This window comes from Nilaparvata lugens, chromosome 5 (genome assembly GCF_014356525.2).
Source record: "Nilaparvata lugens isolate BPH chromosome 5, ASM1435652v1, whole genome shotgun sequence".
Lineage (NCBI taxonomy): Eukaryota > Metazoa > Arthropoda > Insecta > Hemiptera > Delphacidae > Nilaparvata > Nilaparvata lugens.
The window spans coordinates 60,791,453-60,863,541 of record NC_052508.1 but is presented as its reverse complement, the minus strand read 5'-3'; the positions used below and the strand labels follow the sequence as shown (position 1 = coordinate 60,863,541).

Genomic DNA, 72,089 nt, shown 5'->3' with positions numbered 1-72,089 from the left:
ATCTTGTCTTTTCTAGTATATTGCTTGTTATCTTTATGAGGCGTAAAATGCCTTCAACCGTAGATTAAGTGTTAAAAACGTGAGTGAATTAGTTACAAGAAGAGCTTTAAAGTATTTAAAAAACGTTTTGCTAAGCAAACCACTTATTCACAATTTTTCCCACTGAGAGTGACTTTCAGGCATCAAATCTGTGATAGAAATCTATCTGATAAACAAAAGTAGAACATTACTGAATCTTTGCCGATACTTTATATTTATTGTAAATATGTCTTACTGATGCTAGAAGTCATGACACATACACAAATCTATGCTCATTTATAGACCAGATATGGGTTGAACATTTTTGATATAGTTGCGCTAGATAATGTAGGCTATCTAGCTTATCTTTGACCAAGTAATTAACTTGTCTTCATTGTAGGTAGATGTGACTTTCAAATCACAGGATTCTCTCATAAAAAATGAAGTAATCATATAAAATTGTTTCAACCTAGTAAACTGTGAAATTATCATAAATTAACATGCATTGATGTAATCTTGAAGAAAATTATTCTAATACCGTTTCTCATGGACTAAAACTTTCTACCCAAAAGCTTGTCAACACTAGTAGATCTCAGAAAATAACACCAATTACATTTTTTCAGATTAAAAATTGATTGTAGTACACGATAATAGATTCCGGTTTACACTATAAGGTAATTAGTACGGCAAAATTATACAAATTTCTTTCTATTAGAGTGATTATACCCTTTTCTATCCATTATTAAATTCCGAGAAACTAGTTTGTTCTAGATACCCTTAAAATCCTTGGTTCGTTGTATGTGTAGTTTTTCCAATTATTTGTACACCTATAATTGTGTCTTTTTGGACTCAAGATTTTTGTATGAAATTTAAATTCATCTTGAGTGGGTTTTTTTCTAGCTGTAGCCTACAGATTAGAAAGCCACCTAGCCTACATTTTTCAATGAATATTGTATTGATGCCACAAACTATCTAAAAACTATTATATTATCCAGGAAATTTTATCCATAAAACGTTTTTTTTCTAAAAAACTGCAACATTTCTAATAATTTATCTTTTTCAGGTAAATTCAGTTATGTACAAAATGTACTTCAACGATATTGATTCGGAAACTTTCAATCAATTTCTTGACACCCTGGATGAGTTTGAAAAAGAGTTATCCAGTAGAGGAACTCCTTTCTTTGGAGGTGAGAGTTGTACAAAAAACTAATCAAGATTTATAATGACCATTTTCATCATAATAAATGAGTTAATTAAGATTTATCAATGATACTTCGATTTACTTACATCTTAGTATTTCAATTGATATCTGATTTTGAAGATCTATTTTTCATCTCTTGCTATTATGATTGAACATCAAACTTCTTAAAAACACTGTTCTATTAACTTGATCATTGTGAGAAATTCTGTCAAATTGTCCAGATGAGATTTATGTGTAAACTTAATGTAAATCCTAAGCTGCGTACACATATACGCGCCTCCAACCCGCACCGAGCACGCTCCGCTCTTGTACCGCCCTCGTTCCTTCATCGTACCGCAGTCGCTCCGCCTCCGCTCTGCAGTCGCACCCATCATGAACGTTACGGAAGATGTTAGATCTTCTCGCGTTCCCCGGTCGAACCACTCTTGCTCGCCGGTCGATCATCAATCGCTCTGCTGGAGTGACGTTCGGTTGCGGAGCAGAGCGAAAGTCTGTACGCACCTTTAGACTTGATGAAAATTCCTGTTCTTATGACAGAGATTGGTCATGGTTCCTTTCTTTTATAGAGTTTATTCTAGAGTACCAGTAGCCTATACTAAATGTAAACATACTCAATGAAAAACTCTGGATTTGAAAAAAAATCCAGTTTGCATAACAGAGATTGATCAAAACGAAATAATTTCTTTTATAGAGGTTATCCTATAGAGAACTGAATATATCAACTGAAAAACCTCGATAAAATGAACCTCCTTTTACAACAAATTTAGTGAGCATACTATTTAATTTCTCCAAGTCATCGAATCGTTCAAGGTCATTCTAATCGTGTGAAGTCATATTCCTATTCTGATAATGATATAACTTTATAATGAGGAAACTGCCAATTCCTTGAGATTCGTTATATTTAGGTTATAATACAGGTCTACTGCATTGGTTAATGAATTAGGGTATATTATTGCTTTATATTTAATGTTTCATCTCTAGTAATTGAGTAATCTTTAGTATGTTTATCACCGTACACGTTACAGGTAATGCAGTAAAAATGGTCGACTACATGATCTGGCCATTTTTTGAGAGGATGTCTGTGTTTCCACTACCTGACAGGCCGCAATTCAAGATTCCTGAAGCTCGATTCCCCTGTTTGGTAAGTAGACTAGAGTTAACTCATAGATCTAAAGCTTTTAAATAGCATATAGTTCACTCATTCAGAAACCTGCTCTCTTAAAGTTAATCTGAATAAATAGATTGAGACTTGAGCCTCGTTCCGACAAAACATCAGCGTTGCCAAATTGTCACTTTCTCTGATTTTCAATTTACCACAGATCTGTGAGAAGAATTTTATAACAGATATTCATCAATAATGCTGTTAAAAATGTAGTTAATGCTGAAAAAACTAGGGTTGAAAAATTGGTAGGAAATTGAACTTATTTATAATATTGAAAAACGACAGGAGTTTGTTACTCTTTGGAAGATCATTTCTCTCAGAACCATGAGTAACAAGATCTATTTTATATCAAAAGAAAGGGGAGAATGTCTAATTCTCATTGACTCATTAGGAAGAATACATTTTTAATTAAAAATTTAATATTCTTAATACAATAAATTGATAATCGTAAATATATTTCTTTGATTCTCCTAATATCAAATGCAGTCGGAAGAACGTAGTTTGGTCTCTGTGTGGATGAATGGGTGAGAATTATAGTATTCCATGTATAATACCGGACTAAATTAGTTATAGTATAGTACTGTATATGTATGTATAATACATGATAATTTATTTATATATTACTATTGTTATCTTTTGTTAATTGCAAGTTAGTTGCTATAAGTAGTAGTCCTGGTTAGGACTACCCATCTTATTAATATTTAACCCATTATTATATTAGGAAAAATTGCTCATTAGTCTTTTTAGACAAGATTGCAATGGGTAAAAAAGTAGCCTCTAATTCCGGACTAAATAAGTTGAATATTGAAAATATCGGAACGATGAGATACATACAAAAGCTTTTTGAAAATTCCAAAGTTTGTTTGGTTTTAGGATGAGTTCACATGATAAAGAATTGATAAATCCAAGTCTGTCGGAACGGACGCATTTGCGAAAAAAACATCTAGTTCATCATAATTGATATAGATATATAGATGTAAATCTTATATAATAAACTTAGCTCTCATCAGTCGGTCAAATGCGGACGAACAAAGGAAGTCGGTTCCAATATAGGTATCAGACATTATCATTATAAACCTCAATCTCTGAATTTTCAACCTTTTTCTTGTGACTTGACCATCTATACATTCTACAGGAAAACTTATATTACTTTTGTGCAATGTAATTATAGTGAAATTCATTTGAAACAGTCAGCATTCCTTATAAATAACATCAATGCTCACAATTTGAACAATTCTGGCATTATGGAGTGAATCTAACTGTACGACCAGTTTTGTTTGAAATGCTTCAGATGTAATTTTTTATTTTTTCAGACCAAATGGATGAGTGCTATGGTTGAAGATGAGGCTGTGAAACAACACTATCTAAGGCCAGATCAGCACGCCCATCATTTGAACATGAGAAAGGCCGGAACTCCCGACTATGTTATCATTGCTTAGAGAATTTCCTAGCAGATACAATATTACGGTGTAAATAGAACACCTCATAAATGTTGATCATTCCATATCAATTCACAAAGGTGGGTGTATAGTGAAAATTAATTGAGAAAAAATTCCCTCTCAATTAATGTTTTAAAAATGTACCAAAAGCCACAGAAAATTCACTCCCAACATTGATTGGATGGGATGTGTTAGTACTATTCATAAGGAATATTCTGAAAGTTAGAAGTGAATGTTATCTTATTATATTATACAGTATTATGGTATAAATTAAACACCTTATTATGAATCTTGATTGGTCCAATATCAATACACCAATTTGAGTGTAGTGTGATTCACTCCGAACGGATTCGATCACCACACAGTCACGGTTATCACACAATGTGACGGTTATCACTTTGTGGTTACGCTTTCTGGTATGGTTTTAAAAAAAGTTGCTTTCAAGATTGTTTCTCCAAGTGAAAAACCTTACTGTGTTAAGTAATTGAGTAAGTACTTAATGTGTGGAGTAATAACAAGACACAAGGAAAATGAGCAAAGAATTTCATTTTTATCTGAATTTGTTAAATTTTATTTTCACTCAAGTGCTTAACAAATAATTATAATAGGACTAGAAATATTATCGTAGGTAAATGTTATCGTAGGTAATTTGCCATAGTTACTACTTATAAAAAACGTTCATTATTTTATATTTTATTTACATAGTATATGACACTATACTAAGTATTTTTCAACAAAATATATTATTTTATGAAATGTTAAAGAATAAAGACACCTTGTTTAAATTCCATGTTTCATTAATATATTCCTTGTTTTAGTACAACTTGTTAACTTGAGTAATTTAACTGAATGTTGAAAATAAAATTTAATATAGATTTATTTCCATTTTCAAACAATGTACAACATTATATTATATAATGGAAATGAATATTTACTCACTATAATCAAAATGAAAACTTGCTCGTTGGTAGGGGTCTATACTAGAATTGAATTTAACAATTAAATACTAAGCAAAACAGAAAGAGAGAGAAAAATTAAAACTATCTAGAAATGTCAAATTAGGTACGGTACCAATGAAAAAAATAAGAAAAAGTTACTGTAGTTGAAATATTGTTTGTCTTGACTAGTTGACGTTGTTGTAGACATTTATGGAAAAAACGACTTTGATAATTTCTTTTGAATTAGAAATTTATTGACAATTAAATAAAAATAGGTATCATTAGCCTAAGACTTGATTTTAATACCTTCAGCTTCATCCATTACCCACAATTGTGGGATCGATGACGTCAAAAAATCAAAACACATGAAAAAAAAACAGTAACAGTTCAGATGGCAGTGATCCAGTGCTCACGCTCTCAATAAAAATTCAAATTATCACCCATAAATTCGTTCACACTGTAGTATGCCTTTGCACACAGTAGCTTCCGGACGGTTCTCCTGAAGGCGGCCTCATCCAATTGCTTCACACTATTAGGCAGCTTCTTGTAGAATTTCAGGGCTGAAATCCTGTAACTGGCCTGTGATCGGTGGAGGCGTCTCCTGGGGATATCCAACAGCTCATGGTGCCTGGTGTTGTGGCGGTGGATGTCACTACGGGCAGCTAGAGTATGCTGTACTTGATACTTGATACTTGTTGTCGTTGTCGAAGACTGGGGATTCCAGATAGACAGTATCATAAACAAGGTTGGTTGGTAGCCATTTTGGCTAGTCGTTGGAGTAGCACTGATTCAAAAAAGGGGCTCGTCCTCAAGCTCAGCAAATGAGTAGAGTGGCCTGTCGTTCAGCTTCAGTTTCACTGTGCTAAGCAGTTTATCTCTTGGTAGATTTCTCACTTAGCTGGGCAGCCTGTTGAACATTCGAATGGCTGCTGCTGGGTAGCTGTTGTAGGTGCTGCTCAATCGTGTGTGGGATGCCTCAAGGTCAGCAGCTCGGCGTGTATTGTGGCTGTGGATTTCGCCTCTTCTCGTCCGTGTATCTTCTTGACATACACCATCACAGGAGGATGTAATGGCTGAAGACCGTCAGCACACCAAGGCGAGCAAAGATGGGCTTGCAGTGGGCAAGATGATCGCTGCCTGTTATAATTCTTATAGCCCTCTTTTGCAGTCTCAGCACATCAGCAGCCCCCGCTGAATTACCCCACAGAAGCAAGCCATAGGTAATGTGGCAATGGAAAAGCGCGTGATACATCATTATCAGGTACTTCTCAGTCACCAGGCCCCTCATCTTGAGCAGCAGAAAGCAAATGCGGGAGAGTCGACTGGTTACTTGCTGTATATGACTGTTCCAGCTGAGTTTGCTGTCCAAGACAAAACCCAGCAGCTTCACTGGATTCTGAGGGTCACGCGGGATTTTGAGTTGAACCTTATAGCACTGGAGATTAAAACAGCTCAGAAAATGTTGTTCCTTACTGCGTGCTATATATAGGCTTGTATTCTTGTATTACATTAGGACACCAGGATTGAGACCGACACTCTTGTTATCCAATGAGCACTTTATACTGCACTCATTATACTACTACGAAACTAACCGAGACAATAAAAATTTTGCTGTCTCACTCTGGACACCAAAATCTGTTAAGTTAATTTAAACCATAACAGCGACTCACTCGGACACCTTGAGTGAGGTAGCGTCGGCGTCGGCTATAATATGGTTATATTATTGAGCTCATCACACTTGGGACAACAGGTTCTTGTGTCCGGCTGGTGTCACTCAGGACACCACTGAAGTCACAGCTTGCTTTACACACATGATGTGTTTCTCATTGATGCCCTAATAATATGTAGTACGGCCCTGTAAGTGTCATATATTAAACTTAGTAAGGCCCCAACTACGCGCTCGTTTACAGGATGCAATGTATCATGGGGAAAACTATACGAGCCTATTAGACGCGCCCTAAAGAGGTAATGCATTCTCAAGTCGAGCGGAATAAATTCTGGGCGTCTAAAGTTATTACGCTCGTCTCTAAAGTGTGAAGAGACCTTAATTATATAGGTACCCTAGATTGTAGCTCGGCTGGTCGCTGATGGTGCCTCAGTGAAATGTTTCAGTTTTTATGTGGGGTGTTGTAATAGCTGCCAAAGAATAATGGCGAAATTTAATAATCGTTCGATCTTCTCAATGATCAATATAAAAAGTATCGATGTATTCATTTATCATTACATCATGATCAATATCGATCCACTCATCATAGTATCGATGCTGACGATTATCAAACTCAAATATCGACTCTCGATATTCTTATAGTATATTTCGAGCTTCGACTTTAGAATAAATTTATATTTCAATTCCATAAAATAAAGTAAAATTCCTTTATTTTATAAAATAAAGAAGAATTGTTGATAAAATGATTTATTCTTGAATATGAAATTATTGTAATTGTTTTATCTAAGAACTAAAATATATACATCCATTCTTATTTTTTAAGGTTTGAAATCGATCAGCACATCTGGCGATTGAACAGCTGTTTTTGACATTTTTTTCTCTAAACAAGTGTTTTTTGTCGGAGTAGCAGAAGGTTGCAGAACAAAAGCTAAATTTTATTGTGTTTTACTTCAAAAAACTTTCTAGGACTCTATTATCAATTTCTTGTGAGTATATTTATTTTATCAACTACCTATGTATTGTTTTTACTTTTTTAAATTCCATTCCAAATGGTTTAAATTAATCCATACGTTTTATCAGAACTCTAACCCCAAAACTGAACGTACGGTACCCTTTTCATTGTTCTCATAAATTTAGTAATTAAATCGTCATTATGAAGATTAATAAAATACATTACCAAACTATTACTAGATCTATTTTGTTAGCTGTTTAATAATACACTTGATGTTTAATAATATTTTATTGTTTAAAATATGTCTTTTCAAGCATACTTTTTACGGCATCCATTCAGAAGTAGGATGTGAATAGCAATAGAATAAGATAAATCGCAGTATAGTTAAATCTATAGTAACTGTTTGCACTAAAGTTATTAGTACCTTAGCAATACATTTTTTACAATTCAGAATAATTTAAATTTAGCTCTATATATATTGTGACAGGATAACAATAAATTACCTACTTAGAGGTTTCTCGCATTCAAATTTCTAATTTTTATCTCCATTCAGACAAGATTATGTATTAAATCAATCTCTGATCTCAATCCATAGTTGAGATTTTCTGTATTTATAATCTACACATAATTATAATTTCTTGTTATTAGTTTACTCGAATAACAGTAGTCTCTCAGGGTACACTAATTACTCAACGCAAATACATACACTAATGCATAACTTACCAATGCCACCATAGAGTATAGTTATTACTGTCAATTAGCACAATCCAGGCTTTTTAGCACAATCATTGATTTCTTTTACAAAACCTTATGATATTTATAAAGTAAATTTCTCTACGGTAAGCAATAATTTGTACACAATTTACAAAAGCATGAGCTTGAAGTCACCTTTGATTTGTTAACACATCTAGTTTGATACTAAACTCACTCAAATAATAGAAACGTTTTTAGTTTTATTTACTAAATTTATTTTTCCACTCAAATAAATAAACGATCTGAATGCAGACAAACATAGAATACGTTTTGATAGCTGAATTTATCTAGTTTTTTTTTTCTACAAGTTACACTGTTCAATGCAATTTCTCACTATGGTCTCAAAACTATCTATTCTTAAGAGAAAATAATTCTCATTGAAGTATGACGTTTAATTGAAAAAAGTCATATAGGCTATGACTGAAGGGGACTGAGGAGTTTCCATAATTTTACCAATCAAATTTCCCAGTTGTACCAATAAAAAATATTGATTATTATTAACATCAATCACAGTTATTGAGAGCTTATTTTTGGATTGTTGCCAACCATCTGTCCGTATTAAAATTGAAAATAATTTGAATCAAGAATTATTTTTATAGTGAGTAATAAGTCTATGATTGTATTGAGTATTGTGTTATAACTTTCAAGCTGCTACCTTGGGTCTCCTTTTGCTGGTTCTTTATTGTAATGGGTGATGGAACTCCTATGCGACCAGTGAGTTTTAATACTTATTTTCTATTCAAAAAATGCCTGCTATCATGGTTAATGCATTAATGTACATACAAATATATATTCAATCATAGGCCTACATATTATCATAGATTAAATAAATAATATTTATTTATTTCTTTACTTTATGATATTTATCTAGAAAAAAATATATTGTAAATAAAATCTTATTGTACCACAGATCAACCAATTTCTTTAACAAGAATCAATTGAATAAAATTGCTTTATTGTGAAGAAACTTTCACATATTAATAATACAGAATCGGACTGTTATATAGAAGCTTTTTAATTTGTCTGCATTTATAATATAGTATTAGGGGTAAATTAAAAGCTTGCTGATTGATGCATTTGGCATGCATTGATGTATTTAGCATTTTTATTGCATTGAATTAGTTGCCCATTTTCATTCTTCATACAACATTAAAAGTGGCTTGATAATCTTGTTTATAGCATGAGTAGGAACTTTTTGAATGAAAGTACGGTACAGATGAACAATATTTTCAAAAATATTATTACTGGCATGTTAATTTGTATAAATGGTCTACTAGTACCATAGGAATAAAGAATAGTTGAAGTGCAGGCCTATTCCTTGAAAATTATGTTTGGGAAGAACAATATTTTTTTCCTACAGTTACGTTGAAAAGTGGCCATTGCTGCACTGATTACAGAATGCAAAGAATCACTTTTCCGCTCTAGTGCGGGAAAAATTTTTCTGCACTCCAGATTTGCAACATGGCAACGCAAAATACTTAGTAGGTTATATGGAGCAACAGTGCAGCAAAATCAAAATGAAGTTGGTAACAGTGACTGCTGTGGCTGCTATAGTGAGCAGAGGTGCAACGAAGCACAACGCGCTAATTATTATTCATTATATATTATAACAGCTGTGCTGCCTAGTTGAAAGTTGTGTGTATATTTTTGGCTTCAAAATTTTCTGAAATAACTTAATTTTTTCAAAGTGCGGTGATATTAAGTGCAAAATTTGACTATCATTTGGTATTTTAATCATTCTAAATTCAAAATTTCTAGCTAATATATATTCTTGGACAGAACTTTGAACTTTAAATTTCCTCAGTGAGAACATAACCTATTTTTCGGACATTTCATTATTTATCAAAATTTGGGAACAGAATCGTTTTGGGCTATAATGCCTGTTGTTCTATCCCGATCATATTCATATGATTTGTAATTATATCAACTAATAAATAAATAAATGAATAAATAAATAAATAAATAAATAAATAAATAAATAAATAAATAAATAAATAACCAAGGACAACGAGGACTTTAGGATTTTAGGATTAAGGTTTTTATCAATAATAAAATTACACAGAAAAACATTTGATGCATTTCAGGCAATTTTACCCATAATTACCCACTTTTCATATTCAATGGTAACTGTAGGAAAAACTTAATGTGAAATACGTGCGCAAAGTTCCTCTGCTGCACTCAAGAAACCATTCCGCCCTCGCCTACGGCTCGGGCGTAAACGTTTCTTTCGGTGCAGCAAACTGACACTTTGCGCACTAGTTGCACAAATAACTATTGACAGATCCAAGAAATTAATTGTCATATAAAACACGTGGATATGGATATTTAGACTCACAGCAACTATTATAACTTTATAATAAAGCTAATATATTAAATATAATAATAAAGCTATTAAATCTAACTATTGTTAACTTCAATAATTATAATAAGTTATAATCGATCATTCTGACTACATTTAGTCTACTAAGATACTATAGGTACTATAAGACACTGACATATTATCATGAATCCCAAATTAAAATTTATTGAATTAAAAAATCGTGTAACATATGATCACGTGTCAAAAACATAAATAATTATTCAAACTCAAATATTAACATGAACAATAGTTTTTATTGAATTATCATCGATAAAATTAATCATTTGTGATCAAAATATCATACTAATCAACCTACTTTACCCCTTTTTTAATGTGTTACTATGATCAGAGAAAACTTCTATAATAATATATAACTGTTATTATCTATATATAACTTCTATCATCTATATATAACTGCTATATTTGTATTCTGTGCTATGATATAGGCCTACCTGAGGTATTTTTCCACTATCATAGTTATCTGTTTACTCAAAACTGCAAACCCTGTGAAATTCCATACTTTGTTTATATGTCTGACGAATAGATAAATTACAGGGAGTATTTGTTTGATTAAGGACTCCACATGTGGGCATAATAGCCTTTGACCCCTCCGATATCTTAGTACATACATATGTATTTATTACATAAATATAATATATTCACCATGTACTAATCGGTTATTTTCCATTGTGTAATAGTTTTGGAAGTAGTCTCGTGTTTACAAGTTTCATTTTATAAACTATCGAATTTGATAGGCTCTGTAATCCATGTTTATTTTGGTATTGTTTTTTGTATTTGACATTTTTCTCACGGAAAGTATGTTGGTTTGTTGATTTTTCTTATAAGTAATACTGACAGTTTGAAGAGAATCCCATTGTAGGAAGAATATTCAAATTTAGCTAAAATCAAATAATAAATTCAGCTATTGATATGAAATTTGAATCAACAAGTACCCTCTCTACATTATATTAACACACAGAATTTTTCGATTCATAGAACCATTTTCAAATGCCTAAATAACATTTGAAAATGAGTCTAATGGGTAGTAACATGCATTAATAAAACGTGAATAACCTTACAGTTGTGTTGTGTGTGATTTTGTTGTACTTTTCCATAATGAAAACATAAATTGAAATAAAAGTGGTTGACTATTTCAATTTGTGTTTTCAAAATGTAAAAAGGCTACTTGATGATTTTCATTTCATTTAAATAATATTAGTAATCCTATAAGGGAAAAGTGAATACAATCAGCCTTTACAATATTGAACTTCTATCCTATTTATCTATAAATATTAGTAATTCTGTTTCACTGACCCTGTTTGAACTCTAGTTTTTTTTTTTTTTAATTTCATTGTTATAGCAATAATCTGTATTAGGTCATCTTTAGGGCATAAACGATAAGTGTCACTTATTGAATTGAGCTAGTGTGAGATTCACTTGAACTGTCAGCATTGGTTAAATGGGAAGCATTGATGTTATAAAAAAGGATTGCTGACAGTTTGAAGTGAATCCCACTACAGAGGCGTGTTACCCTGATGAATTCGATATAGTGGAAGACTTCCATCTTTTTATTATCCTATCAATTTTTACTCTGTCACTTCCTTCCATTCCTACATCAGTCATTCATTCTCTCTCTGTCACTCGTTTTCTCTATTTCCTCTCCCTTTATCTCATTAACGCTTCAAACCAATTTGCTAATTTTCTTTTCCATGTAATTCTTTTTTATTTTATCAATCTTTCTGATTCTCACTTCTCAACTATTTTCTCTCTTTTTTCTGATCAATTTATCACAACTTTCACCTATTCTCGTTCAATATTTCTTCTTCTTCTCCTGTCTTTGTATTTTCCCTCTTCCTCAATATGTTTCCTTTTTGCTCCACTTCCTTCCTTATTTCTTTCCACATTTCCTTTTTTCCTACCATCTCATTTTTCCACTCTTCTCTCAGTTTCAACAAATATCTTTCTTCTAAATGTATTTGATACTCTTTGTCTTATCTAAAACATAATAAAGGAAAGAATTGGCTTAGTCACGCACGGGTTAGGTAATTCACGAATGACGTATCATCACGTCTGATCTACTGGACTCATTGACATGAAATTTTGCATATTCATACTTAATTTACTGATGATGGTTGTAGATCTATTTCAAATTCTTCAAGATTTCAGTAGGTCAAGTTTTTAATTAGACTATTGCGGTCTACTGCTGGATGGTTGCAGGTTAACTGCTAGTCACTAATGAAAAATCTTCATATTTTTTCTATATTCCTCTCTTCTTTTTATTTTAATTCTCTTATTAATCTTCTTATCCCTTATTTTCTCCTACCTCATTTCATTTTAATCTCCTCTTTTCTATTTTGGTATTAATCTTCCCGTCCCTTATGTTCTTATATTCTCCTCTCCACTCATGTCCTTATTAATATTATTTTCCCTTCATTGATCGTTTCTTCCCCACTTTCATAAATAATTTTTCTCTCCCGTCTCCCCCAAATTCTTCATTTTCCTTAACTATCTATTTCATCAATTTCCTCGTAAATATTCATCATCTTCTCCTTATTTCTGTCTCCTTATTTCATATAATAAACTTAGTCTTCTATCCTTTCTTCATATTCGTCTTCTTTTCTTCTCTTTCCACTTTCATCCTTCTCTCCTTTTTCTCCTCCTCCTCCTCCTCCTCCTCCTCCTCCTCCTCCTCCTCAACTATCTCCAACTCAACCCCTACCCACCCCACAAGCCAGCATTCATGTCAAGACATCATCTGCTACTGTGGTGTAGAAAGATTGTCTCCAAACTGTCATTATTGGTCGAATGGGTGACATTGATGCTGCTCACAAGGAATGCTGACAGTTTAATGTGAACCTCACTGTATGCTGGCAGGTCATTGATAAAGTTATTGTTATCATTAGACGGTCGGCAGCCTCTTCCTCTCTCTCTCTCTTTTCTGTTGAGATTAGTCCATCGGCTTTTCAAGTTCAGTTGGTTAGTTGTTCAGTTGATAGTTAGCTGTTGAGCTGTTAAGCTGTTTCTCAAGCTTTGTGCTCTCCTTTCCAATGCAGAACTGCACTGGTAAGCTATGATTTTCACTTGGTTCAAAATAATGTTATAGATTATCATTTGTCGTTTAAAATGTTCTATATGAGTTTACCCACGTTATACTGTTTAAAAAATTGTGTGCCCTATATCTACCATACATTCCACTATGTTCATAATGTTCAAATTTATGTTTTACTAGATTGCTTTTCAAGTTTTCAAGGTACTCTCTCCCACTGTTCATAACATTATGTACCCTATATCTACCATTTTATATTTCACTTGTTTAATAAATGTTGTTCTACTATATTCTATTTTATGATACCCTCTACCACTGTCCATAATCTTATGTACACTATCTACCAAGTATTTTACTTGGTTTTCAGTCTTTGGGTATATATTTGTCTTTTACTATAGAGGGTTCATGATATTATGTACCCTGTTAAATATCCACCATACTTTTTACTTTGCTCTCAATCTCTTATATTCAAATACTAGTTACTCTATAACTATCCTTCCAAATCATTGACACTATTTTACGTTATTTATTGCATCAATTTGTGCTTTCTGTCTCTCTATTCTAACTTCAAGCACAGTTACAAGCCGTTCAACCTATCAAATTTGTTGGAAACATTCAATTCAACACTGGAAAAATAAAATAAACCTAGCAAGCTATACGCCAAAGGTACATTAACACCACAAAATACCAGATTCAACTATGAATCGAACCCACATTAGCTTGAAAATGTACATATAGATACACATGTAACTAAACAGGTAATAATATTATTACCATATTTGCATTGTGTAATAAACACCACAAGAAGGCCAGACTCAACCGTGGTTGATGTGGTGTAAATGTAGATTATGCAGTTATACTTCAGCACCAAGCAGTCATTACCATAATTTGTATTGTGTTAACACGATTTGCGATGTTATAAGTAAGTTCCACACATTTCCAGGGTCTGTATAATTTCAATGTTTTTATCAACGTTTACCTTGTTGTAGATCCTAAATACTGTCTTGATTAGTGTACCTTTGTAGTTGTTGATAGGTGTTAAATATCCAATATTAGTAGCTCTAAATTAAAATTGAATTTAAATCTCCATGTTATTCAATTTAAAAACTGCATCGTTGTGTATTGAAGCAGGTGTGTGCCAAGTGTTTAAAAATATTCTCCTAAATAAAGTTCCCCCTAAATAATCAAACAAATTTCCATTTTTAAAGAATTTAGCCAGCATCTTATGATTTATCTGAGATGAAAGTACATTATTTCAATTATCAATATTCATAATCCCCACATATAATAAAATCTAAAAGTGTTAAAACTTGAAAAACTGACTAGAGTAACTTGTATCTAATTAAGATGACAATAATTTAACTATCACTATTATTCTATTTTTAATTTAATCTGTGATGAATTTTCTAGACTAGATCATTTTAATATTCTGTGACGTTCAATGTTATCTTTCAAGATAACAATACAATTCGATTGAATCGATACGTCGTATTCAATCAATGATTTGCCAGGTGCTTCAGATGAATAGCTTTGTTAGTTTGATTTTTGTGTTTCTGTTTGAAAAGTTTAGTTGAGTCTTGGTATCAGTCAGAGCTAGTTGAGTGATTAATATCGAATTTTATTGGAGTTGATAGTGTATCGGCTAAATTCATTCAAATTCATTCATTCAAAACAAAAATATAAAAATTGATCTTGATAGAATGTGGAATATTGGAAGATCTATAAGAGCGTTGCGTCAATTGAAATCTCTTGTTCCGTCATTCATTGAAGTAATTTATCAATAATTATTGTTAATCTTGTTTTGTTGTGTTTCCATCATTCTGAACATTATTCTAAACTCTAAACATTGACGATTTAACATCGTAAATAACAATAACAGCCCCTTTAAACACACTATTTATTTTTCACATTCTTACTTATGGATTATGTTTACATTATTTGCAAATCCTACTATACTACAATTCAAATTCACATGAGATTCAAATATCAGGTTTATTAATCCAATAAGAAATCTTCATATTATTACCTAAAATTAAAATATCCATTTCGTTTCCCATCAATATTGATTATAAGTTTCAGTGCTATAGAATCATTTCTATGTATTATCTTGGCATAAATAAATAATTATTATTCCAATTTATTTGAAGGTAATGAAGGTGATTTTATTGAATTTTATGGTGATAATTCTGTTGAATTGAGTACCTATTATTGAATTATAGAAGGTTCAAGATTATGGTTTGAATGTTTGTGTGACTCCCGATCTATTTTCCCTGTCAATCAATGTCTATGTACAAGTAATCATCAACGATACTAATTCTAAACAAAATTTAATCTAGAACATAATTACTGTACATAGAGTTTCAATTTTGTACATACTATATTACTAGCTTTTTATGCGTTTGTTGTATTTATTTAAATATTTTAGGATATTTGCATCAACTAATTTCACTCTATTTTTTTCTGCTCTGCTTTCTCTTCTTCCGCTTCAGACTGACTTTGCTTGTCTCGCTTGTTCGCTATCTTTCTATCTTGGTTCACACTTCTTTTCGGGGAGCAAAACGGTGGTACAGTAATTGCTGCTTGAAACATTTGCTGCTTGCTGCCTGTTCTCAAATTTGCTGCTTCAAAAATGCTGCCTGTTGCTGATAAGAAGAATCGCTCCAATTATGGAACTCTTGATCAGAATAGAAATGTAAGTTTTTTCAGAAAACGATATCCATTTATTCATAGATTTAGGTCATTCTGTTAGGATAGGTTCAGTGTAAATATGTCATTTAGGGCCGTTTGCACAATGACAGTTTAAATTAAATTACATTTCAAACTGGATTAAATCCGTATCGAGTCTAGTTTTTTATAATATGTTTCATTTTGAGTTTAAGCCACCAGCTGATTAAATCGAGTTTAAGCTTTGACTGTGCAAACGGCCCTTAGTGTATTTTGCACAGTGTCACTTTTACAGTAACGAAATCTCTGCTAGATTGAATCAATATTTTCTTTTACTACAATGTAATTCATTGTGAGATTGAACCACCAGCTGATTCAATTCAGTTTGAGATTCCACTGTGCAAACGGCTCTTAGTGAGATACACTTGAAACTGACAGAATTGGTTGAATGGGCAGCAATGCTGTTGTTATTAATAGTGAAGTCCACGTTATAAAATCAGTGGTAAAGATAGGACAACAGCGTTGCCGACTCGGCGTTACCACAGCCTTCTATAGTTGATACATTCTCATTATATTCAATATACTGTAATATCAATTGTTCATTCCTCTTAATAATAATCAATTATATTCTATTGGTCAAGGAATTATATTTTTAATGATTCAATAATGAATTTAATAGTTGAGATTGAATATTTTGGTAATTATATTTGTGTAATGGTACAGAAACAATATGTCAACGTTGCAAGCTGTCTGCTTCGTCTAATGACAGATGAGGACAACAACACCAATGTTAATCAAGTGGTGCTGATTTTATAAAGTGGGCCTCACTATAGGAATGCTGACAGTTAAAAAGTGATTCTCATTATTGCAACATAATATTATGCTATGAAATTCACTGTTTACTATAAGCATTATTTGAATGGGAAGCATCAATATTATTTTTAAGTGAAGCTGACAGCTTAAAGTAATTCTCTTTTTTACTGATGGAATTAAAGATTTCATTTATCCAAATGCTAATTAATGTAGGCTATAATTATTATTTAACGAAAATCCTAATTAAATGCTGTAAATCACTCCGAAGACTTCTGCTACTGCAGACATTGAAAACAGGGTTAACAGTTAGATGGAAATTCGTTAACCCTGTTGTCATCGAATTTCCATCTAGCTGTTAACCCTGTTGTCAATGTCTGCAGAAGCAGAAGTCTTCGGGGTGATTTACAGCATTTAATTAGGATTTCCGTTAAATAATAATTATACATTAATTCTCTCTATGAACCCAGTTGAAAGTCACCATATTTTTATGATAAAATAGTCATGATCTCATGATCCAAATTCTTATGAAAAATCATTGTAAAGGATGATAATATTTGAAAATAAGTTAACAGATTTTCATGGAAGTATATATATTCTATTCAGGAACCAAGTCTTGGAAAACTCCAGTTCATTCGACAGTCTAGAATCTTGAACAAAAATCCATTGTTATACCGGTATTCAGTTTTCAGTAGCATAGAGTCATCAAATATGTGACATAATACATGTAAATTATATCGGTAATTTAATAGAAGTATCCGTCAAATCATTAACTGATTATCTGTCATTTACGCATCATCTAATCATTATGACTTCATCTGTATTTCTGCCAAAAATCATTATTACAGTCATTAAATTATTAAATCAATCTTGAATCATCACAACATCATGAATGAAACCATCAAAATATTATAACTATAGTGAAATAACACCAATGCTGACACTTTGAAATGAATCTCACGATGATTTAATAATCGACAAAAAGTGCATGGTTCCGATACAGTTCCTCCATATAAAAAAATTGTAAAATTTTTTGACAATAAGTTCATTTTTGCTTTTTTTATCCTAATTTATCCGGTTCACAGCATAGATGGAATTCTCTCAGCACTTTTTCGAGATAGCCAGCCAGTGTACCAGAAACTTATCAAGGATATATTGTTATACATTTGATTAGACTAGAACAATGTCGCGTGGTGATTTGTATGTATATGTATTAATGTCCATGAATATATATTGTCAGCAATGAACCACGTGATCACTCAGAAACTAACAACTATCAACTCTGGCATTAATGTATTATTATTGACCTCATTTGAGATAAAAAATATTGGGTTGAAATTGTGGTTACATAATCTCCCGGAATGAAACAAGTACATTCATTGCACTCAACTTTTTGTACTGAAATGCACAAAACGTTCTCATTGAGAATGGTGCCATCAAAAGCCCTAAGCTTATGCGTGGGTAGTAGGAAGGATAATGATGAACCCACAGTTTTATGTGGGTTCCGAACTGTTGGGGAGTTCTTTAAAAGATAGAAGCTTATAACTGCCCGTTAGCTGATGTTTCAACGGGGAGAACTGTGAACACTTGAGCCTAAGTGTTGGGAAGCCTAGTTATTAGGCTATCTATGTTATTCTAAAAATAAGAAAAAGTAAAACATTGAATAATTTAATAGTCCAATGTGTAATTTGTAGACCAAAGCTGTATTCAATAACTCCTGGAATTAAACGTTCCAGTTGAATCACTATTTCGATTGAAAATAGTGAATAGATTCAATTCCATTTTGCCTGTTTTAACCGCATAGAAGATTAATCTATTGATAAATATTTGGACGTCTCCTGTTATTGATTTTAATATAATCATGTTATTGTTTTGGATGCACTTCTATTAAAACGACAGAAATTTCATAATAGCTATTTAATTACACAGCAAGGTCATGGGTGTTTTCATTACAATATTATTTTATTACATTTATTTGCTTTTGAACAATTAATTACGACATAGCAGGCAGGTATTTATATAAATAAAAGCTATTAGCTTCTACTTACATTAGTGTAGCGCTTTCGGACACTAGGCCCTTCATGGGCCTAGGGCCTAGTGTCCGAAAGCGCTACACTAATGTAAGTAGAAGCTAATAGCTTTTATTTATATAAATACCTGACTGCTATGTCGTAATTAACTGTCGTAATTAAATATTATTATTTAACAAGCAGTTCGTAATGGAATCAAACATTGAAGAGTATTTATTTTGCTTTGTGTGACCTCACTCTTAATTGTGATCTGTATTAAATTTGTATAAACTGTATTCTCTTGAATTTATACCATAGCTATCGATCATTCAATTGATGGTTCAATTGTACATTGAAATAGATTCGGGTGTTTTAACAATAAATTGAATGCTCAACTATAAATTTGTGATTACCCAAACTAAATTATTTGCAATATTTCATTAGTTATCAAAATATAATCGTCGTCATCATCATCCACCATCCATCATCATCATCCTCATCATCATCATCATCGTCATCATCCATCATCATTTTCCATCATATTCATCATCACTAATGGACTAATGGTATTCTTTTTCTGCTCACAAATTAAAAATTCATTGGATATCAGGATTTTAGTTTCTCATTGACCAGTCATGAGTCATGTGTATTATATATGATTCTGCAATATTTTTTCTCACGATGACTCATTCACACACCCACACACTGTTTTTATCTATTCAGCGAGTATTATCAATTCCTCCTTATCTGCATCCTTTGAACGAGTGCAATAATCCGCTGTTTCGTTAAATAACATCAAATATTGACAATCTCATTGTCATTTATTGTATACATTGTTACCTCTGAAAGTAGGTGATGACGTTTTGTCAACAATGATGATATTGCTATCACAATATTTGGTCAAATAGTGGAATTTTCTGTTGTTTGTCCTTATTGAAATGATAAAATCACTCATCTACCGTGATATTCACTTTGGACTTTTGCATTCCTTATAAATAATTAATCAGCACGTTTAATTATGAATTTTATCACCTCATTTTGTTCCTCATGAGTGACATCAATGCTTCTCATTGCTATGACAATAACAGTATTTGGTCAAATAGTGGAATTTTCTGTTGTTTGTCCTTATTGAATGATAACATCTACCGTGAGTTTCACATTGAACTTACAGCATTCCCCATAAGTAGAATCAATGTTTCTCATTCAGTCTATGCTGACAGTGAAGTCTTACTATATTAATCATCCACTATACTGTTTGATGTGAATCATTGTTGTTATTATTAGCAATTCTATTTAGCAAAATGAGTGGTGAAGAATAAAAACTAGTACTTACTTAGCAATTGAGGTACTTTATACTATTTACATACTAACATACTAGTAATAGTTCATATTTATACTAAAGTACATTTATACTATTAAGACAAAACTATCAAAAGATGTTGAGGCTGTTTAGTAACCATTTATAGTAAAACTCACTTATTAGAACTATCGGCATTTCTTATGCCATCAATGCTCTCAATGAACTTAATCTCACTTAATAACATCTACCAATCTTCTTTCACATCCATGTATTTTTTCATAAAATTCTCTCATTGTTATATGTAGTTTCTAATGAATTATTTCAGACTTAATCAGTAACAGTTGAAAGTTGGCTAGTTTTTCTTGTGTAGAATGGAATGGTTTGTTATTAGGTTTTACTTATATGAATCATACATCTGTTGTAGTGCATCTTGGCCTTTTGCTGTTATTGGAATGTCTAGTAGTATATGGTATTGATATATAACAACTCAATACGGTAATATATCTAATGATATTTCTGATTTATTTTTCCAGAGCTACTCAATAGTCTTTTAATGGATTAAAAAACTATTACTAGTACACTTTAGTGTCGAAAAGCCTTTACAGCATAGACAACGTCAATATATAACATAACAACGATAAGTTCAAGTCACACACTTCAACAGTAGTATATACACAATGCTCATGTAATGATGGTTAATATTAACAAATATGGTGAAGTGAATCTTATTATATCAGATGCTCTTAGAACCTGAGGTACTCTCAGGCTCAACTCACACTTACGCGACTCAGGTCGAGAAGAGACTCGACTCTAGTCGAGAGCATGTGTTTTCAAATCAGTGAGCGCATGTGACAGTCGCGGAGACTAGAATCGACTGGTCTGAGTGTCACCATTTGGAAACACATGCTCTCGACTAGAGAGCTTCCTATCCATCAAATGCTTCTGCAAGTGTCAAATCAAATCAAATTTATTTATTCATTTAAAATACAATGAATCACATAAAATAAATACAATTACAAAAATTAATGCAATAAATACTTTTCTATTATGTAAGTACCATGTACATTCTCGCAAGTGATTGCTAATAAACGGTTATACAAAAGTTACAGTATATAATAAGATAGTATGTTCTACAGCCGGAAGACTAACTAGTCAATTTGTTCAGTATTTTATTCATTTCATAACTTTTTTAAAAGTTTTATCAAACTATTGATTATTAATGATGAATTTGTTGGTTGCAGTGTCCCCCCGTTGGCAGCGCAGTTGGACAACAGTGACAGCAATGTGGCAATCCCCATTGGGCCTGAGGTCAGTGACCCCACCCCTCCCGTCGGCGGCAAAGCCAGCAAGGCTGTTGGCACACCCAACTCAGACTACAATCCCTTGAATAATCGAGATCTTGAGCATCCCACGTCGTAAGTTTGATTTCATTCATTGATCCAATCATAGATAGTTAATTAAGATGATTGCGAGAGAAACAACAGTCACAGCCCAAAATTTTCCCTTCTTCAAGCTTTGACACATGGACTAGTTCAAAAAGTAGGTTATGGTAAAAAGTAAATTTTATGGCTTTTTGTTGGCGAGGAGTCCTTCACGGAAAGGATCCCACCTAGCCTGAATATGAAATCAAATCAAGTTCTATTCAATGACCTATTACTTACATAAGTAATCACAAGATCACACAGTTTATATATGATATACAGAGTATCCTATACTAAACGAGCAACTTCTGTTCATATGTTTGGATGTTTAGATGTTTATATGTTTGTATTTCACCGGATCTCGAAAACGGCTCTAACGATTCTCACGAAATTCAGAACATAGTAGGTTTATAATATAAATATTCGATTGCACTAGGTCTCATCCCTCGGAAAACTCGCTGAAGGACATTAAAAGGATAATTATTATTCATCCTTGGAAAAACAGATGATAATAATTATTTCGTCGTCTGTTGGTGATGGAAGTGAGTGAGCGAGTTCATGTGTGTGGGACTTTGTCAAAATTATGACTCAGCTGTTGAACTTTTGTAATCATGCATTCAGGTACTTAGTGCCGGTTGCAAAAAAGCCTGTTTATTTTCAATCCTGATTAATTCCAGTAGATCCATCTTTTTTAAATGGTCTTCTCTGATTTGTTTCACTCGAAGTTAATCAGGATTAAAATTCAACCGGCTTTTGTGCAACTGGGCCTTTGTGAGGAAAATTTTTGCATTCCTCTGGGAATTAATCTCAATTTACTGTGATTAGATAGAACAGTTCTGTATGAATGTTATTATAATTTCTTCTTTCGTAATACATTTTTTATGCTTTTGTACTCAGAGCGAAGCTCGGTCCCCGATATTATCATTGTAATTTAAGCCTTCAATGGACCACACGACTTCAACTTTATAAACGTTACATGTCATGTTACGGGTTTATAAGCATCTAAACCTACCAAGAGCATTTGTTTTAGGAAAAACTTGAGAGCTCATCTCTTTATTAGAACAAAAATAATGAAACAAGTGTTTATAATGAATTGAATAGGCCTACTGTAAAATACCATATAATTTGAATGAATAAGAACAATATGAAAACTTGTAGTACCCTTTATTATTTAAAATATTACAACGACTAGTTTCGACCATATCTTTGGTCATTTAGTTCATCACGATATATTTGGTTGATCACGGATTATTCATAATTTAAATTTCAAATAATAACAGCATAATATTGCCATTTAAAAGCAAAAACCAACCCCTCTCCTAATCTACCCTTTCACCTTTGAAACATCATAATTAAACAGAACACGGACTATATTCATAATTTAATTTTTCGAATAATACCAGCATATTTCCATTTAAAAGTAAAAACCTAAACCCCTCCTAACCTATCCTTTTACCTTAGAAACATCAATTATAAACATTATCAATATTACAAACATAATTAAACAGAACCTTTTGTCGTGATTCCTAGAGGAACTGGACCATCCATAAAAAATGCAGCTAAGAATTCAAATGTTTTATATCCAATGGCTTATTATTTTGTTCTTAAAAATTATTTCTAATGAAAATAATGTATGTTTCAGTAACTTGAAATTTCAATTATTCACATCCCATAGTTTTTAATCCAATCTTACAATGTTTCCAACTGATGGCTTTCAATTGTGTTCTTCCAAATGATTTCCATGGAAAATAATATAAACTATTTTCAGTAACTTGGAATTTCAATTATTCATATCCTATGGTTTTTAATCTAATTGTACAATGATGGCTTTCATCTGATGGCTTTCAATCGTTTTCTTCCAAATCATTTTTAATGAAAGTAATATGTTTTTGCAGTAACTTGGATACGATGATTCACCTGCTGAAAGGTAACATTGGAACGGGCATCCTTGCTATGCCTGACGCTTTTCGCAATGCTGGACTTGTTGTCGGCACTGTGGGCACTTTGTTGATGGGAATCATTTGCACTCACTGTATGCACATGCTTGTAAGTACCACATCAATCATTAATTGAATTAGCTATTTATTTATCAAGAACTAAAACACAACAGAACATTCATCACACAACACGTAGTAGAGCACGAAAATGTTGTGAAAGCAATAAAGAAGCTTTATGATCAAACTACATAATATTTTTTTCCCTTGAACTGCAGTATGAGGGCTACAAAACAATAAGTACAATAATAAATAATATATTGTTTCTATTGTTGAATTTATGAACCTTCACCATCAAGGAACTTGGATGACTATATTTATTTAGCGTATGGCAGATACATAACAAATATATAGCTCATGAGTTTCAAATGCCCAGATATTTACTGTATTTTCCAAATTCTTTGAGATGTGTAGTTTTCGGTCATGAGAACATGAGTTTGTCTGACCGCCATCATTTGCTAGTCAGTTTAGAGTTACCCAATATGCACCATGGATGACTATATCATGGCTAGAACCAGCAATCTATACGCTGATGGCTGGTCAAAACATTAACATTTCTTAATTTTAGCGAGCGGTAAGATAGGAAACGTACTGTGCATGCGCAGCGAGCGAAAAGTAGATCAAAAATCAGTTATTTTACGATGAGTTTTCACTACGTAAAGAAGTATTTCACGAACAGGTGTAGAAAAAATATAATCATATTTATGAAGAATGTTCTATTTATCCATTATTTATCGTTTGTATACAGAGTATTCCTCAAAACCTTGATCTCTGTACCACCACGAAACACTGTTTGCTGAATCAAACTAAATAAAGATGTAATGTTGCATCTATACTAATGTTAACACCTATATGTTTGATATATTTACACCTATGTTTTGATAGCAACTATATAAAAAACATAAAAATCTGAGTACCCTTTTAAATTATTTTGTACGACATGTTTCGGCTACTAATGCCATTTTGACTTGAAAACACCGAAACATGTCGTGCAAAATAATTTAATAGGGTATTCAGATTTTTATTTATATTTATATTAGAAGTAGCCCTAAAGAAATAATACCATAGCAACTGTCATTTGTTAAAATTAAAATACTTATTGATATTTGGAAAGTGTTCAATAATTGAGAACACTGATTGTACCTATTCTTGTATCTATTTATTTAGTCCATCATGTGTACAATTATTACACTCTTATGAAAAGGCACAACATACTCAGGCCACAAACGAAACCTTTTCAAACTTATACTTTTTTGAACTTAATTCTATTATTATTATTATTAGCGTATGGCTTTGAATGGTGGGGAGACCCAAGGGTAGTTCCACCTCGCCGTCTATAGTCCAAAGTTCCCTAATGTTAATTATAATAAATAATAATATATAACATTACATTATATAGCATTATAATAAAAGTTCCCTAAACTTAATTCTATTCCGTTGTCAATTTCAGGTGAGTTGTTCGCACGAATTGTGCATAAGGCATCAGATACCGGCTTTAGGATTTGCTGAAGTTGCTGATCATGCGTTCAGATCGGGACCGAACCGTCTCAGGAATTTGGCTAGTTATGCAAGGTAAGCTTATTCGAAAATATTCTTCAACTGTATTTGCACAACAAATTATTAGGAGAGAAAAAAGGTGAACCTTCAACTATTTCTCTCTTGCAATTCTATTCTAACCTATGAGTGGTTTTATTACCAATTCGGACTATTCGTTTGTTTTAGAGTTGTCTTTTGAACATGAATTTTGATTTTTGTAGCATCTTTTTTTGGAAGCGTGTTCTACAGAAACCAATGTCTTTTTCCATACTGTAAAATTTGATGGACTTAATTTGTTCATAATCATAAATATAAATGTCTAGGACCTGCTTTTCTTTTCCTATATTGTGAAGTTTAATCAATGAGTAACATGTTGACAATATTTTTTATCAGTAGAAAATTTACAGTTCTTACACCACTATCTGGAAAAACTAATTTATTTTAGATCATGATCAACTTCTTACGAAAGCGAATCTAGTTCTATGAGACATACTGTCTACTTGAAACAAGGACTGTGATTTGATATTGCAATTATTGTTATCAATAATTTTTTGATGTTTAGTTTTTTGTCTCATCCCTATTAAAAACAAACCACTCCACTTGTATTTAAGATTAAATTTGTTTTGTCTTTACAGGAAAATAGTGAATACCTTCCTTGTTATCACACAACTTGGATTCTGCTGTGTCTATTTTGTGTTTGTGGCTGCAAATCTCCATGAGGTTAGTAGATGTTATTATTAATTTTAAAAAAACTTCATGAATCAAACCGTACTAAACAATTGGGTCTGTAGAAAGTAACCCTGCTGTTACTTTCAGCAGCTAAAGTAGCTCTGCGGTTTTTATATTATTCAATTAACTGCTTTAGTAGACGATATTTAATGCAACTGTGTCTTTATTGTATCACGAGATTACAAATGCCTAGTGGAACTAAATCGATCAAAATGTGACCTTAGGTTAATCATGGGTTCATGTTGGTCATTACTAAGAGGAGTCCGACCAAAGAACTCTTCTTCAACTCAACTTTAATCATCCATTCATACAATAAGTACATTATCAAAATGATAGAGAGAGAAAAAATAAGGTAACCTTATGTTATTCCTCTCCCAAATTTAGATAAGTTTACCCATAGTCCGAAATAGGTTAAGTCTTGTAGTTCTTCATTCTTCACAAAATTTCCAGTCCTTAATTATCACAAAGTAGATTTTCAAATTTAGATGCTTCAAAGCCAAACATAGAATCATTACATCATCTGTCATGGTTTCATTGATATATGCTCAATTTCTATCTCTAATTAGCAGAAATTCCTTTGTTGGTTATCCATCTTGTTTTCACTATCATTATAACTATTGTATTTTAATATAACTTTGAAGTGAAAAAACACTCACATTCTTTGGTGTGGCGATACTAATTCTTTGGTGTACAATAGTACTAATTAGCAGTTTAATTGATTTCGAGCATAGTTTAACCCAATTTGTGAGTTTCTTTGAATAAGCAGGTGTGACCCTACACTGTCTCAACTTGAGTTTTTAAGATAGTATATTTTTTCCATGATACCCAACTGCATAAAATGTCGAACGAATGTATTGTACTCGTGTGTATAAGTTTTTAAAGTAATGCATATTCATACATTCAACTTTCTGTAGACCTTCTATACAATACATTTCATTTTTTTATTGTCACGTGGTGTTTTGTGTTTGACAGGTGATCAAACACTACTACATGAGCATCAGCGTGCCGTGGCTGCTGCTGATCCTCCTGATCCCGATGATCCTGCTGAACTGGGTGAAAAACCTCAAGTACCTGACTCCGGTGTCGCTAGTGGCCGCCCTGCTCACGGGCACAGGCATTGTCATCTCCTTCATGTACATGCTGCAAGGCCTGCCGCGGACTTCGTCTGTCAACGCATTCGCGTCCTGGCACCAGCTGCCGCTCTACTTTGGCACCGCCATCTATGCGTTCGAGGGAATTGGGGTGGTGAGTGCTCAATTTTTTACGTATTTTGAATGAAGATGCCTGTCATGGTTGATCAAAGTTGTAAACATGGCAGAGTCTAGGTACCCTCATGTGTGTTATCGACTTCTATTAAAAACAAAATTCGAAGGTAATTGGACGTCTTATATGAAGAGGGAGTTAGAAACTGTTCAGTTTCGGGATTTATGGACGGAATATGGTTTTGATGCAGTGGATTTGCTGAACAACAGAAATAGAATCCTGGAAGCGTATTCGGGGAGGATGATAAAGGAGGATAGATGTAGGTCTGACAACTCTCAAATGTCTCCTTTGTATGGAATGTTCAATCCTGATTCGGTACTGGGAGAACAGCTTACTTTTCAGCTGCCAATTCGAATGATTAGGTGCGTAACACAATTGAGATTATCGGCAAAAAGTACATTCATTCAAATTAAAGGTAACAGGTATCAAGTTGACACACAGAAAATATGCCCCGCTTGTGAATCACACTTAGAAACAATTCTGCATTTTCTTCTTATTTGTCCCGCTTATGAAGACCTCAGGATACAATACATTGTGCATCATGTTCATAACATAGTTCAGAACGTTGATAAAATAATGGTTTTATTATCTAATTTTAATGTTGAGAAAATTGAACATATTTATCAGTATACTACTAAGGCACTGGCTAGGAGGGATACTATGGTCTCTGAAATCGTTAGGGCTACATAATCAATAACGATTTTGGTTAAAAATGGTTATTGTTAATTGAGTAGGTTCTTTTTATTGAAAGTGAAGTCTGTAAACTAATTGAATTAGATAAGTTAACTGAAATTGTTAAGTTTTTTGAGTTTAGTGGATTTGTCTAATGTATTAAATTTATTGGATTTGCTGAACTTTATGAATGTATTTAAGTTACTGAGCTATTTGAATGTGTTGAATCTATTTAATTTATTGATTAGGAATCACCTTGTAGCTTCTAATGTGAGCTTGTTGAATGTTAGCAATTCATGGTAATATTGTTTATTGATTGTTATGTGGGTACTTCTATTGTGCGTGGTTGTATGCAAATTTATAATTGGATCTTGTTATTAGTTTGATCTGTTGCCAAACATTTTGTTCATGTGGTTTAATTTAGTCATTGTTAGAATTTGTTATACTCAACTCATTTGTATGGTTATACCGTGTACAAATAAAATGATTTATTCTTATTATTATTATTAAATAATTAATTCATTCATTCAGTAATTGATTCGTTCATTCAGTCACTTATTCAAACATTAAGTCATTCATTCGTTCTTCAAGTTATAAATTCGTTAGTTCAATTATTCGATTGCTCATTAATTTTTTCAAGTCATTTGTTTTTTCATTCAGTCATAAATTTGTTCATGTAAGTTAGTCTTTCCACAGTTATTTAGTCATTTATGCTCTTCTTCAGTCATTTCTTATTCATTAGTTTTTTATAATAATTTATTCGTTCATTCAGCCAGTCAATAGTTCATTCAATCATCCATGCATTATTCTATTCATTTCAATTTTTGTCGAAAAACATATCCGCAACATCTACACCTCATCTACAGATACAGTGTGATTTTCATCAAACTAGCAGCATTCTGTCATAAATAAACAACATCAATATCAATTTATTATTTGAAAAATACTCTACACTATAGGTGTTGACATCATTCAGTAAGATTCACTGTACTGTCAGCATGCCTCATAATCAACAGCAATGCTTGCCATGCGATTATTTTGACAGTTAAAAGTAGATGTCGCTCAAGTTCAGTTTCAGGCATCAATTAGGTTTGCCTTGTGAGAATCACTTTACACTATCATCAATGCTTGAATGGCAAGTTATTCAAATGGAATTTAATTTTTTTCTCTTTATAAAAATTACAATTTCTTATTGAGTTCGGCTTTTCAGTGATTATGTTATTTATTTATTTAGCCTATACATTGATACATACAATATAATTCTCATCTATGAATGATTGGGAAAGGAACAACAGGCTTAAAGCCCAAAAATGTTCCTTCCCCAAATTTAGATTGAAATTGTAAATTGTAAATTATGCTAAGCACAAACATATCCAATTATATCCATTGATCCTTTTGGGAGTTTTCACACATTGATAGCTGTTTTGCTGGTTGAAAAGAGACTGTCATTGTTCTTTAAGGCTGTGCAAAGCCTAAAAATAAACTTTCTACTGGTGATATTTTTCAAAGTTTTTCGATTTCTATGTAATGAAGCTATTAAAATGAAAAAGGTTACTCAGAAAAACTTTTTTCTCGATTATCACTTTTTGAGATATAAGCGCCTAAAGTTTAAATTTTTGGTACAGAACATTTCAAGTTCGGTAAGAAGTAAATCCATGAGATTTAGAGGATAGATTCTTCAAGGTATTATTGATCTAGTAAAACAAAAATTTTCGGAAATTATCGATTTTTGAGAAAGTTATTCAATTAACCAAAAATAACTCAACTAAAAGTTATTTCTGGTCATTTTTAGTAAATTAAATAACTTTCTCAAAAATTGATATTTTCAGAAAATTTTTGTTTTATTAAATCAACAATACCTAATCTATCCTCTAAATCTCATTGATTTATCTCTTACCAAACTTGAAATGTTCTGTCCCAAAAATTTAAACTTTAGGCGCTCATATCTCAAAAAGTAATGATTGCAAAAAAATATTTTCCTGAGAAACCTTTTTCATTTTGATAGCTTCATGATATACAAATCGAAAAACTTCGAAAAATATCACCATTAGAAAGTTTATTTTTAGCCTTTGCACAGCCTTAAGGGTGTTTTCATCCTTTGACAGTTGTTTGCCTGGATAAAACTAGTATTCCATTGGTTTTTATGTGAGTGTTCATATACTTAAATCATGTTCAACACTCAAAAGAAGCCACTGCGGGAAGAATTGAATTTGGAATACATTCAGAATTAACGTCAAGATACGAACTTAGGGATATGAAAATTTAAATATCCTGCTGACTACAACATATCAATACATAAAATAGGTTGACCAAACATTCTCTCACACTCTTATTAAACGAGAGTTGCGAGTTGCGAGTTCCTACTTTTGACTTAAGGCTTGACTCGGTTTCCGTTCGTGGGTTTGTATGTTCGAAAATAACTTTCGAATACTTTCATAAACCAACTTGAACATTTCGATAAATATTCCCTGAAACATTATATTTAAGATCGAGTCCGTTGGTCAACGAAATTGACTCACTCCTTTGTTCTTTTCGAGGATGTAACAGAATATCATTGAGAGTTCATAAGAAAAGTAATTTCAAATCACAAATAAGCTAGATTATCAATATTGCATGAAATTAATAACTCAGTGCAACATGAACTATTCTTCTTGACTATCCACTGCTTTCAATAGAAAAGCTGACAGAATATAAGTGTGATAAAAACACTTTACTTATATGGGCTACTTTTGTACAAATTTATAAAAACTATTTAATGTAACTAGTCGTTTAAATATTTTAAAGTTTTTAATAATAAAGGGTACTACAAGTTTTTATAATGTTCTTATTAATTTATAAGTGTGATATATTTTGAGCAAGTTCTCCAGCTCGCGGGCTCAGTAGTATTACGATGTAATGTGTTGTTTTGCAGGTGCTACCACTGGAGAACAACATGAAAACGCCACAGGACTTTGGCGGACTGGCCGGTGTGCTGAACACCTCGATGGTGATCGTAGCCTGCCTGTATACGGCTGTCGGGTTCTTCGGCTATCTCAAGTACGGTGATCGGGCCGTGCTCGGAAGCATCACGCTCTACCTGCCTCAGCGCGATTTGTGAGTAGGCCAGCCAATAATATAACATTTCACCAAACAGGTTCGACTTTACAGTCAGTCGCAGTTAGTGCTATAATGAGGTCCAAGTTATAATGGCAGTGAAGAATGATAGGAGAAAAACGTTGCCAATTCTCTCCATTTTGCCACTGTAATTGTACACATCTGTTACTCATTCATCCCATTAAATTTAATCCAATAATAATTATCATTTACTTGATAAAATAATAAATTTAATGTCAAATTAATCAAGAAAATATATTTTTTCATAATTTGATTAAAAAATTTGCTACCATAACTGAGATCAGATTTTTATTTTTATACAAACCTCAAAAAAAACTTCTTTAACCTCAAAATTGTTCCAGCAATCAGTTTTTATAACTCAAATATGTGTAACGGTAGTTCGCTTCCATGGTGCACATTGGTTAACGCTAAATGGACTAGCAAATGATGGCGGTCATACAATCTTATGTTCTCCTGACCAAAAACTACATATCATCTCAAATAAATTGGAAATATACAGTGTATATGTAAGCATTTGAGACTCATGAGCTTTATATGTGCTGTGTATCTGCTATACGCTAAATAATAAATAATACCTACAATAACTGTAACAATATTTCCCTTTAATTCCACACTCATAATCAGTATTACATCAGATACTATAGTAAACGCATACAATATCAAATTAATGATTGGGAGAGAATCAACAGGATAAACAAAAAACTGTTTCTCTCCTCAATTTTGATAATATTGAGCCACGTAATTTATAGGCAATTTTCGATGATCATTCACATTTTTACAAACATTTTTTGGACATTTTATCAATTTATCAAAATTTGGGAATGGAATAGTTTTGGGCCAAGCCTGTTGTTCCTTCCTAATCATATTTCTATGATTTGTAATTTGTGTCCGCGAATAAATGAATAATTAACTTGTTTTGCTGCAGATTGGCACAGCTAGTGAGGCTCATGATGGCACTGGCTATATTCCTGTCATACTGCCTGCAGTTCTATGTGCCAATGAGCATCATCTGGCCACCCATCAAGCGACGTATCAACGATGAGAGCTATCAGAAGGTGGCTGAGTTGTCACTGCGTACTTTCCTTGTATGTCTCACATGTGAGTAGCTAACCTCATTAATATAAGTTTAATTCTTTTTCTATTGTAATGAACCTTTTATACATTGAAAGATACGTGCAAAACTAATGAGTGCCAGTATATCCTTGAAATCAATAATCCAATAAACACCTAGCTACATTTTGGTATAAATTAGAATTGGAACCGTTTTGGGCTTAAGCCTATGGTACTTTTCTGGAAGTTGTGTTATGTTAAATGATTGAATAAATGAACTAAAATTTTCGAACGGACATTGTAAACCTTTCGGCTGAAGTCATAAGGCCAATTGACGGCTTAAATTACACTTATTGAGGCGAGGTAAGACCTTCCCGAAATAGACTCCTCACCAACAAGAAGCCATACGAATTCAATTTACTAACGGACTAATGTTTTGTTGACAATGGTTTCAAAAACAGACATACCCGTATTGAAATGAAGTCAGATGTACTTCTTTTGTTTGGAAATGTGGTTTAAAGTACACACGGTGAATGAATGTTACATATTTTGACCGAATTTTAGTTCATGATTCATGAAGTTGAACCATCTTTGCTAAATGAAAAGATTTGGTTTCAAAAGCTTTTTTCGAATGTTATAGGCTGGCCACAAACGGTAGAACATGCATGACAAACACATGTTCATCATGCATGTTTTGTCATAAGCCAGAGGCCTTTCGCTGTGATGACACAACAATGTATGACGACATTTGTATCAGGCATGTCCTACCTTTAGTGGCCAGCCTAATGGTTCCAGAAATAGGCTGTATTGAAGCAAGAAGTAGGTCATTTTTTGTGTTCGGAAATAGGACTTAAAGTGCACTCAAGTAAAGTGCTTAAAGTGAATGAATGTTACTCATTTTGACCAAATTTGGCTTATGTTATATGCGTTTTAATTTTTTTTTTAAATTTAGAATGAAGATTTTTGATTCTAGGTGGAAATTTGGTCTTGACATCTCGCCTGTATTAATGTTTTAGTTTTAAATGTTTAATCAATTTTTTTCATACTATCGATTAATTAATTATTGAATAATGTGTTTTTGCAGTTCTGCTAGCGGTGGCAGTTCCCAACCTGTCTGCGGTAATCTCGCTGGTCGGCGCAGTGAGTTCGTCAATGCTGGCCCTCATCTTTCCGCCGATCATCGAGATGGTCACGTTCTGGGACAAGGGTCTGTCACCGGCGCTCATCATCAAGGACATCTTCATTCTGCTCTTCGGTATCTTCGGATTCATTTTCGGCACATACGTCAGCATGTACAACATTGTCACCAAGTAATCATGTAAGACGGATAACTAAAAAGTAAAGCGTCTCTAATCTAAAACCCTAGATCTTCTAAGATCTCAATTTTCAATCGTCGTTCTAAGACGGGGTTGGACCAAACGAGCCTAAGGCCCGTATGCAGATACTCGGTTTAAGCGGAGAAATGTCAGCTGTTCGTTTAAACCTCGTATGCAATACATTATGATAAATTCAACCATATCTACAAGTAAACGTAAGTAAAGTTCAGCGTTAAATGTAGATGGGGACAAATGGCCCTTGGAGCATGAAACACATGGAAACAACATTACATAAATGAGAGGCATGAGAAAATAATTATGTCTTCAACCATGAATTAATTCTGTAGAATTCCGCCCGATATGGGCACAATTCTATGATGATTCCTCTCTCAGCTCCACAGCTATTGAACTAGGTATATCCCGGTTTCCATTAATCTTTCCTCTCCCAGCTTCAAAGCTGTTAAACTAGGAATACTGTGTCGGTTGGTCTTTATATGATGTTTCGGTATTTTATTAATATTTTGTTCAGAATAAGCATTCACTCGTTTGGTCCAACCCCAGTCTAAGACGTGTAGCATCTCCAAGATGTCGTTCTTAAAAACCATTGTCATTCTAAGTGATCTTCACAACATAGGTCTGTTAAGGGATCATTCAAATCTGTCAAACAGATTTTTCTATTTGATATAATCTTTTTTTCATTCAAATCTGTCAAACAGATTTTTCTATTTAATATAATCTTTTTTCTAATCTATTATTTCTCAAAATCATTCAACCTCTTCATTGTTTTAATTGCATTTCTTGTCAAATTTGTCACTGTCACTCAATGACCGTTTTCACCCAACGATTTTGCGGCGGCACAGCAACCAGAATATCCTCCGATTGGCTAATTAGATCAATGGTCTTTGATTTGAATCAGCCAATCGGAAACATTCTGTCGTGTCGGCAACAAATCGGAGGACATTAGGGTGTCGTGTCTATATCGTGTCGTTGCAAAATTAATATGCGTAAAAACGGCCATTGAGTCACAAAATAATTAGTTTATTATAAAATTTTTCAAGCTGGAAATGTTATTAATGTATTGTGAATCTCAATATTCTTCAATACTAAAGTAATTTTAGTAGATTAAAGCATTCAATTACTTACTGGAAGGGCAACCCTTAGTAAATGAGTGTTACCATTTCTCGAAGGATAGAATAAGTTTATGTGTGTGCTTATTTTTTATTTAAATATGATTATTATTTTAACGTATTTTAACAATAATGATTTTTTTAATAGTGGAGGTATTTCAAGAAACTGATTCTAAATATTATAGCATATAATAAGGTATTATTTATATTCTCAATAATTTGTGTAACCGATTTTTTAATAACTTTTGTTCATAAATTGGCAGGAATTTCAAATCAATGTGATTATAATTTTCAACTCACAATAGGCTAGATAAATTTGTCTCGATATATAATTGAAAATACTGTGGGCGTTTCAAATAATTTGTTGGTATTTGATCAAAGAGATGACATTTTTTAAATCTTAGAGATGATTATAAGTGATACAAGTACCCGTGATATTATATGATTCATTTTCTGAACTTGATGATATTAAATTACTGATTCTCTTAACTTGTGATATACAAATACACTCCCATTTTATCCAATGATATTGAATTACTTCACGTCATTTTGTAGATTAGTATTATTTTATTTTATGATATTTCATACTATCTTATTCAATTTATATTAGTTTTTACGATTTGAACTTATGATTGTTTTGTCTTGATGGCTGGGCCTTAATGGTATCATTGAAAAATATTTATTGAAACGGCGAGGATACCATGTATGTATTTAAAATTCAAATTGAATTGTAAATTAGTTGTAAATTTATAAATTGATATTTTATTATCATGTAATATACTAATAATTTTTATATTATTAATTCATGTATATTATGCGCCTTTTATAACAATTAGTTCTAAGTATTCTAATTTTATTTGATACTTCAATTATTTGGCTATGGCTATTTTTTTTTTCAATTGAAAAAATCCGGCTTTTTATGAGGCTATACAGTTTCTATAGAGAGAAATACTTTAGACTGTCAACATCCATAAAAAGCATTAAACCATGAAAGGATGCTAACAGGTCAAAGTGAATCTTGCTATATTGAACCAAGGCTAGATCCCACTTGCACAAAATCCTGTTGAATTTTAAATTCCACGAGAACATCAGAAGGGTTTTTTTCAGAAATAAAGCTTCTCTAATTGGTTCCCGTAGCTTTTAATCCCGGTCGAAATTCATTGGGCTTTTGTAAAAGCTATTTTAAAAGTAATAATAATTAATCATTAATTCGAATCCCGCTTGTAGCTTATAAATTACTTAATTCTAAAAATAAGGAGTTTGACATAATAAAAACGCCCCTGAACATATTATTTCCGAATAAAAATGAAATAAAAATCTTGTAAATACAATTTTATTGTGTCAGAAAATATAATATCTTCCAAACTGTAAAATTCTAAAGTAATCCTGTATATTAAAATAACTAACTTCAGTGTTTGAAAATAAATTAATTTCTGAGAGAATGTTTGACATAGAAGAAGTAGCCTACTGATGATATCAATTGAAGAGTCATTATTCTTGAAAGTATTCATTAATAATTGAATTGAATTATCAAACAATAGAGAACTGGCTGTGATTGTATTGTAGATGGTGGATGATTCATTCAAATAATTATTGATTATGAATTGTACAGAAATTAGCGGGAGCCAAAACTATATTTCTTTATAACTCTCTATTAATAATTGTAATCTGTAAAATAGTTGATTCAACAATAAAATACTTTTTTGACTTTCCTGTTTCACTTACGTATAACTTTCTCTATAACTTGAGTTAATTTTGTATTTCCAAAATTATTTCCATTTGTATTAAAGCTTTTTGCAGATTAATTTTCATCACTGACAGTATGAATTTGAAGTTGATTAACAATATTTAACTTTTTAATCAATCGTAAAGGATAAGGTATTTAAAAATCTTGGCTTTCTTTACGAAATCTACTTCATATGAATGACAATAAACTATGTAACTAATTTAATTATAATATTTGCCCATCAATCATGCACGATAAATATTTCAATATTTGATCCTAAAGTTCGACAAAATGTTTCATACTTTTTATGAAACAGTTACATGGTATAGTAAAACAATAAAGTGAAGTAAATAGAAGATACTATTTCATGAAAATTTGTAGGAAGTAAAAATGTAACTCCTGATCATGAAGAATAGAATATGAGAAGTTGATATTGTGGTAATTATTCATATTGAATGAAAAAGACTAAGAAATTGTCAAAAACCACAGATTAATTGATACGTTTGACAATGGTGTAATAACCGAAACCGGTCTTTCTAAGTATCAATAAATCTGTAGTTGTTGACAATTTCTTAGTCTTTTTCATTCAATAGAATATGAATATATAATTATATCCTGTCTCATGAAAACCAATAAAAATTGGAGAAAGATTTTATGCTTTATAAACGAAGAAATTCCAATAGTTTTGTTCTGACCAAAATTAAAAATCTTTGTGATAATTTTGTTTAATTATTTTTAAATGAAAATAGGGCAAGCAATTATTGGTTTGAATATGTTATAACGGTTCTAGGCCTACAGTATATTATACTTCAAAGCACATATTTTAATATTATATTCATCCTGTGTATTTATAACTATTAAGTTATATTATATATTATATAATGTACCTGTTGTGGTTCATGAGTGGTCTAACATGTTTATTACTTGTAGTAGACTAACTTCTATGAAATTAGGTTCCATCTTGAACTTCCAAGTATTTCTGCTTTAATAATTCATGAATTTCCAAGCAGTAAAATATTTCTAGAGTAAACTACAGTAATGATCATGTTGAAACCTGTATGAGATTGAATTCGACAATAATATTGTATTTTTTGTATGTGCTTTTGATGTAAGATAGAAAATAGATAGATGACTCGATTGTCAAATTGAAATTTAATTCAAGATAATAGGCTACTCGTAGATTCAATGTTAGTTAATAAAATAATGTAGCTCTATATTTCAGTCGAATAATGTAGTGTTTGTATAGAAACATCATTTACTTATTAATTATTATTCTTGTGAACTCTGCCAAATATTGATAATTTCATTAATAGATAATTTATCGCTCAAAGTACCGGTATTTTTATACGTTACTTAGTTAAGAAATATTATTAAGTTATTTATTTGTTCCATGTCTTTAGACTATCAATGGAGTACTTTCTTATGATTCAACTTTCGGTCATGAAAAGCAATTTAAAATATGAACCATGAGTTGAGAATATATTCTTTGTACTTATGTAGTACTAAAATTATCTAGTGTTATTATGCGTTTAAATAGCTTTGTGATTATTCTATATGTTTGTATTCAATAAATTTAGTGTATATTATTATTTTTTCCAATTTATACTTAGTGTTACTAGGCTTTTCTAATAGTTTTTAATGTAAAATATGTTATAGTCATCTCATAATATTGATTGTAAAGTGAACCCTACGAATATAAGCCGTATGCTAAAAGTACCTATGTGTGTGAAAAACCAGTATATGAAATTGTACCGTTTGTGAATGTATGCATACTATTACATGTATGTAACTCTATTATTACCGTGCATTCTATTATTACGTAGACACCTTACCGTATTTCTCGAATGTAATCAAAACAAATGTAAGCTCTATCTCTGTTAAAATTTGTTGAAACTGTGTTTCAATAACATAAATTACTTGAAATGTTCAATCTTTGTTTTCCATTCACCACTTTCCTTCCCATTTTCGATTGATGTACGATGATTTTGATAAGATAATAAGAAACGAAAGTATACAATAATTCATTTCTCTTTAGAAATATATTGTAATCTGAAGAGACAGCTTCAAACTCAAGCACACCGGTAGGCCTACCTACTGATTGATAGATCATTATGGGTACTGTATTCATGAAAATGCAAACCATGACAAATTGTTTCGAATTACTTGTTCAATTAGGTAATAACATTCATGCAAGTAACGCTCGATAAAATTCGGTTAGTATAGTACAGTTATATTTGACAGAAAGAATGAAAGAAACTAATTTTATACTTAATTATTGAATAATAATGAAACGTGTAGTCCTACTACTTTAAATCAGCATGTGGAACTAGTAGATAATAAATTATTGATAAAGTGAGACCTTTGAAATATGAAGTTCTTTTTCTGCTAAGAATCAAATTAACTTTTAATACCTCAACTATACATGCGTCTTGGACGCGCGGAATTTATTTTGTGTCCTCAGAATCTATGATCTCTTATGAGGAGCATCTATTTCGCTCGTATAATTTATCGCATAAAGCTGTGTTCCCACGAGAAGTGAATATAAATACATGAAACGCTTGTAGTGATGCATGAGATATTCAGTATTTTCACACGACCCACGCCCTCATCTGTGCTCTCATAGTCTATCTTTTGGATTCAGTGAAGCTGAAGATGTGGTCTGTTGAGTTAATCCCTATAGGTACCGTACCGGTAGTTTGTTTGGTGCATAATAGAGGCAGGCGAAAGTTGAAGGAAGACGGGATTCCACTCATATAGGGCCGGTTTCCGAGCTCGGGATTTGGCTAATTTCTAGACTTTAAACAGCTTGAGTCAGAAAATTGGCTTTCCGAAACGGGGCGAAGTCGCAGTCATTGTCATAGTCACGTTTGAATTAAATTTCGAAAAACTAGACATTTGTACACAAAATAAAGTAAAGAGAAAATAGTGTAAAGTTTCAGATATTTTGAATTATTTAGGAATGTTTAATTTCATCAAGGAAAACCGTTTCCATAGAAAATGAGAAAATAAAAACTGCGACACTTATAAAAGCTGCGACTACGCCCCATTTTGGAAAGCCAATTTTCTGACTCCAGCTGTTTTAAAGTTTAGAACTTAGCTAAATCCCGAGCTCGGAAACCGCCCCTAAAGTTCCCCATAGAAAATGCATCCTGTTGAGTGCGAAAAAATTTAGCTCGTAGGCTACAACCTAAGGAGGACCCCAAAGTGTCGGTTGCAAAAAATCCGGTTCAATTTTAATCGTGATTAATTTCACAAGAACCAATCAGAGAAGCCTTATTCTTTCAGAAAAAGACATCCCTGATTGGTTCTCATGAAATCAATCACGATTAAAATTTAACTGACTTTTGTGCAACCGGGGCCTGAGTGTTATTTTGTTCTTGCTATGCATTTCATAGTAGCGTCACGGCAAGAATAGTGTATAGCGCTATATATACATCTTTGGCGTCATGGTAGCGTTGTGATGCATGCAGTGAAAGTGGTAAATAATTGGTACAGGGATCAACTCATGAGACCAGATCCGAGTGAAGCCAATCACGCATCGCCTCATTATATATCTATTTATTCCAAATAAATTAATAAATATAATCAATAATTAATTATATCACCGTATTATTTCTTTTTTTTTTGAAGGGTGAGACACATAATTATTTTACTTTTTCTTGTCCTTGAGTTGAAAAAGTATCAAACAGCTGTTTTTACCGGTAGTTAGCAAGTAGCGGCAGGAATCCAAAATACTGAGCGTTTGTCGATTTAATAATTTTGTCTTCAATTTTCAACTAAAGAGTTTTTGTAAATATTTTTTCTACAAATGTTTATTTAGTGTTAGGATCTAAAGTTTTTGGTGGTATTGATGAACCGGGGTCAATAATTTAATTCCAATAAAATAACATTACGTTATGAAAAGATTAATGTTAACGTTTTTAGGTTAGAGTTTGTGCACAGTGTTTTCTGAAGGTACACTGACACGAAAAGTGTTTAAACATGACTAATTTTAGGGGTTAACGTAATGGACAAGAATATGGTTGAGTAAATACTTTCACACAAATTTTTGTATAAAATGTCTAGAATAATAAACTATTTGCGAGATCCTCGCTTAGTTCTTGCCGTTCAGCGTTACTTCGGAATAACAGGTAAAAATTCTACGAAAAAGGACGACGATTGTGTTTCTAACTCTTTAGGACATGGTGATTCAAAAAATTCAACAAAAACAATTGAAAATGGCAGTGTTCGTTCAACGAAAAAACAGAAACCAGATTCAAACAGCCCCAGCGATGAGGGTGACTACATAATTACCAATTTGTTTTGGTATTATCTGTTTGTCTTTGGAACAGAATTAGGAGACGAAATATTCTATGCTACATTCATACCTTTTTGGTTTTGGAATGTTGATGGTGCGGTGGGGAGGCGTGTAGTTATGGTGTGGACAATTATTATGTATATAGGTAAGTATTTAGGCCTACATTTTGGGCTACAATTTCTTTCTTTTTATCTTGACCCAAAAATACTTTCTCTAAACTAAATCTTGATTGTAATTTATGTTTCTTTTCATACTTGAAATATATTTTCTCTGGATTGCTTAAAAACTGGAAATATAAATAAGTACCTAGTGATTATCTAAAGGTGCGTACAGATATACGCGCCGCGAACATGAGCAGTTCACTTTTTAATCAGCTGATGCCAAGCTTTTTATATCTGTATCTTACCGTTTCTGTAAAAATACAGATATAGTCAGCTGATTAAAAGTGAATTCCTCATGTTCATGGCGCGTATATCTGTACGCACCTTTAGATAACTTGAAATAATACTTCAAAATCAAATCAAAATCATTTATTCTTCAAAAAACAAATTTACAGTATAAAATACAACACTTTCACAAAACTTGCCTAACCTAATCCTTATATGACAATTTACAAGACACATTGAGAAGAAAAAATCCCTGCAAAAGTTTAACCTGAGCGCAGGAATGAGTCGCTATAAATAACATAATAACAATATCGAGGGAAACAGGATGTTGAAAAACTACTCTATAAAATGAAAGAAATTAATATTAAATATACAGACAGTTAAAGTTAATTGCAATAATTCGTGAAAATAAAAATGTACAAAATATAAATTACAAATATTGAACAGCAGCACAACTCATGATTATAAAATGATGATAATCATAGCATATAATTTATGTAAACAGTATCCACTATGCTTAGCATATTGAAATTTATATACAATATAAAAAGAAATGGAAAATCACGTAGTTTAATTCATGAATCAGTTCAAAAAACATTGAAAATAAGAGGGAAAGGTATTCACTACAAAAGAATACATTATTCAATAGTTACAAAAAAGTTTGATGTTTGTTATTTCGAAAGGTTATTATAACTTTGGAAGGAGAAAATCTTTGATCAATACAGAAAGTATAGGATGTAAATAAATTTTACTTGAAAGTGTAGGAAAGTAAATGAATTTTACTTGTATCAAAATAGTTTTTCATTGAACTTGTATGCTACAATACATTTATCCAATTCATGCCTAGTTCTACTGTTTAATCTGAAATTGACAAAATCAAAAGGTATATGATTCAGTAGTCGTTTAGCTACAAAGACAAACTGCCTACAGCACACGTCCAACACTGCACGATCATTCTGAAAAGTAATGCTAGATGGTCTCAAATCATACATAGCCTCTCGAAGTCTAAAGTTATTTTTGTTTTTTATTATATATAAGAGAAGACTCTTTGTATATAATTGTCTGACAGTTAATACTTCGAACTCATTGAAAAGATCACTGCTGGGGTAACGTCTTGGTTTGGAAGTAATAGATTTGATTAAAAATTTTTGTATGGTGAATAATTTATTGAGATAGATGTTTCTGGCTCCTCCCCAGGCTATTATACCATATTGCAGTACTGATTGGGCATAAGCAAAATAAACTAGACGAGAAATATCTTTATTCTTTAGCATACCAATATTGTTAAATTTAAAAATTAGATACCTCAATCTTCGACATAAGCTATTTATCTGTATATCCCATCTAAGATGGCGGTCAAGAATTATGCCAAGGAATTTAGTTTTTGTAACACTCGCTATTATCGGGCAGTCACAGTTCACCAATCTGTTACTAAGACAGGTATGTGAATGAATTTTAATATTGTTGAATTGATTAGGTTGGCCGGTTTGATTTGGAGAGAAAGTTAAATAAGTACTTTTTGTGGTGTTTAATGTCAAAGTGTGGTGATCCAAGTATGCCTTAATTTTACTGAGACCATTTTCACTAACTCTTTACGTCTAACGAACTTAAACTCTAATAGGTTTTTATTGTTCATCAGGACAAGGAATCAAAGACATAGTATGCTGGCCGCGCCCTGCCAGTCCTCCAGTTCACAGGTTACAGAAAAAGTGGGTTCAGGAATATGGCATGCCTTCAACCCATGCCATGGTTGGAATCTCCATACCATTTTCAGTGGTCCTCTACACAATGAATCGTTATCAGGTAGGTTGAATTTACTTAAACTAGAGCATAGCAACGCTTGCTCTTTCAAATTTTCCGCTCCCATATTAATAGGTTGTACTACATAGCAAATAAGTGAAATATAAGAAGCGGTTGGCTCCGTGATCGCGCTGATAAAATTATCATCTATCAGAAAAGAAGATCGACAAGGACCAAGTCAGGTCCACTTTTTGACACAGTTAATCCAAATATCTGGTCATGACTAACGAGAGAAGTATAAAGTATGAATATTCAAGCGCCTGTTACTCCCGTTGGTCGGACTTGCGGGGCCGACTCCGTTGAGTATCATTTACGAGTTGAAAAATTGTGGTTCGTAATCCATCTAAAGGAGGTTCACTCAACACTCATCATCATTTTTCCCATTACTCATGCTAATGTAGGTATCCCGTGCATTAATAAAAACTCTTTTGTCTTTTACACTTAATATTATCAAGCCAATGTATAGCATAAAAAATATGACATAGAAGACGTCCGCGTTACCTAGAGGATCCCGATAGAGCATAGAAGATATTAAGTTCCCAATAGAGATGAGTGGAGAGGCGTTTTGAAGGAGGCCAAAGCTCCGAATGAGCTGTAGCGCCAAGGAGTAAATTATGTATGGCATAATCCAGGGCAAGATTAAATCCTTTCAGCCCTTCATGGAATCTACTAGATTGGCAAAACTCAAGGATACTCATATTTTGAGTTTTGTTTTGCCACATTCACAGAGAGCAGAATCTCTGAAAGAAGAAAGAATTGACGTATTTTTTTCAAAATAAATAATATAAGGCCGCTCACCTTGGTGTACTCACAAAATAAACGTATAATGTTGGCAGTGTCTGTAATTAGTTTTGCATAAGTATTGTAATTTGAGGGATTATATATTATGTTACTCTAAATTATCTTCATTTTGTCTAAGATTTGTATTTGTTCCAGTATCCACTGCATTGGGGCCTTGTGATAGCCGTTCTATGGTGCTCAGTTATGTGTATGAGTCGCATCTATTTGGGCATGCACTCTGTTCTGGTGAGTTGATAACAATTTATAAACATTTCCTGGCAATGACCTGGCGCAACTGTGCATTTGATTCAATAGGTATTTCACTAAAGTTTACAGCACTTATTGAGTGCAATACACTATTTTTATTTGTTGTTTCTTCCAATTATAAAATTTATAGTTTTTTTTTTAATTTTTTGACTGATAATTGGACATGACAATTTAGAAGTAAAGCCATGACCAATTTTTGGAACATGCTATTATAGGAACTACACTACGATATAGCCGCCGGTTTTTCATTATTTCAAATATCAGAAAGGGTTTTTCGTCGTGTGCTTTTTGCAGAGACAAACGAATATCCAAAAAAATAGAAGAAGTATTATGTTCTCTTTGCTTGTTGCTAGTTCTAGACTAGACAGACTTTTCAACAATCGATTGATTACGGCCATCTGCAAATTTGTAGGTATGGTTGATGCCTTTGTATTTCCACTCCTATTCACTCACTCTCTCTCCTAGCGCTATCGCTTCTCACACTGTAGGCTACTGTTTTTAGCCCTTGCATGGCTAATGGGATGGGCTACCAGAGCTGACTCTGGCAGCCTCTTAATCGAAAATTGGGAGAGAAACCGTTTTGGACTGAGCCTTTTGTTCTCTCCCAATTATAATTTTATAATAATTAAATAAATCAGTAAATAGATGAGCTCTTTGGTAAACTGTAACATAAGTTTTTATTTATTTAATCTCCGTTAGAGATTCTTTATCAAATTATGAATAGGCATATTCTGTCGACAAATAGAATCATTTGAGATAGAAATTATCATTATCAACGAAAATAAACAATAAATATTATATTAGATAATATAGCCTTCCAGGACAGAAATATCATTATTAACAAAAATAATCAATTAATCACTATTATAATTAGTAGATAATAAAGCATACCAGCATAACTTGAATTAAGTTATTAGTGCATTATTATGCACTAAAGAAGTCTGTAGAAACGGAAGAGTGGCAACAATGCATTACTATCATTTCTTCTGACTTTATAACGCAAATCTCACTATAGATCATTGTGAGCCCATTTTTGTCGCATTAATGATAAAGACTGTTATAAATTTGTATTTTTTGCACTAGCTGCACAATCTTTAAAGAAATCAACTTAAATTGTTCTTAATGAAGATATATTCTGAAACAAGACAAGCAATAAGGTAAAAATGTGTTTTCAGTATTTTAAATAGGCTTCTTGATATACTGATTTATATCACTGAATAGTCACACTGTGATTTGTAAGATGGTTAGTTATTACTTAGCTGCATTTTTAAATACAATCTTGAAGTAATTCATAGGAATTTGTTTATATGGTTGGTGAAAATAGTTTCTATACTACTGTATTTAGGAATTTGTTGATCAGAACATTGTAGCCCAGTCAATGAAGGTCCAAAAAAGCAGTTTCGATCCGAAAATTAAATAAAAGCTGAATTTCCCACCATCGATAGAACCCTCCCAGAGGGTCATTCTCCCAAAAGTCCCAAGAAATCCCCTTGGAGCTTTCCGCCCCAGCCACCTAAAACATGAAAAATGCAGGTAAACAAGGGAAATCAATTATCTCTAAAACAATTGATCGGAAACAGTTCTATTATATCTCATTCGATTTATTACATTATGGACTACAATATTAGTTATATTCATTTTTTCAATAAAACTTTCAGTTCTCTCGATAAAATAATACATATGTAAAAATTTAGGGGGTTTGCGGTTTGATTTTTTGTTTTCTCCGATTAACTTCAAAGCAAGTAGTTTTAAAGAAAAATGAGCCAAATAATAAATGTAGCCATTTTCAATGCAAATCCATTGATGTTTATTGTTATGTATTTGCAATTCGATTTGACGCTGTGGAAGGGGAAACAGTCGATGCGGTACGGCGCGGCTGACTCTCTTCGCCATAGTAAACAGCAAACAGGAAATCAATTATCTCAATTAACCATTAATCGGAGAAAAATCTCTCATATGTCATTCGATTCGTTACATTATGGACTACAATATTAATCGTATTTATTTCCTCAATAAATAAAACAGTTTCTTTGATAAAATAATATATATGTAAAAATTTAGGGGTTTTTCGATTTGATTTTTTTGTTTTCTCCGATTAACTTCGAAGCAAATGATTTTATAGAAAATCAGACAAATAATTAATGTAGCCATATTCATTGCGAATCCATTGATGTATATTTTTATGTATTTGCGATTCGATTTGACGCTGTGGAAGGGGAAACAGTCGACGCGGTACGGCGTGGCTGACTCTCTTTACCATAGTAAACAGTAAAATAGTAGGCCTACTGCTTTCTAAGTTGCGTCTTATTTACACTATGGCGCTCGAAACAATCAATTTTGTCTATTGTTTTAATATGCGATGAAACTAATTTTTACTTTTCAATTCTCTAAAATCATTTTGTTGTTATATATGTGCTAAATCATGCATTCTATTACAGACAAAAATATTGTTTGCAACCGATAAAATATTCATACTATTACATAATGTAATAAATTATTCTATGCTATAGTTTATCATAAGCTATGAATGTCAAAAACTGAGATAAATCATAGATTACAATAGTGTTAACAGTGGCAATTTCTTGAAAAAATCATAGCGTGCAGTGTTTGCTGTTTTCTACAGTTAATATTCAAAACATCCAACATCAACTAATTATACATTGGTCATGTTGAGTTGAAACTTTCTATGATTCTCTCTGTAAAGTAGCTTATCTTCCGTTCTTACTAGTTGAATCTACATTATCTAGACAGTCCAATATGAAAATTCAGTAGATTCTAATTATGAAAGCCATGCAAATATACAAATTAAGGAAGAGTAAGCATGCATAAAAGGTAGGAAAATCATGAAAGTGTTTTACATTCTACCCTCGTAGTCACAATGTTGATCAAGTAGGATAGAAAATATTGAATATTCAATGTTGAAAACCAGATCAAGAATCAAGAATGTTTTATTGTCACAAACAAAATAATTGCATTGACAAAAGTCACTTCATAAGGATACAGTAACATTGATACTTTGTATACAAGTACACGTTATATATATTATAATATTACAAATTGAAATACAAATAGGCTACTCAAATATTTTATCTACGGATAACAATTATTACAGACCAGCATTTCCTCAATTGAATAAAACGCCTATTCCTCAACCATCCTTTCATTGCTCTCTTAAAACTATCAAGATCATAATTCCGTACTTCCAGTGATAACCTGTTGAAAATTTTCACTCCTATATAGCAGTACATTTTTTGTGTTTTGGCAAGCCTAGCACGGCCCAGATCAATCTGACTACCTGTCCGAGTGTTATGCTCATGAATGCTTCCCCTCAAATTGAAAAGATTAGAATTTTGCTTTACAAATATTAAACAATCCATAATGTAAATACATGAAAGTGGCAATATACCATTGTCTAAGAATAAAGTCTTACAGGACTCCCTCATGCCCAGGTTAAATATAGCACGCATTGCTCTTTTTTGACACAGAAACACCTCTTTTGCGCCACTAGAATTTCCCCACAGCAATGTACCATATTGAAGGTGAGAGTGGAACAGTGCGAAATATGCGTTTAGGGTGAGACTAATGCTAGTACAAGATTTCAACTTCCTTAATAGAAATACAACTCTCGATAATCTAGTACAAAGCGCATCCGTATGACTTTTCCAAGTAAGTTTTGAATCAAGGTTTATTCCCAGAAGTTTAACAGACTTTTGTTGACACTTCACACTAGAGCTAAACGTTATAGTTCCAGTTTTGCTCTCATTGACAACCAATCCGTTTGCAGAGAACCATATGTCAGCTCTTTCTCTCATATAGCTCATTATTATGGAATTAATATTAGGAGATATATTGGAGCTAAGCAGAGTGGTATCATATGCATATAGCACTGATTTAATTGGAACATACTTTGGAAGATCATTTATGAATACTATAAACATGAAGGGGCCAAGAACAGAGCCTTGGGGGACCCCTTGTAAAACTTGTTTACAACTGGATCGCTGTTCACCAATTTTAACAAGTTGAAATCTGTCAGAGAGGTAAGATTGTAATAGAGCGAGTTCTTTTCCCCTTATACCATAGCATTGCAACTTTTTAATTAGATCAATGTGGGGCACAATATCAAAAGCTTTACTAAGGTCTAAAAGCAGCGCACTAACCTCATCCCTATTCTCAAAACCCTTAATAATATAAGAAACAACATTTTGCACAGCTTTAACCGTATTCAGTTTTTGTCTGAAGCCATACTGTGCTGCTGAAAACAAATTATTTTTCTCAAAGTACTCTTCAATATTAATCTTCATAATACTTTCCAATACCTTGGATATAACAGGTACAAGCGCAATCGGTCTGTAGCTACTTATATCTGTTCTCTCACCCTTTTTATAAACAGGCAACGGTTACAGTGGTTTTTAAACATTTAGGAAAGATATCATTACTTATCGCTCTATTAATTAGATACGTCAAAGGCTCAATGATAACATCTATGATCTTCAACACAAAATTAGATAGCCCAAAAATGTCTTCAGACTTGGAATTACTGAGCTTAGCAACCATTTAAAATGACAGAGGATATTAGAGATATTATTAATATGAATAATTTAGAAATTAAGGTCCACGAATATACAAGAGTAACTCGAACTTCACAGACAATTATTGATAATATCCTCACAAATATAGAAGGTTGTAATGTCAGGTTAGGTAGCTCAGATCTATCAGATCATAACTATCAAATTTTAGATGTTAAGTTGCAGGGCCAGAATCCAAGCAGAAAAAAAACTTTTGTGAAAGAAATTCAGCAATATGAGCTAGGAAATATAAATTGTTTGAAGCAGGAACTGCTTCAAGAAAATTGGAGTAGTGTTTATAACAGTTGTAACCTAAATTACAAATATAAGCAATTCATTGATACTCTAAGATTTCACATTAGTGTATGCTGTCCAATAAAAAAAGTCAAAGTAAAAAGTAAATTAAACAAGTAGATGAATGGATAACTGAAGATATTCTTACTCAAGAAATATTGTTAGGGAAGCTTATGAGGAATTTAAATTAGTGAGGGATCTTCCGAGTGAAGTCAAATACAAATGTCTAAAGAAAAACTATGCAAAAGAAGTGAGGAAAGCTAAGTGTGAGAAAACAGCTGAAATATTAACAACTAGTACCAATTTTAACTCTGCTGTTTGGGAGGTAATTAATAGAAATAGGAGAGCAGCTCAAAAAGATACAGTTACTAATGTCCCTAGGATAATCGATGAACATGGAAATTATATGGATGATAGTATAGACATTTGTAACTTTTTCAATAAGTATTATCAACAGGTTGCATATAATCTCCAAAAGTCACTGAACACTAATACTTATAATACAACTACATTAAATTCTGAGCCAATTGAAAAGGTATTTAAATTTCATCCATTATCAAGAGATGAGTTGTCAAGAATAATAAAAAATTTGAATAACAAAAAACAGTAGGATTGGATGGGGTCTCAAGCAAAATTTTAAAAGAATGTGAAAATGAATTACTGGACCCTTTATTGCATCTCCTTAATACTTCACTAGAGCAGGGTATTTTCCCTGATGATCTGAAACAAGGAAAAATTTTGCCAATTTTCAAGAGCGGTGATTCTGAAAGAGTTGAAAATTATAGACCCATTAGTATTCTAAATGTAATAAGTAAAATTTTTGAAAGAGTAGTTTTAAATAGGCTATTGATGCACCTGGAAGAAATTAATTTCATATGTGATGAACAGCATGGGTTCCAGAAAGGGAAATCTACTAAGACTGCAATAATATCCCTTGTTGAAAGATTAATAGATATAATAGATTCAGGTGAGAAGGCAGCCGCAATATTTTTTGATTTATCCAAAGCTTTTGATTGTGTGAACCATAGAATATTATTGGAAATACTAAAAACTGTAGGTGTGAATGGTATAGAACTAAAATGGTTTGAATCATATCTCATAGGTAGAAACCAGTGTGTTGAGCTTACCAAGGTGGATGGGAATGAAATAGTAAAAATTAAATCTCAAAAACTGGAGGTCCAGGCTGGAGTACCTCAAGGCTCAATTCTGGGTCCCTTACTGTTTCTGTTGTATGTGAACCAATTACCAAAAGAGTTAAAAGATCACAGAGCTCTGTTGTTTGCTGATGACACATCGCTTATCTTTAACAATTATTTATTGGATAGTCTAGAAATAAATGCTTTTACTGGAGTACAGTCAATTGTCCAATTCTTGAAGCAAAGGCAATTAACAATAAATAGTAAGAAATGTCAATTCCTACAATTCAAAAGTAAATATAATTCAGTAGAGGATAGAGAAATAAATGTGTTTGTAGAGGAAAATGAATTAGACCAAGAAGAGAAAGTAGCATTCTTGGGAATTTTATTGGACAGGAAATTAACATGGCATCCTTACATTGAGAGGATATGTAATAAGATATCATCTGGGGTATTTGTCCTGCGGCAGCTTGCTAGGCTGAATGATAAAAAACTAATGTTAACTGCTTACCATGGACTTATACTATCTCATATTAGGTATGCTATTTTAGTATGGGGTAATTCATCTCAACAAAATATGGACAGGGTGTTTAAGATTCAAAAGAAGGCACTCAGATGTATAGAGAAAGTGAATAGGTTAGACTCTTGTAGGCCTTTATTTAAAAAGCTTGGTCTATTAACTGTGCCATCTTTGTATGTATATGAAGTTGTAATGCATGTGAAAACGAGTGGTGTGATCCAGAATTCAGATGTTCATGAGTATAATACGCGAAACAGAGCAGATTATCATATAATGGGTCACAATAGTAGGTTATTTGAACAAAAACCAGATTATATTGGTAGGAAATTTTATAACAAGCTACCTCAAATCTTGAAAAGTAATGATGATTTGAAGATTTTCAAAAAAACAAATGAAAAAATATTTAGTTGATAGAGCTTTTTATAGTGTACAAGAATTCCTTTCAAACCTAAACTAGGTTGAACTACTTAGTGTTAGAATTATTATGTAATAACATGACTTGTCTTATACTCCATGACTGGAGTCTTTAGGACGTAATCTTAAAAAAAAAAAAAAATTTATGTACATCTGCGGGCTTCACAGCACCCAGTCTAAAGGATTGCAAGCCACACTGTGAATTGATCAATCCAGACGACATCAGAATATCAGAAGCACTAGCTCTGTGATTGATATTACAAGAACAATTATTGGATGAATTTACAAAAAAATCATTAATTTCATCAGCAGATAGGGGAGGAGCCATTTGTGAACCATTTTTTGGCAATCGTCCCGTCTCTGTATTAATAATCTTCCAAGCAGCTTTGAAAATATTAGAGGACTTCACAATATAATCATCATTAGCCTTTCTTTTAGCTGCATTAATTTTATCCCTATAAATTTGCTTTAATCTTCTATGATTTTCTATCAATTCAGTATTGTTCTTGCATTTTTCATAACTTAAATCTAACAGTGTTCTAATTTCTTCCAATTCGGGTGTGTACAGTAGTCGTCCTGTAGCTTTGCCTACGCGACCTTGAACCGGCAGATAGGCAAGGTACCCCTCGCGGGGTGATACGCATGCCGTTGCACTGTATTTGTTTCAGTCTCTAGCGAACTGTCTGCTCGATACTTGTATACGTGCGCATATTTCGTTAGCGTGTGGATATTTTCAAAGTCCCTATTAAAACGCGTTTTTGCGTGTGCGATTGTTTTACTTCTTTTTTTCAGGAGCCGGTAGTGACTACTATTTTTCAGGTAGTGGATTTTTCAAGTGTAGCTGTGTAGCTTACTATGGCCGAAATTCAGACTAAAATTGGTGGTAAAGTACTGCATTCTCAAACAAGGGAAGTTATAAATAATGTGTATTCATTCATGCGAAAAGAAGGCGAGAAACAGACTTTGTCTATCCCTTTATCAAAAGTTAAGGAAGGAACAGCTAGTGCAACCGGTGTATCCAGTCGTACAGTTTACAACATTAACAGGGAATATCAGAATCTAAGAAAAAATTCAAATGAAACAGAGATGAATAGGTCATTTAGCACACCAAATAAGAAAAGGAACAGAGTCAAACCTGTCACTGATCTGGATGATTTCGATCAATGCGTTGTTCGTCGATTGGTTCACGAATTTCATGTCAAAGAAAAACGGTTTCCCACTGTTGAGTTGATCAGAAGGGCTATGGTTGAAAAAATAGGTTTCAAAGGAAAAGAGAAGAGTGTAAGAAAAATTTTGAGAGGTCTTGGCTTTCGTTGGAAGAAAATAGAGAATAATAGGAAATTTCTGATAGAACGCATTGAAATTCGCGAAAAAAGGATTTCCTACCTACATGCCATCAGAAAATTCAGAGAGGAGAATCGTCCAATTATTTATATGGATGAAACTTACGTTCTTTCTTCACATGTAGCTGCGAAAACATGGACAGATGGGGATAGTAATTTGACTAGGACAATTTCCAAAGGACAGAGGTTGATTATTATTCATGCTGGGGGAGAAAGTGGTTTCGTAAAAAATGCATTCATCATGTGGAAAGCTGGACAAAGCTCTGGGGATTACCACGAACAAATGAATAGGGAGAACTACATGAGATGGAGAGAGGAAAGATTAATACCTAACATTGAACCAAGAACAGTTTTAGTAGTTGACAATGCTCCTTATCACAATATACAGTGCGATAAAGCTCCCACGTCTAATTCTAAAAAAGCTGAAATGCAACAATGGTTGGAGAGGAAATGTGTACAATACTCATCTATGATGCTTAGGCCCCAATTGTACAAATTAATCAAGGAGGTGAAAGGTAAAAATAAGAAATTTTTGATTGATGAAGTGTTAGGTCGTCATGGTCATACAGTTCGAAGCTTACCTCCGTATCATCCTGATTTAAATCCGATTGAACTGATATGGGCAGAGGTGAAAAATCATGTTGCTACGCATAATGTGTCTTCTAATTTCAAAGATGTTGAAAAACTGTGTTTGGAAAAGTTTTCGTCTATGGACAGCAGTGATTGGATTCCAAAGTGCAAGCATGTCGAAGAAATTGAAGAAGAATATTTGAAGCAAGACGTGATAGTGGACGGGATGATGGATTCTTTTGTGATTCAAGCTAGTGATTCGGAAACGTCTGACAGCGATGAAGACAGTGATACTTCGTTATCTGGTCTGGAGGAGTTGGATTGAGCTAGGATGATTCATTTCATACGATCCTTGAATCATTCAAATAATTTATGTTTTCAATTATTCATAAATTAATTAAATACATCAATTATATTCATTCAATTATTATTTAATAGTTTGACTGAATTGTTTCCGATAAACTATTTTATGATTATTACTCTTATTGACTGTTCTATCAATAGCTGAACCATCAGTCTGCTGTACAGATACGACAGTTGTAGCCTAGTAACGACAGTTGAGTTGGTATATTGTAAGCCTCGCAAGCGCATAAGCGCCGGCTCAGCCTAATAGATATACGCGTAACTTAAACGCTCTGCAGAATCTCAGCGGAAATAGAATAGAATAGAATAGAATTTATTGGTCATTCAATATTCACAAGAAATACATTGACTTTGTCAGATTACATTTTGAAATCAAAATTCATACATAAAAATTTAATACATAAATTCATAAATCACTATTACTACAGGAACTGCACCCAGTTAATCAAAAAGAAATCATTCACAGTATACAAACATTCATTAATCAACACATATTTTATTTTATTTTTAAATTGTGCATATGTGAGTAACTTAAACTTGTCAGGTGTGGAGTTGTATAGCTTTATTGACATGAAATGCCAGTTTCTCTGCGATTTGGTATGGCTGTATTGAGGAATTCTAAGTCTATGTCTATTTCGTGTATTTAAGTTATGGTGATTATTATTTGAGTCATATTTTACCAAATTTTTTTGTACATAACAAAGAATATTAAAGACATACAGAGATGGCAATGTCAGTAAGCCTAGTTCAATAAAATGCGGTTTACAATGAGCATTGAGAGGCAAATTACAAATGATCCTAATAGCTTTTTTTTGAAGGACAAAGATTGAATTAGCTCTTACACTATTAGCCCAAAGCATTATTCCGTAAGATAGGAGACTTTGTATGTGTGCGTAATATATATTTATCAGCACAGGCCTATCAACCGTTACAGATAGTCTACGAAGCATATAAAGGCCTTTAGCAAGTTTACTAGACAAGAAATCAATGTGTGCCTCCCATGATAGACAAGAATCAACCATAACACCAAGAAACTTGATAGGCGTCGTGTCCTTCTCCTTTCTAAAATTAAAAATTATATCCGAGGTTTTATCATTATTAAGAGACAGATTATTAGCTGCACACCAGTCCTTTAGAATACAATAACTGTGATTCCGTTCTCTTTCAAGATCATCTTTGGATGGACAATTTATTTTCAAACCTAAGTCATCAGCAAATAGGTAACCGTCCAGACAGTTCCTATCAATATTAATTGGTAAATCATTTATATAAATATTGAAGAGAATGGGGCCCAATATAGAGCCCTGAGGAACGCCAAACTCCAATAATCTGCCATTTGACAGAACCCCATCTTTAAAGACAAACTGATTCCTGTCACTCAAATATGATAATATAAGTTTGACTGCACCTGGTGTAAAGCCATAGAAAATTAGTTTATCCACCAAAATATCGTGTTGAATAGTGTCAAACGCTCTTGAAAAATCGTATGACCTTAGACCTACAGAATCACCTGCCTCCATGTTGCTAATAACCCCACTTACAACATTAACAATAGGATCATTTGTGCTTCTACCCGCCCTGAAACCAAATTGCTTATGAGAAAATAAATTGTTGGTCTCAAAGAAATATGACATCTGTTCATGAATCAACGTCTCAAACACTTTAGAGAAAACAGGTACTATTGCAATTGGCCTGAAATTACTTTTCTCCTTTCTGGAACCCTTCTTATATATGGGCAAAACTTTTACATTTTTCAACTTTTCAGGATAGATACAACCAGCAATAATGCATTCATTAAATAAAAAAGCCAGAACCTCACTTATTTTATCAGCAGCTATCATCAAAATTGTAGCATTTAGACCATAAATATCCATACACTTACTGTTGCTTAGATTTAAAATTGTATGAAAAACTTTTTCAACAGTTACTGGCTTGAAAGAAAAAATTACTCCTGGTTTTTCCAACTTACTGTAATAATAAGCTGTACTTTCAATACTGACAGGAATATTATTGCTTAGCTGCGTAATATAATCTACAAAAAAAATTATTAAAGTCTTCCGAGCTTACATCATCAACTGAAGATCTATTACTACATTTCTTATTTGTTAGACTATTTACAATTCTCCATAAAGCCTTACTTTTATTAACAGAGCTACTTATAATTTTATTGTGATAGGAAATTCTTGTCTTTTTTATTTCAATCCTATATGACTTTTTTGTTTCTTTATAGCAGGAGAGTAACTCAGGTGTTTTTAAGGTTTTATATAAATGATACAGCCCATCACATTTAGCCTTCAACGCTCTTAGCCTACTATCATACCATTCATTTTTTTGCTTGAAGTTATTGGGTTTACATGTTTTCCATTGGAATCAACCATTCACAGCTCTCATGAATATTTCAAAAAATGTATTGTACCTATCATAATAATTTGTTACGGAGTACACCTCCAACCAATTTATGGATTTCAGAAAACTTAGAAAAATTCCTACATTAACATTATTAATTAATCTAAACTTAGTGTTATTTACAGTACTTTTTACATCCTTATTTATGAAGTTGAGTCTAAACAGAATTCCTTCATGATCAGAAAAGAGAGAGTGAATGATTTCAGTTGACCATAGACTATTATGAATATCTGTCAAAATATTATCAATACAGGATCCATTTGAAACTCCATCAAGACCAGGTCTAGTAATATCATTAATAGTAACAGTCAAACCAAAACTCTCAAACAAATTCAATAAATCATTTTTAAAGCAATCATGACCTAAAATATTTACATTGAAATCTCCACATATGATCAAACTGTAACCATTTTTAAAAACAGCACTTAATACATTATAAAAACACGTTAAGAATTCTTTAAAAAAACGTATACTTCTATTGTAGGGTCTATAAACTGACAAAATTATTATTTTATCCCTGACAAGTTCAATTGCTGAAACTTCGCATACCATTTCGATTGACATGTCTCTAATATGATCAAGAGCCCTGAATTCCAGTTGATCATGAACAAAAATCGCTGACCCACCCCGTGCTCGGTTTGTTCTACAAAAAACAGAGGCAGTTTTAAAACCAGGGAGATATGTAAAATCCACATCAGTACTATTAATCCAATGCTCAGCTATAGTAAGAACTTTTATATTGTATTTAGTACAAATAAGAGACAAGTAGTCGAATTTATTACATAGGCCTTGTATATTCAAGAAAAAACAATTAAGCTTGTCATTGCTATAATCATTATACCTGGTTACCAATGAGAAATTGTGAGAAACAGAATTAGAAATCATAATATTATCAGGCCCTCTTTCAACAATATTAACATGGGTATCAGTCCTTAATTGTAAATCTACAGCAGATATGCTTGAAGCATCTTTGTCATGAGAGTTTAATTTAAATGCTCCACAACAACTGGCATATTGGGTTCAACAGGAGGATTGTCAACATAATTAGAATCGTATTCAGATCCTAAAGTTTCATCAATTGTTATAAAAGATTGTATGATATCATTCTGACTGTCAATGGATTTTCTTCTAGAAGAAAGCTTTTCTGGACTAAATGCACGATCAATACTGGTAGGGACTACTAACTTATTTCTGTATAATTTCTCTCTGTCATACTCGCCAATTAACGCAGCTATTTTTCTACTCACACTCTCACAAAAGACCTAGTTACATGATTTTTTCTTTAAAAATAAATTCAATTAATTCTCTACATTTCATATGCGATATGTATACACAAAAAATCAAAAACAAAAATTTTTCTCGATACGTAACTTTTTCATGACATGGAAATTTGAAGTTGTAAATTTTTCGACTTATATACCTCGTTCACACTGAATCGTTGCTCGAATTTGAACTTTATTGACATTATTGGTATCCTCCAACAATTCTCATGATATTGCGGAAATTTCATTGATTTCTGATGACTAGTTCGAGAGTAACTGTTTTGGTAATGAAATGGGAACATTATTTTCAAGTCAAGTCAAATTCTTATTAAATTCCATTTATCTTCGGAATGAGTGAATTTACGTCAAAAGTTCAAAGGACAAAAAAGATGCGTCATGTTTAGTTTCATGGTATTTGATTGATTTTGGAGCAAAATTAGAACATTTTTTAAAATGGTCAATGTTTTTGAACGGCCTGTATCGACTTCTCGTGGCCCTCCGCCGATAGGCAAAGCTACAGGACGGGGACTGTACCAAGCTTTAGATTTCTGAATTTTACACCCCTTATTGAAGGAGTTGATTTTTTTAGTTATTACAGGGCAGCACTCATTGAAATTTTTAGATAAAACCTTCATGAAAGAGTCAAAAGCCAGATCTACATTATCTGCCTGAACAGTTTCCGACCAAACAACTCTGTCTAACCAGTACTTTAACCTCAAATAGTTTGAAATCACAGAGAAAATCAATGTTGACAACCGTGAAAGGGTGCATGAAAGAGTCCTTTACATAGATAGCAGCTCCTCCATATGGAGTAGGTCTACAGAAACTGGCAGCTACACAAAAATCTACCGGTTTGTAAATGCTAATTTCATCTTGTGTACACCAGTGTTCATTTACACAAAGTATATCACAACGTGTGCTATTGTTGAATACATCCAAAGAGTTTAACTTATTTTTTATTGATTGTAAGTTAATATGTGAAATTACTAGTGTATCGTCAGAACATCTGTTATCAGAGTTGGATTGTCTTATTCTAGATCGAAAATCAGAAGGGTCAACCAAGTCTGTGAAATTATCAGCAGCATGGCGTTGTGCTTTGTCATTGAGTCCTAGTTTAAAGGAGTATAGTCAAGTTCAGGAAGAGAAACACTTCTCTTACAACCATCACAATTGTCCGCCGGAAGAAGAGAAGCTGGATCTGGAAGGGATGAGGCTCCAGATAGGCGTATTGAAGTCGTCCCAGATCGTTCACAAGTGCCACACACGGATGGGTTTTTAGAGATTGTCGCATCAGGAGTCATGGAGTACGGCAGAGTGATTGAAGTAGGTGTCATAGGAATTGATTCGATCACTTGAATGACGGGAGAATCCGGCACTTCACAGATTTTGAACACCCGACGACATGAATGTACCTGATCCTCAACGTCAGCTGGAGAATAATTATTATTCTCAACCACATTCATCCTAGTTTGCCTAATGAGTGTTGTCAAATGTTTTGTGAGACGTCTTTTCCCGTGTCTATTAAGGTGGAGACCATGTCTAGTGAAATGAGCTCTCTGAAGAAAGTCGTTAGTATCTAAGTAGAGCAGTTGCGCTACCCCGTCATAATTATTCACCATTCGAGACATGTATGTGTTGAAGTACTGTATGTTGTCGTTAAGTCTAGGGTCATCATATCGGCAATGCGCACCACACACAATTATGTTTGTACTGAGATTGAGTTCGAAAAGAGAGTCCATACCTTGCAATAGAGTCAATTGATAGGGATCATCCAAGTGAAGGTCATTTGTGCCAGCTAAAATGATGATGATATCCACCGAGAAATCGCGAACAAACTGAAGTCCATCTTGGATAATATGTTTCAGCTTCGCACCCGCCTTAGTGTACACAAATATATCTAAATTCATCATCCAAATGTTGCAGGTATTTACTTAATTGCTTGCCCTGACTGCATGACAAAACAGTCAATCTTCTCTTTTTACTAGTTTGATTTATTTTTAAGAAAGACTCTTGGGTTCATTTACAGGAGTCGCAGATTTATGAACTTGTGCCTTCACTTGGAGTTCTTTTGATGGAGGTGGAGATGATAAAGACTCGTTTGAGGAGAGAGTAGAAAACCGATTATTAATGCTTATAGGATGATATGTCTCATATGGCCTTGCTCTAGCTGTAACTCTCGGCGTTTTAAAATCACCATAACTTATGGAATCACATTTGTTCAAATTTGTATTATGTAATTCTCTGTAATTATTGGTTCTCAAGATTTCCTGCATTCCCGTAAAATTTAGGAGTTCTGTGTTCATATCAGCACAGTCAGATTTTAATAAGGATATTATCGCATCCTTTTCGACCAGTTCTCTCCTGAGTTCAATTTTACCTCTCTTCAAATCTTCAATCTGCTCTCTCAAATTGTTCATTTCACTTTGAGCTTCTTCCTCTATACTCAAAGATTCCTCCAAGCACAGCGCTCTCCGTTGTCTCTCCTCATCCAATTTCCTTTTCAACTGAGAGTTATCTATTGAAATGTCTGAAAGATTTGTTTGGAGATCTGTATTGATTTTCAGGCATGCATCTAGACGATTCAATGCAGTGATAAGATGAGGAACTACATCTACAATAGCCTCACTCGAGTGCTGAGAAGTTATGACACCCAATGCACCATGAATTTGCAATGCCAGATGTATCACCTCTTCGTGCATTATGCCTTCACTTAAATGCATTCCTTCATCAGAAGTTAATCTAGATAGACCGTTAAGTGCCCGTCTCGTAAGCATTTTGATAAGAAAAAAAAATGAATAAAGAAGGAAACAAAAATCCTGATTAATAAATTACTAAGTAGGAAAGGTAGAAGAGGAGAATAAAGATAAAGGAAGCGCCAAGAGAGCTTTCATGGCTGTGTTAGAGATAAGGAAGCTCCTGAGAAGATAGGAAACAGGAAAAGGATAGATAGAGAGGAGAAAAATAAGTATATTATGTTCCGAATATTCTGAAAATATTCTAAAAAGAAACTGTTTTCTTTTATAGTGCTTTCTACGAAGGAATTTATCTGACAGATAGAAGAAGCGAGGTCAGTATCAGAAATTATGATAGGCAGTAGAGCTACTCACTGCTAGCTAGGCCTGCCTGTGTACTATATTGAAGTTGACCGGGTTCACAAGAATGACAGAATATCAGCAGGCACTCTATTTAGCGTCTGCCGTTGCCATAGCGATGAAACACGTGCTAACATCTGATCGAGAGTAAAATTCTATATCTGCAACAGGCAACGTTAGTAGACAGAAGGTTGATCACTCACAGGTGTAAGATTCGAAGTGGTGGGGGGAATGCCAGCGTGACGTCACGTGTAGTAAAAAAGTGATAAGAGTAACCACACTGAGCATACAGTTTATTCACTGTATCTTCAAATACATCGTCGTTTAATCCCCTCAAGATTGACCTAGAACTTAAAAAATTCTCCATACTTATAGCGAATTAATCACCGATTCTAATGATGTTGTTTAAAATATCAAGTTCATTGAACTTGTATGAATAAAATGAAATTGAAAGTTTTTCAAGAATCTAAACACGTGACACGAAAAAGTTAATAAGCTGGAAAAGCGTTGGTAGACAACGTTATACTATTATAATTTCAGATTAACCCATAAAAAATCTTGATAAACCAATGCATTTCAATAAAACAATAAACCGATCCCGATAAATCCAATGAATTTCATTCATATAAATGCACTGAACACATGCTGGTATCGAGCACATGTTCTACAAGAATCAAAATATCTCATCCCCGAAATTCACAAGCTTATGTATAGGCAAACTACAAAATATAAACACGACCTAGAAGATAAAGAAACCTTAAGGGTTTGAAAGGGAAGGTTAGGAGGTGGGTTTTTTGTTTTTATATTGCAAAATGCTTGTATTATTCAAATGTTTTGATAATTATTGTAAAGCAGAAACAGAAAACTTGCATGTCAAAAAATGTTTGTGTTATATAATTTGACTATAGGCCACCGTATGATTTTCAAGAATGCGATATTCTGCCTACTCTGTACTACAGCCTACGTCACGGCTGCAGTTCCCCCACTCCAATTGCATTTCAACTAAAATACTATAGATGAGTGACCAACCTTCTGTCTACTAACTTTGTGCAACAGGTACAAATAATCTGATCGATCTTATCGCTGTCGGTTACCTGGCGTTATCTCACTCAACAGTACGGTACTGTCACCTTAGCAGTGGGCTTCAGTCACGAAATTCGTTGAACAAAACAATATCAAGCGACAACTAGCCACAAAAATGGAGTCTCTGTGCCAACGATAGTGTAGTCAGCGTCACATTCAGAACTCTCGCACTCACCGGCCGCACCACTTTTGAGGATTGGATTAACACAGCAGGTACTTCACTACTCAATAATTTCGTAAACTTGACACAATTAAAAGATTTTTCACTAAATACTTGAAAAATAACATAAAAATGCAGAGCAACTTACATTTGCAACTAAACACGGAAACCCAGTCATTAATTCTGATGACTGATGTATGGACAGATGTACGGTCCATTGGAGATGGAAAATTCGTAAATAATCATGAACCAATCACAAAGTAGCCTGCTGTATGAGATGAATTGAAAGATGATTCGTCATCTTCTATTATTTTTGTTAACATATCGATTTTTCACCTCCACTCGCATCTTGTCATTCATTACACAAGGGCCTTAATGAGAACGTTATAAATGGAAGTAAACCAATGAGCAGAATCATACTGGAATCACAAGGTTGGCAGAAGCTTTTCTTGGTGTCGATTTATTAATGTTGATTGATATTGATTTTGATTCGGGCAACAAAAGAATAGATCATTTTCTATTTACATGTTGAAGCATTCAAATTAAATCTATTGAACGTGATTTCTTATGACTTGGCATTCACAGATTTAGTTGGGTGAAGAAGCTATTTAAAAAATGTACCTGATTATCGATTTCATGGTTTTTATATCATTCTAGTTCATTGTGATCATTGAAGAGTTGAAGTGATGAGTTAGTTCAAGTGAATTCTAGTGAACAAGTATTTTATGCTTATAATGGGCTTTTCTTTATTTTCTATCGATGTTTTGCTCCAGTAGAGAAAATTGAAAATGTTGGTTTTAAACTTTATAAGCTTTAAAGGTAAGGTAATATAAATTTGATAAGTCCAGTATTAAATTAATCGATGTTGATTTTCATTGTATCGCTTTGTATCAATGTTACATGCACTATTACATATTCATTTATTTACATGTTCATAGCAATTCATCACTATTCTTTCAAGAATTAGTTTTTTATAAATTTCATCATGATCTGAAAATTGAAATTTAAATGCTATTTGAATGACGTTCACATTCCACTTGTTTTTTACAATAATTGTTACATTGAAGAGTCAAGCAATTTAATCTATTTGGAAGTAAAAGGAAATCACAGTGCAATTTGAAAAGTGGATAGTAACTTTGTAATTTGAGTTGATCAGAAATATGCATTGTATATAATGTTTGTATTTCAGTTTGACTAATCCTCTTATCACAGTCTCGCTTTCATTCATAAACATGATAATCCTAAATAAGATAATTGCCTGAAAGATGTAGCTTATCTTACGTCGAACAATGTTCAATACAAACCATTTTCATCATATTACTATTATAATGATCATTGAAATTTCTGTCTGTGATTGAGAAAAAGTCATTTTGAGAGCCTTGAAATTCGTACCTAGAAAAAGTTGCATTATTACTAGATATTTTATTATTTGTAATATTTATTATAAGTACTGTACATTCAGTTATTATAGAGATCAACTACTTTATTCGTCTGTATCACGATAAGGATAAATAGGGAAATTGTGAGATGGGGATAATCCCATAGTTAAATTTACATAGCATCAATTTGAAAGATATGATAATAATGATTGTGAACGGGACTGCAATACTTGCTTGGTATTGCCTCTTCATGTTCAGTGCGAATAGAAAGCTTCAGAGTAATTCCTTCTCACTATATTATGTGATAATATTGGTAATATTTGGTAACATTTGTTGATATTTGAACCGAATGAGCAACAAATTAATCTACTTTCAGCTTGGAATTTTTCAACTTATCAGCAGTACAGTGTTTTCAAATAGTATCTCAGGTAGGCCTACCCCCTTTTTTTTGTTCCCGTGATTGATGATATTGATTAATAATGTCATAGTGTGATATAAAATGTCATAATAATGATAAGTGTTTGAATTATAAAGAGTAATCAAACAAGAAAAAACACAAAAAAAAAGCTATGAAATGAAATTTTGGATCTTCATTTTCACAAAATAAAGATAAGATGAAGGAGTCAGACACATAATATATAATCAAACTTCATTGAAAAATTCCAATATCTGAAACTAGAGTTATCAAATATTGTGATACCTATGACTCGTATTGAGAAGGCACACTTCAAATTAATATAATACATTCTGTGAGCAGACAACGAAATCCTGATTTTTATCATGAGCATGGTTAAATAAAGAAAATTATTTTTTTAGAGTATTGGAAAGAGAAAATGTAGATTCAGCGCATGTCTAAACAATAGACAAAATTAATTGTTTCGAGCGCCATAGTGTAAATGAGATGCAATGTAGAAAGCAGTACTATTCGGTTTACTATGGTGAAGGGAGTCAGCCGCGTCGGCTGTTTCCCCTTCCACAGCGTCAACTTGAATCGCAAATACATAACAATATACATCAATGAATTCGCAATGGCTACATTAATTATTATTCTCATTTTTCTTTAAAATTACTTGCTTCGAAGTTAATCGGAGAAAACAAAAAAATCAAATCGAAAAACCCCTAAATTTTTACATATATTATTTTATCAAGGACACTGTTCGATTTATTGAGGAAATGAATACGACTAATATTGTAGTCCATAATGTAACGAATCGAATGACATATGAGAGATTTTTCTCCAATTAATGGTTAATTGAGATAATTGATTTCCTGTTTGCTGTTTACTATGGCGAAGAGAGTCAGCCGCGCCGTACCGCGTCGACTGTTTCCCCTTCCACAGCGTCAAATCGAATCGCAAATACATAACAATATACATCAATGGATTTGCAATGAAAATGACAACATTTATTATTTGGCTCATTTTTCTTTAAAACTACTGTCCAATAGTTTAATCAATCAATAGTTTATTTTTCCTTCATACAATAATGCATACATGAATGTATAATTACATAAATACAATTGACAATTAACAATATAAGTAAAAGTAAAATAGTATTATTATTAAATACGGAAAGTCCCTGAAAAGGTTAAAAACCTGAGCGCAGGGGCCGAGTGTTATTACTAATACAAAATTATTTCTAAGATAAATAAAATTGGTGGATTCCTATTAACATCTAAATTTGAAAAAATACAAAGAAGGAAGAAGAATGTCCAAGATCTATGTTGCATCTACTAGTAGTTCTGTGAACAGTAGACCTCGCAAAGTTATACATCGAGATAGAGCAGATAAACCACAGCCTCCTTTAATACTATCAATTGGTCAGCCCGATTTAAAAGCAGAGAACGTTCGAGTGAAAATACTAAGTTACTTTGAACTATTAATTGTAGGCGTTATTGCATGCAATTAATAACTTACTTGACCGATGATTAATTATGAATAATTCTATAGAATGATTTCAACAGTAATATTGGAGTAAGGAGGAAATTCTTTGTCCTTTCATATTATCCTTAAAATGCAAAATTTCAAAAAACTTCACATACACATCAACGCGAAATTCAAAAAGGAACATTCCTGTCAAATTTCATGAAAATTTGTTGCCGCGTTTGGCCGTAAATGCGGAACAATCATAAATAAACATACAAACATTACGAGGTACCGAATCAAAACAGTCGACTTGAATCTTGGGCCTCACTTCGCTCAGTCAACTATTCCAATAAATGTACTTGTTGATGGCAATACAAGATTTGTCTGATTTGTTTTGTTGGCAGGACATAATAGCAGGCCTAGTGCTAGCTCTAGTGTTGATGGTGGCGCTGGTGCCGGCTATTGACAGCCTGGATCGCAGCCTGGTCACCAGCCATTGGTCTCCGCCAGCTATGCTGCTAGTCAGCACACTGCTCATTGCCGTCTACCCCCAAGGTAGCAAGGACCAATGGACACCTACCAAGTATGTCAACCGTATTCATTCACTTGTCATTAACTGTAATACATAGTTGCTTCAATAGCTTTTCGGTATTTTATGTTGTTAATTCCAAGTGCATTGTATGACAATTTTCGATACAGTAACTATGTATTCACTCTTCTTTTTAGGGCTACTGATCATTAAAACACAATAAAAATCAAGGACCCTTTATTTTATTGCAACACTACTACTTTCAACTATTTAAGAGCTCTTTTCAAGTGTAAAACACTCCATTGTTTTTTACACTTGAAAATGGCTCTTGAAGAGTTGAAACAAGTAAGTGTTGCAATAGAATAAAGGTTATTTGATAATTTTTATTGTGTTTTAATAATCTAAAAAGAAGAGTGAATACATAGTTACTGTATCGAAAATTGTCATACAATGCACTTGGAATTAACAACATAAAATATCGAAAACTAAAACTCGAAGCATGCATAGCACAGATAGATAGTAGGTAGATAGTCGTAGTAAATAAATTTTAAAAATATAAAATATCTATTTTGATTGAAGATTTTTTTTGTTTTTTGAAGTGTAAATTGTTATTTCAATAAGTGATAGTAGCTTAACCTACATTTTGATTTGGACAGTAGTATACATTTTAAAAGGGGCAGTTAGGGGCATAAGTCTGTTGTGCCTTCTCACATGAGTGTAATAATATTGTACTTGACTAAATAAATAAATAATAAATAAATACCCAGCACTGGTTACAGAACTATTGGTGTTTTATACTATATAATGAGGCCCACGCTATTAACGACAGTATTTGATTAACATTGGTTTGCTATAATTGTTGTCTGTCTTTTAGAAAAAGCATATAAATGTAGAAATACTAGTAGTTCTGTGAACAGTAGACCTCGCGCAGTTATAAACCACAGCCTCCTCTTACACTGTCCATCAGAGTAAATCTTGTCTGTATGTCGTGTCGGCGAGATAGCGGTGTGAAAACGGCTAATGGCTGTTGGGGTTGGTGTATCAAAAATGCTAACATCAAAAGCTAATCTCCTTCAAGACATACTGGCAACAGGACAGCCCGAGTTCAAAGTAGAAAGGTCGAGAGACAATAATATGTTATTTTAGTTATTAATTGCATGCAATCAATAGTTCATTTAATAGTGCATAAAAAGTGCATTCAATGAGGCATGCAATAATTAATAGTCCACACAGCAGCTGATTTTTTACATTCCTTGCCCTATTACCATAGGTAAGGGAAGTATTGCTTTCCGAAAAAAATTAAGGTACCCCAATTTCTAAATCTCTATACGTTTCAAGGTCCCCTGAGTCCCCTGGTTTTTGGGTATTGGTCTGTATGTGTGTGTGTGTGTGTGTGTGTGTGTATGTGCGTCTGTGTACACGATATCTCATCTCCCAATTAACGGAATCACTTGAAATTTGGAACTTAAGGTCCTTACACTATAAGGATCCGACACGAACAATTTCGATCAAATGCGATTCAAGATGGCGGCTAAAATGGTGAAAATGTTGAAAAACCTTATGTATACGTCGACGCGAAATTCAAAAAGGAACATACCTGTTAAATTTCATGAAAATCTAATGCTGCGTTTCGCTGTAAATTAATTATTTATCTATTTATTTATTATATAAATGCGCAACATATAAACATTTAAACATGCAAAAAAGAGAAATACAAAAACGTCTACTTGAATCTTAGTCCTCACTTCGCTCCGTCAACTATGAATTAACAGAAAATTCAATCAAATTATGTAAATTTATTATTAAATCATGAAAATATATATTTCCTTGCTAAATAAAATATATTTTTATTTTTAAAATTTATTTTTTTTACAACTGCTCATTATTAACAAAAATCAATTATTAATACCAGTTCATATTATCGAGATAACTTTAATCACAGCAATTTACTATAGAAATCAGGAAAAGGATATGTGGCATTAATGCCTTTCTATAATTTCCACTGACTATAATGTGAATCCCATTATAGATGGAGTATTATGTTGATGTATGTCTGCTCCATGCTCCAGTCACCCTTCACTCTTTAAGACCGACAAATGATCAAAATACAGACTATTGGCAGCAGCCTAATATTTCATGTTCTATTAACAGTGACCAACAATAATAATAATATTCGTTTGGGTTTTATTGGGGCAATCCCTGACGGAAGTTCCACCTCGCCTGAATATAATATTTAAGCCTTCAAACAATGGCCCATAATCATAGAATAAACTACGTAGATTGTTTATTCTATGCTATAATGTAGAGTAGAATAGAATGTATTGAAGAGTCCTCATTATACAACGGGGTTTAAAATTAAAAAAAAAAACACCTTTGGCATAGTTTTTAGATTGTAATTTGTGTACGTTTAAATTTGTAAATGAATGAAATTTTGAAGATTATTAATTTTATATCTTTTTTAGGGGTGACACAACAGTGGTGGTGAGCGTGTGCGTTGGAGTGATGCTGGGTTCGTGGACCAACTACCAGTTGGGGCAGATGAGTGAACCCCAAACCCCGCCCCCCTATGAAGTCATCTGGCCCTCCTACGAGATGATTGGTCAGTGCAAACTCGACTTGCTGAAAATAACCCAATTTAAGCCATTTTTATAATTTGTATAAATTTCCCTAGAATTGATGTTCTGAAAAATATAATATTTCAGAATAGAATTGAATTATATAATACCAATTGTATTATATTTGAAAAATCGAATCATATGTCATGATAAAAACAATATCTTAAAGAATGTATCCTCAAAATTTCATAATTGATTTGCTACCAATTCGAAAACGGATCTCCCCCAAGATTTCAACTTGGGCGCACATATCTCAAAAAGTAAGATTTATAAAAAAGTTTTTCTTTAGAAATTTGTTTCATTTAGGTAACTGGATAGTAACCATATCGAAATAGAAAAGTTTGAAAAGTTTCACTAGTAGTTATTTCTAAAAGCGTGGTTGTACAGCCTTAACTAAGGGCCAGACCATATTAAACGTATTTCAGGCTCCAACCTGATCAGCCAATCGGAGAGATTCCTGCACTACCGACTTAAAAAACGTCGTCTGAAAACGCCCGATAAAACGCCCAATATGGTCTGGCCCTAACAATTAAATCTACTGAGATTCATCTCAAACTGTTTGCATTCAATATAAATAAAAAAAAACTGAGTTACTGTCATGCAAGTTGTGTTATGAGTGAATGAATTAATATATTGTTAATTGTTTATTTTTAAGTCAATATTTTTTCAATAAATTGTTTATTCGCCATATATAAGTAAATAAATCAAGAAAAATAGATTGGATTTGAATAAGAAACTGGCGTTTGCAGGTGTGGGTGCCCTGAGAACCAGCCTGGGTCTGTGCGGAGTGGTGGCGACTCGAGCCATCTGCAAATCGGTGTCCTATGCGCTCACCCAGTCAATTTTCCGCTGGAAAAACGTCGACTCATCCGATGTATCATCAGACACATACGCGCAAGCTGTCACCATTGAACGCACTCTAGACATCTACTACAAGTACCTCACTTACGGCCTCATAGGATTCAACATTGTTTTCCTGCTGCCTGCCGCCTTCCGAGTACTTAGTATAGAGAGGCCAACTTTTTATACGGAATTATAAAAAATATTCAACCAGTTCTGTGACCTACTTCATAAGTATGTTTAGAAGTCGTATTCGGAATTATAAAAAATATTCATCCAGTTCTGTGACCTACTTCATATGTTTAGAAGTGTATATCACTGTGGAAAAAACATATTTTTAAATTTTAAATAAGAATTAGAATAGATTTCACATCATCTACAAGTTTACAGTAGAGATGGATTGTGTTGATCGTTTGTGCATTCTTAATCAGATCAATCAGTTTCATTGTATTTCAATAAAACTCCGAATGTCCCCAAACTAAATGAATGAAAGATTTTAAATGGATTAAATCCCGTATTTTAACACTTATCATGCAGCGTCCCGATTATGGATGATAACGGCTTAGAATGGTGCATGCCACACATGTGCGTCATGTGACCTGTCCCACCACCACCCCTCCACCCATCTGAAATATCGGTAGGTGAGAAGGTTCGGAACGCTGTATGACAGGTGTGTCAAGGGCTTTATTCATTAGGAAGAACAAATTATGGCTTGGGGTGACAATCCATGTCAATGGTTAACTGTGGTAACGCAGTTTCAATGTGAAACTGTGCTTTCACACACTTCAATAATTTAGGGGAGCAATTTTCGATTGGGATCCATTGGAAGATACCTGCAAACTGAGCAATCCTAAAATAGAGAACTGCAGTCTCTATCACCTAGTAAATCAGATAGCAATCTCTCAACTACAGGTTTTGTTTTCTTTCAATCGAAGCGATGCAACTTGAATCCCACCGAGTTCATACAATAGCTTGAATATGACACTACCACTCAACAAGATGCTCAAGAATGTCAAAACTACAGTGTCTTTGAATCCTGAATAAAAGACTAGATATTGTGGTAGTTATGAATAACTACCACAATATTACCTTCACAACTGCTCAGAAAGTATTTTTGAATATTTTGGAAACAAAATTGGAAAGTCAGTCGCTACCTAATGTGAAGAATTTAGTTTCTGATAACTATAAAGGTGAATATTCTTATGCAAAATGATGCTACATTTTAGAGGCACAGAGGTTCGGAACGGAACAGGCAGTAATACCTAACCCGTGAATGGAAGAAAAAGAAGAAGAATAAGAGCAAGATGCTCCAAGTATAAAACGAAAACCATCAATCTATTTCAGTTTTTCCAATTAGAACTGAATGTGAAAGGCAAAAAGAATTTGGACGAGAAGCTGTCATAGTTTTTGAAAGAAGAGAAACTGGATGGTGCCAACTGCTACAGCTGCGCTGTCTGCGATCAAAAGCAAGAAGCTGCAAGATTTATTGAAATCAAAAGATTGCTTCCTATCCTTAATTTCCAGCTGATGAGTTTCTATGACAGGCGAAATAGAGACATGAAAAATTTGAACACATCCATTCAATTCGCAGAGATAGAAAATGAAGAGCTAAGTGAAAAATACCAAAGAAGGGCAACTCAAGTATCAACTGACAGTTTCTGTATCATGGCATGACTGCTATGTATCAAGTGACTGTCTGTATCATAACTGACTGTATCAGTATCATAACTGCTATGTATCAATTGATTGCCGTATTAGCTCATAGAGGTCTCAGTGCCAACTCTGGACAATTATATTGTCTACATTCAGGATAAAATGATGAAAGTATTTAAAAAATATTGACGGAAAAAGACTGAAGCTAAAGTTGGGTGGAGATGACGAATTCGGTGAAGAGAATGGCACTAATAACAGAGTTCCAAAGCCTTCATGTTGGTCTAAAGGAGGGTCCCTACCGATAATCAAAGTTCTGGTAAGTCGGAAAATGAATTTCAAATCAGTGCACTTTCTAAAAGATCGCAAGAGCATATAATTCGACACAACAAGGAGTTCGATGACTGGATTGAAGCAACTATTCTTTCACCAGCTGATAGTTTCTATGACAAGCGAAAAAGAAAGATTTGAACACATTCATTCAATTCGCAAAGATAGAAAATGAATAGGTACGTGAGAAATGCCAAAGAAGGGCAACTCAAGTATTAACTGACTGTTTCAAAGTCTTCTTCCTAGCGAATAAATCCATTTAGAATAAGATCAATCATTTAGGGGTGTTCTATGTTTGTATTGAAACAATATACGCGTAAATACAATGAAACTGATCGATTACAGTTCTGATTGAGAATGCACACACAAACGATACACAATTTATCGTCACTGTAAGGTTGTAAATACTGTGAAATCTATTCTAATTTTCATTAGATTTTTCGCAATTTTTTCACAAAAAATATAAAATTTGCTTTTCTACAGTTAGATAAACTTGGACATATTTCATCCTCATTAATTGGTCTGGATTAAGAGATCCGAGGCAACACACACATTTGCTGTTATTTATGATGTCAGTAAAACCATAGAGAAACAGCGTAAGTAGATATCCCATGGTATAGGGAATTTATGTCGCAACTTTTACTTTTATCTCAAGCCGATTACTGTCGATTATTGTCAATGTTTACTGTTTTGTTGGGGTGACAGTGTATGAACGGCACAATTTGAGAGACTACCAGCGTCACACAGCTGCATAGGAAAGAAATACGTGAACTATCGGCTTGGGATAACAGTAAAAGTTGCCATATGAACACCCTATACCATGGGATATCTACTTATGCTATCGTTTCTCTATGGTAAAACTATTGGTGCACGATTTGAGCCTATGCGTGATCCAGTTGGTAGATGTCGTATCAACCATCAATCAATGTGCAGCGAATTATGCAACGTTTCCATCTGCTCTGAATCCAAGTCCATTTTCAACACATCCTGCTCTAGTTCTCAAAAGAATATTTGCTTCAATCCAGTCATCAAACTCCTTGTTGTGTCGAATTATGTGCTCTTGCGATCTTTTAGAAAGTGCACTGATTTGAAATTCATTTTCCGACTTACCAGAACTTTGATTATCGGTAGGGACCCTCCTTTAGACCAACATGAAGGCTTTGGAACTCTGTTATTAGTGCCATTCTCTTCACCGAATTCGTCATCTCCACCCAACTTTAGCTTCAGTCTTTTTCCGTCAATATTTTTTAAATACTTTCATCATTTTATCCTGAATGTAGACAATATAATTGTCCAGAGTTGGCACTGAGACCTCTATGAGCTAATACGGCAATCAATTGATACATAGCAGTTATGATACTGATACAGTCAGTTATGATACAGACAGTCACTTGATACATAGCAGTCATGCCATGATACAGAAACAGTCAGTTGATACTTGAGTTGCCCTTCTTTGGTATTTTTCACTTAGCTCTTCATTTTCTATCTCTGCGAATTGAATGGATGTGTTCAAATTTTTCATGTCTCTATTTCGTCTGTCATAGAAACTCATCAGCTGGAAATTAAGGATAGGAAGCAATCTTTTGATTTCAATAAATCTTGCAGCTTCTTGCTTTTGATCGCAGACAGCGCAGCTGTAGCAGTTGGCACCATCCAGTTTCTCTTCTTTCAAAAACTATGACAGCTTCTCGTCCAAATTCTTTTTACCTTTCACATTCAGTTCTAATTGGAAAAACTGAAATAGATTGATGGTTTTCGTTTTATACTTGGAGCATCTTGCTCTTATTCTTCTTCTTTTTCTTCCATTCACGGGTTAGGTATTATTGCCTGTTCCGTTCCGAACTCTGTGCCTCTAAAATTTAGCATCGTTTTGCATAAG

General features: G+C 33.1%; 3 protein-coding genes across 3 annotated transcripts in view; all 3 read left to right on the top strand.

The window, feature by feature from the left end:
- The window catches only part of LOC111048776 (pyrimidodiazepine synthase), an 8,455-nt gene extending 3,845 nt beyond the window's left edge, over positions 1–4,610 (top strand). The window contains 3 exon segments of the mRNA XM_022334748.2: positions 1,082–1,205; positions 2,245–2,360; positions 3,695–4,610. Coding sequence (XP_022190440.2) covers positions 1,082–1,205; positions 2,245–2,360; positions 3,695–3,820 — 366 coding nt within the window. The 3' untranslated portion in view covers positions 3,821–4,610.
- A 16,078-nt stretch (positions 4,611–20,688) lies between these two features.
- LOC111048777 (proton-coupled amino acid transporter-like protein CG1139) lies at positions 20,689–38,195 on the top strand. Its single transcript, XM_039429570.1, has 9 exons — positions 20,689–20,696; positions 21,559–21,732; positions 23,634–23,784; positions 25,183–25,304; positions 25,904–25,988; positions 26,970–27,242; positions 30,844–31,025; positions 31,972–32,144; positions 33,181–38,195. Exons 1-9 carry the CDS (start codon positions 20,689–20,691, stop codon positions 33,408–33,410), a joined length of 1,398 nt encoding a protein of 465 aa, XP_039285504.1. The 3' UTR covers positions 33,411–38,195.
- A 1,780-nt stretch (positions 38,196–39,975) lies between these two features.
- Positions 39,976–69,134, top strand: LOC111048779 (sphingosine-1-phosphate phosphatase 2). The gene is made up of 6 exons (XM_022334755.2): positions 39,976–40,707; positions 42,588–42,751; positions 43,685–43,774; positions 64,651–64,829; positions 67,238–67,374; positions 68,140–69,134. Exons 1-6 carry the CDS (start codon positions 40,323–40,325, stop codon positions 68,427–68,429), a joined length of 1,245 nt encoding a protein of 414 aa, XP_022190447.2. The 5' UTR covers positions 39,976–40,322; the 3' UTR covers positions 68,430–69,134.
- The last annotated feature ends 2,955 nt before the right edge of the window (positions 69,135–72,089 follow it).

Bases quoted from the DNA above. Each gene is read 5' to 3' on its own strand.
- LOC111048777 (XM_039429570.1), top strand. The intron at 25,305-25,903 runs GTAAGCTTATTC...TTGTCTTTACAG, and splicing joins AATTTGGCTAGTTATGCAAG to GAAAATAGTGAATACCTTCC. The intron at 31,026-31,971 runs GTGAGTAGGCCA...GTTTTGCTGCAG, and splicing joins TACCTGCCTCAGCGCGATTT to ATTGGCACAGCTAGTGAGGC.
- LOC111048779 (XM_022334755.2), top strand. From the start codon at position 40,323: ATGTCTAGAATAATAAACTATTTGCGAGATCCTCGCTTAGTTCTTGCC. The intron at 43,775-64,650 runs GTGAGTTGATAA...TTTTGTTGGCAG, and splicing joins TGGGCATGCACTCTGTTCTG to GACATAATAGCAGGCCTAGT. The intron at 64,830-67,237 runs GTATGTCAACCG...TATCTTTTTTAG, and splicing joins GACCAATGGACACCTACCAA to GGGTGACACAACAGTGGTGG.